General features: G+C 38.8%; 3 protein-coding genes and 1 long non-coding RNA gene across 5 annotated transcripts; 1 reads left to right on the forward strand and 3 right to left on the reverse strand.

Moving 5' to 3' along the window:
* Positions 1-4,516: 4,516 nt before the first annotated feature.
* Positions 4,517-5,855, reverse strand: LOC311077529. Its single transcript, XR_014604915.1, has 4 exons — positions 5,743-5,855; positions 5,363-5,604; positions 5,220-5,273; positions 4,517-4,602 (listed from the first exon to the last, which is right to left on the reverse strand). It is a non-coding gene; the product is annotated as an uncharacterized lncRNA (long non-coding RNA).
* A 3,455-nt stretch (positions 5,856-9,310) lies between these two features.
* LOC311077471 (uncharacterized protein) lies at positions 9,311-30,810 on the reverse strand. Its single transcript, XM_084106000.1, has 4 exons — positions 30,681-30,810; positions 27,972-28,139; positions 27,506-27,833; positions 9,311-11,679 (listed from the first exon to the last, which is right to left on the reverse strand). Exons 1-4 carry the CDS (start codon positions 30,705-30,707, stop codon positions 10,586-10,588), a joined length of 1,617 nt encoding a protein of 538 aa, XP_083962126.1. The 5' UTR covers positions 30,708-30,810; the 3' UTR covers positions 9,311-10,585.
* Positions 30,182-41,568, reverse strand: LOC311077470 (uncharacterized protein). Of its 2 annotated transcripts, none has more exons than XM_084105998.1 (4): positions 41,300-41,568; positions 39,899-40,066; positions 39,412-39,760; positions 30,182-32,249 (listed from the first exon to the last, which is right to left on the reverse strand). In XM_084105998.1, the coding sequence occupies exons 2-4, from the start codon at positions 40,064-40,066 to the stop codon at positions 31,093-31,095; spliced, it is 1,674 nt and encodes a 557-aa protein (XP_083962124.1). In that variant the 5' UTR covers positions 41,300-41,568; the 3' UTR covers positions 30,182-31,092. The 2 variants fall into 2 exon arrangements, with proteins under 2 accessions (XP_083962124.1, XP_083962125.1); XM_084105999.1 differs by having other exon boundaries at positions 30,182-32,246; positions 41,300-41,561.
* Positions 41,569-53,411: 11,843 nt separating this feature from the next.
* LOC311077455 (NLR family CARD domain-containing protein 3-like) lies at positions 53,412-63,447 on the forward strand. Its single transcript, XM_084105962.1, has 7 exons — positions 53,412-53,481; positions 53,585-53,770; positions 58,429-60,240; positions 60,415-60,588; positions 60,700-60,873; positions 61,546-61,592; positions 61,681-63,447. The coding sequence occupies exons 2-7, from the start codon at positions 53,631-53,633 to the stop codon at positions 62,205-62,207; spliced, it is 2,874 nt and encodes a 957-aa protein (XP_083962088.1). The 5' UTR covers positions 53,412-53,481; positions 53,585-53,630; the 3' UTR covers positions 62,208-63,447.
* Positions 63,448-72,089: the final 8,642 nt, after the last annotated feature.

Here is a 72,089-nt window from a genome sequence, read left to right on the forward strand (position 1 = left end):
TTTTGCTCGCAGGTTTCTCTCTAGAGCTCCCCCCACAGCTTCGGAATAGATATTTGACAACACTGTTGTAAAAACTCGTTGGCGATTCTCAGACACCAGAGGCTAGTAGATCAACGACATCAAAGCAGATGGGACATTCTTTAAAATGTCTTCTTCATTCGGGGTCGAACAGCGTGAGGGAGCGCAATAATGACAGCATTTTAGCTGATTTCTTTTGGCCGTAAAGCAATTGTTTACATCGCGAGACCTGATATCACGCGATACTTCCTGACGCGGCGGCCGGCGGCCCGCTGGCTCAAAGTTGCAAGTGCGGATTTTCCGCTCACGGGCACCAGGGGGGTGCGAAACGACCACCATTCAACCCGAAATAAGTAATATAACCATTCCAATGAATCCGGAGCTGTTCAGTTAAGGTAAAAAAGTTACTTAGTTCACCTTTAAAGGGATAGTTCACTTTAAAATGAAAATTCTGTCATCATTTACTCACCCTCAAGTTGTTTCAAACCTGTATGAATTTCTTTCTTCTGCTGAACACAAAAGAAAGATATTTTGAAGAATGTCAGTAACCAAACAGTTAACTGGAACCATTGGTAAGGGTGAGTAAAGGATGACAGAATTTCCATTTTAAAGTGAACTATCCCTTTGAGGCCAGACAATACAGGCACAAATCTGTCAATTTTGAGATTTTGGTGTTTTTTCAGACTAGTGGACAGAAAACATCCAAATACACTTTTAACTGTATCTTTTAAAGCACTTTATCTATTTGCGTCTGTAGATTTCAATTACAGTGTATATCTTTGAAGGCCGATTTCTCAAAATGAGTTTTTCCTCCTACATTGAGCCAGAAATCTTCACTTCAGTAACACTTACATACACCAAACTTTACAGTTTTATTATCTATAATCTGAATTTTTTTACAGAGGGGTTTGTTCATATATAATTTTCCTGATTTTTCCTGATACAACATTTTATTCCTAACAAAATGGCGAAAATTAATTTGGCTGTTGACAGTATCTTCTGATTTGTTGATATTTCTGATTCAATGTTTAAATGTTTGTTCTAGCAATGTATGCAAATTAGGGCATTTTTTGCAATTATTAATGTAATAAATCAACTAGTAAAGTATGGTGATATTTATTAGTTTTTTTTTTTTTTTTACCCTATTCACCTGGGGTGTCTCGCCTTAAGAAACAGAAAACATAGATACTGACATTAGTCTCTGAAGATCAGAAGGAAAGATCAGTGAATGGAAAGGAATTATTAAAGAGTGGAAACAGTGGCACCGGGAATATAAAGGTATACGAGATATTCAGAATAGACTTGGCATTGTAAGAGATAGTAAGAGAAGAAATAAGTGAAAGAGGAAACGATCATAACAAATTTAAGAATACAACATCATAAATTGAATTGAACACTTCACATTATAGGGAATCATTCCAGGAAAAACTGGCATTTGTGACCATTGTCAAATAAACAGTAAAATATGTGCATGTTATTTGCAAGAAAGAGAAAGGACATGAAAAAAAAAAAAAATGGGAATAACAAGACGTGGAGTAAAGAACACACTGAATGCAGGAGGAGTGGACAAGGCAGAAGATAACTGAACTGCTTCCTTACAAATGTAGGAAAAATGTCTATGACATGACAAGAGTCTATGACATGCTGCTATGTATAGGTCTGAGTTAAATAACTCCAGAAGATGGCAGTACATTTACATTTACATTTATTCATTTAGCTGACGCTTTTATCCAAAGCGACTTACAATTGCTATACATGTCAGAGGTCGCACGCCTCTGGAGCAACTAGGGGTTAAGTGTCTTGCTCAGGGACACATTGGTGTCTCACAGTGGATTCGAACCCGGGTCTCTCACACCAAAGGCATGTGTCTTATCCACTGCGCCATCACCACCACCTACTTGGCAGTAGTGCAACACGCAAGCTTCAATCTGTGTTAAAAACTCAAAGAATAAGAATATTCTGTTTGGTCAATCACAAAAATCAGTGTGAAGCATGAACACACTCGTGTTTGAACACATTTATTCTCCATTAGCGACACAAACAGATGTTGTTCCTTGCCAAGATACAACTTAGATTCAGTTTGTTTTTGACATCGCTGCCTTATGCCCCTGGCTTTAAACAAGTGGTTATATAACATTTACATTTTTAGTCATTTAGCAGACGCTTTTATCCAAAGCGACTTACAAATTAGGACTAGATTAAGCGAGTCATGAAGAGGCAAAAACGAAAACAACGCAAGAAGTGCTCAAGATACGAAGTTCAGGCATTGTTCAGAGTAGCATAAGCCCGATAAGTGAAGTTTTAGAGGGAAAGGGGAGGGTTTTTTTTTTATCTATGCGGTTAAGTGCTCACGGAAGAGATGGGTTTTCAGCTGTCTTTTGAATGTTGTCAGGGATTCTGCATTCCGGATGAGGGTGGGGAGAGCGTTCCACCAGCATGGAACTGTGAATGAGAATGTTCTGGAAAGTGATTTTGTGGCTCTCTGTGAAGGTACCGCGAGTCGTCACTCATTGATCGATCGTAGGCTTCTGGTAGGGATGTAGACTCATAGTAGTGAGTGAAAGTAGGAAGGAGCTGAGCCTGTGATAGATCTGTAAGCAAGCGTCAATGCCTTGAACTTGATGCGAGCAGCGAGAGGTAGCCAGTGCAGAGAGATGAACAGAGGAGTGACGTGGGCCCTCTTGGGCTCGTTGAAGACAAGACGAGCTGCGGCGTTCTGGATCATCTGTAGAGGTTTGGTTGCACATGATGGAAGTCCGGCCAGAAGAGTATTGCAGTAGTCAAGCCTAGAAATGACCAGGGCCTGGACGAGAAGTTGTGTTGCATGCTCAGTTAGGAAAGACCTGATCTTCCTGATGTTGTGCAGTGCAAACCTGCATGATCGAGCTGTCTTTGAAATGTGATCTGTGAAGGTCAGCTGGTCATCAAACGTTACTCCAAGATTTCTGACCGACCTTGATGGGGTGATTGATGATGAATCTAGCTGGATAGTGAAGTCGTGCTGTAGAGACAGATTGGCAGGGAGGACGAGAAGCTCAGTCTTTGCCAGGTTGAGCTGCAGGTGATGTTCCTTCATCCATGTCGAGATGTCCGCCAGACAGCTTGAGACCCGTGCAGCTACTGTGGGATCATCTGGTTGAATTGAGAGGAAGAGCTGTGTGTCATCCGCATAGCAGTGGTAGGAGAAGCCATGTGCCTGTATGATGTGTCCCAGTGATGTGGTGTAGATGGAGAAGAGCAAGGGTCCAAGAACTGAACCCTGGGGAACACCTGTGGTCAGTTGATGAGTTCTGGATACCTCGCCTCTCCATGCGACCCTGAAGGACCTACCTGTGAGATAGGACTCAAACCAGTGGAGTGAAGTTCCTGTGATGCCCAGTGATGAGAGGTTGGAAAGAAGGATCTGATGATTCACAGTGTCAAAGGCAGCAGACAGATCCAGGAGAATGAGGACTGAAGACAGCCTACATTTCCTTTAATAGCAAACATTAAACAAATGGTTATGCAGAGGTGCCATTAAAAAAAATACAAACTTGATCATCATGGAAAATAGTTTTTGACCATAACCAAATGATGGAGATATATACAAAATGATGATTCATTTACACTAAAAGGAACATAATATGGAATATAAACGTTTTCTGGCGTTCAGTCACTGAATATATATACATAAAAATTTCCATCACTGAGTGTTAATTGCATTAATTCCAACAGATGCCTTTTTATACAGCAGTGAGTGAGTACTTGACTCTTGTGTGCTGTTTCATACAAGCCTGTATTTCAAAGATCATGTTGTAAATCTATACAATAAGGTCTTAACATTATTTAATGCATTAGCTAACGTAAAACTAACAATGAACAATATATTACAGCATTTAATAACCTTTTTTAATGTTAGTTAATAAAAATCAATTAAATCAAATAAAAATCAAATGCAGTCAATTTCATTTAGTTCACAGTGCATTAAATGACTTCAGGAAAGATGTCAATAAAACAACAATAAATCTAATAATTGCACTTAGTGTTAGGTACGTGCCACCTAATATGGCCTAATAGTCCTAGGAAAGCAACTATCTGTCATTTTACATTGCAGTCCTTTAAATGTAAGTACAGTATTTATTATAGCTGTGTGTCATCATAATACAGTAGTGAAATATGGTAGCCTACTGTTGAGTATAGGGGAAAAGGTAGAGGAATTACTATGATCAAAATACATTTTCGACCCTTCTTTAGCAAGCTAAACATTTTATGACCGTATATTTTGTCATATATTTTACATTACATGTTATAAATGTAAATATATTTCACACTTAACATCATATATTTTTGTTATATTTCAGAATATATTTCAAAATGATAAATATAAGTGAACAACAATGCAAATATATTTCAATGTATTTGGAATATATGCCACATATATTTTTGACACTTTAAAATATATTTCAATATATTTCTTTTGTGTATGGGAACCTTCCTCATTACCTAAAGGCTGCACCTGGGCCTCCCGCAGTTGCAGCAGTCTTAGGATGGTTGTTTGTTGGTCCAGCACCATCTCTACTTTTGTCAACACCTCCTTCAACATGGCTATAATAAAGAAGTTCATGATTTTGAAAAATATATATAAAAAGTAACAAAAAAAATATACATCTGCATCCTTAGGGACAGATTTACTAAACAGGACAAATTAGTGTGAGAGCAATTCCAAAAAAGATTTTTTAGTAAATTTAGAACGTCGACATTCCAAAAATATAAACCTGTGTAAATATGACATTTTTTCTGTATGTTGCTGAAATTCAGCAGTGATCCGCCAATTCATTTCCATAATGACCAACGCAATCTACCAAGAGCAGTGCAAATTGCCAGCTGGCAGCTCTTCTCATAAATTTTGCATCTGATAGTGAAACTCCTACAAATGCATATGCAACTTCTTGCATAAGAATATTTATATACTTAATATTTAATATTAAGAATATAACAATATTGCATCAGCCGTAAAAATACCCTGTCAATGCCTTTTCAGCACTAATTTTTCATTGTCATTTAGTAAATCCTGAAAGTGTTTTTTAACCCCAAAAGAAAGTTTGCACTGGTGCAAGCTGGTAATAAATCTGGTCCTTAGTCTTATTACTTATATTTACTTATTAATATAACTTATACATATTCCAGTATGATGGCTGAGTGGAATTCACTGTTAGTCCTACCTGATTCTGATGATTGCCGGGGGGGCACTCAAAATGTCTGATAACCTGGCAGTGCTACAAAAGAAAACTTGAATTGAGGATAAAATATTCTACAAAATGAATACCTACAAAAAAAGCAAATAAGAAAGCAAAAGAAAACTCACATGGCATATTGTCCATCGGCTGCCAGTTTTGGATCATGTCAGAAAATGTGCCATGTGGTGCTGGTGATAGTGGTGGTAAAGTGGTGGTGGGATCAGAGGGGAAACTGGTGTTTGGGGTCACTGTAGGGAAGTGTATAGTGGGGGCAGATGGCACATTTTGTTTGGGTGGTGGGGCAGACTCATCCTCAGAGTCTAACAGACACTCCTCCTGACCTCTGGGTGGACCAATACGGACATTCTTGCTATTTTAATAATAAACAAAATTGATCAAAATGAAATCAACTATATTGACAAATTCTACAATGTTTCATGATAAATATTGCTTAAAATACAGCATGAAAGCATCAAGGAATAGTAATGTGCTGAAAAAATATCCATACATTTTACGCCTGGGTGGTCTTTGGCCAGACACTTCTGCCTCGGACTGGAGATCTGACCAGGTCTCTGCCTCTTTGGCCTTCCTCCTGCCCTCTTCCTAACTGTCTGTAAAAAAAAAAGTTAAATTCAAGGAGGAAAAAATTTATTACTTTGCAAGACTCAGGCTAATGATTTTACAAACAGCATACAAAACACATTGTTGAGCCTAACAACGGTCAGTTATACTGCGGGTTGGACAATATAATCTAATAATGAACCACTTGCTCGATCAAATGCTGCAATGGACCAATCAATGTCACACATTCCAGAGGGTCGTGTAATAATGTAACTTAGCCAGTGGTCATGTATACACTAAAATGGCAGAATAAGTCAAAACCAGCATGAAAATATAAAATTTACCTGTAGAAAACATTGTTCGCACCTCCCACCGGTCCCAGTCTTGGTTGGGAGCCATCATGTTTTTGATGGCCTGGTAGAGGGCCATGCCCCTTAATGATTTAGGCCAACAGCACTGGCCATTCTCGACCCAAATGCCTGGGACCAGCTCCACCTCCCTCGTTTCGGAAAACTCTACTACCTTAAACATATCTGTTAGAACAAAATCTAGTTTTGATAAGCATATACACAAATATAAACATATTTTGGCGCATATGCATGTTTCCACCCAATTTTATGCCCAAATTTTCTTTTAGGATTTATTTTTTTAAATCAAAACCAAATATTTTTGTAAATACAAGTGTGGCAAGGGCATTGTTATTTAGAAATCTCTTTAGAATAGAAATTTGGCAATATCCAGGGCCTGGAAGCCCACTGTGGAGCTGTTGGTTCGAGGCGGAGGGAGTGAGGACAACAAAGAAGCTAGAGGGAAGAAGCCCGGTGGAGCCGAAGGCGTGGAGGGTCGAGGCGCAGCTGGACCCATACACAAAAGAAATATATGTAAATATATTTTATAGTGTCAAAAATATATGTGGCATATATTCCAAATACATTGACGATGTCCACTTATATTTATCATTTTGAAATATATTCTGAAATATAACAAAAATATATGATGTTAAGTGTGAAATATATTTACATTTATAACATGTAATGTAAAATACATGACAAAATATATGGTCATAAAATATTTAGCTTGCTAAAGAAGGGTCGAAAATGTATTTTGATCATAGTAATTCCTCTACCTTTTCTCCAATACACAACAGTAGGCTACCATATTTCACTACTGTATTATGACACACAGCTATAATAAATACTGTACTTACATTTAAATGACTACAATGTAAAATGACATACATTAGCCATTAGACATGGCCATATTAGGTGGCACGTACCTAACACTAAGTGCAATTATTAGATTTATTGTTGTGTTTTATTGACATCTTTCCTGAAGTTTAAATATTTAGATATTGAATATATTAAAGATTTAAATATTGAAAATATGCACAATATTTATGATGCAAGTATAGCAGTGACACTCCAACAGTGAAGTGCACTTAAACAATAGATAGAACTCAGTGTCTAACACTGCATACACACACTAACTGTATGCAATTCTGTAAAAATAGGGGGAAAAAAACCTCTGCATTCTGTGTGTTGTTTCCTACATAAAATTGTCATTTTAGGCCAATAAAGTTAGTAAAGGGGCAGCTGTGGCCTACTGGTTAGGGCTTTGGGCTTTGGGCTTGTAACCGAAGGGTTGCCGGTTCGATCCCTGACCAGTAGGAAAAATGTGGGTGGTTGAAGTAGAGCACTGCTCTCCCACATCCACGGCTGAAGTGGTCTATCTAAAAAATAAATTGAAAATGTGTGGCTTGTTTGTGAAAATGTTGACTTTTTAAATTTCAAAATATATTTAACTAAAATATATTTATTGGGCCAATTTCAAATATTTGCATATATTCCAAAAATATATTCTGAAAATATATTTCAAATACATTTCTTTTGTGTATGGGTAGGTTGTATTTCACACACAATCTGGCAACCTGGGAAATGTCAGACTAACAGAAAAAATTAATGGATCCGTGATTTTAAAATTAAGTTTGATGGTCATGCAAATTACAAGAGTTTTTCGGGAGAAATAACAGAACGGGAGGGCGCCGGGAGATGACCTTGAAATACGGGAGAAACTTGGTAAAAACGGGAGTTTTGGCAGATATGTGGAAGACAGTATAGCCAAGTGGTGCAAGACAGTAGGAAAGTGACGCAGAAAAGCTGTCTACACCCTCACCAGTCAGCACTTACACTGCAGTACACACTACAGTGTTCAACACCTGTTATAGATGTGTAAACACATGAATAAATCATTTACAACACTTTCTGCATCCCCTAATCTAAAGTGTAAACTATTCATCACTTGTAAATGTGTTAAACATCATTCGCATATATATATATGTTACTCCAGTAAATCCAAAAGTTCACTGAACTGAGACATGTTGTGCTGAGAGAAGTGATGAACACGAGCAGTTGATACTGAGCATGCGCGCACTACCGAACGTACAGGTACAGCCATCGGTACAGCGGATCTCGGATCACCGGTACAGAACCGAGAACTGTTTATTTCGGACGTGTTCGACATACTGAGAACCGATGAGCTGAGCATGCATGCAATTTTTTAAGAGGGACGAAATGCATGTTAGGGCTTCGGGCTTGTAACCGAAGGGGTGCCGGTTCGATCCCCGACCAGTAGGAAAAATGTGGGCTTGGGAAGTGGTAGAGCACTATCCACAGCTGAAGTGGTTTATCTAAAAAATACATTGAAAATGTGTTGTTTGTTTGTGAAAATGTTAACTTTTTAAATTTCAAAATATATTTCAAATGAAACAATTTGCAAAAGTTAAAACATATATGAACATATATGTAAACATATATTTAACTAAAATATATTTATTGGGCCAATTTCAAATATTTGCATATATTCCAAAAATATATTTTGAAAATATATTTCAAATATATTTCTTTTGTGTACATACACAATTACTTACTTTCAATTTAGCCTAAAACTTTATGTCTTAAAACCTGGCAACCCACAACCCAAATAAGGAAGCGGGTGCACACTGCTCAGCCACGGAGTCTTGCAAGCAAGCGGGATAGTTGAATAGCCTACTTCACAAGAAGCTGTTGTCAAATTGTTAGGGAAAAAATTTTTGTGATTAACACATCACATAAACTGTTATTGATACACAATAGGAAACTAGTGTCCTTGGAACATCATAATCTGACAGCAGCTTCAGAGTTTTGGAGGTGGTGGATACATAACTGGCATGCGTATCTGTTTAGGTAAGTTAAAAACAACGACCGAAATGCAGTGTTGCAAAGAGTATATGAAACATGTTAAATATGGAGTACTGGAGTAAAAGCCAATAAAATGGAGATTTGACTGAAAATACATTTGAATATTCAAATAGAAAACAGTGATTTTTGAATTGGAATAATATTTCACAGTATTATTGTTTTTGGTGTTTATTACTGCACCCCCTCCAGCAGAACACAGGAAAGAAGAAATGAAGCAGGCCAGTCACAAACATACACACACTCCCTGAGACAAACAGAGAGAAACACAATAAACTTGCATTTTTAATTGCATCAAACTGCTTTATTGTAAACTGAGATATTACTCTGGTCACTTTCACTGGTAAGTACAGGCTTGACTCCCATTGCATATTAATACAGACAGTATTTAAGGCGCTACTGTAAGCTGATTTGTGAACAAGACATTTCAAGATTCACACCTGTAAGTAAATGCAATTGTCAATCCCAAAAACTGACAGTGTGACCTTATAACACGTTACAGTACCTGTAGTGTATTTCATTTCCATGTCTGGATCATTTCAGCGAGTGACTAAGACTCATTTCATGCCATCATGTTTTTCAGTATTAAATAACTGCTAAAAGAATTAGGCCTCGTCATTCTGTTTGTGTGATTTAATTCCAACATAAACACACTTTAATTCAACAGCAGACACTGATCTGCACATTACAATGAATTAAAAGTTGTCACAAAGAAACAGATTTTCATCCAGAGGATTCATTTCTACACAGTTAATAATGTTCAAGAACAGGGGCGTCCAATCCTGCTCCTGGACGGCCAACATCCCGCACAGTTTAGCTCCAACACACTTGCCTGGAAGTTTCTAGTGAGTCTGAAAACCTTTGCTGTGTTCAAAATCACCCCCTAATACCCTCATTCACTATTCCCTACATTAGCCCACTAATATAGTTCACTTGAATGAATGAATGAATGAAAACGAGTGGGTGATTTCAGACACTGAGTGCATTGGAAGGGCTGCCGCTTTTGCATAGTTTGTGCTGGTTAATAATCGTTTGAAACTGAACAAACTGGCAGCTCCAGTACTGAGATGAAAAGATTTATCTTGAACTCGGTCATGGAAATTACGTTTAAACCTTATTTATACAATTTAATAATTAATTAAAAAGTAATTTATACCTGTATGATATTCCGCTGTAGCCACATTGGACCAGCGGTTTGGAAAATTAATGGATGGATGATTGAGCTGCGGGCGCCATCTTCTGGATAGATGCAGGAATTTATTCAGTGCGACCATCACAGTGCATTATAGGTATTATATAGCCATTGATTGTACATTGGTTGTAAACCTGTTGTAGGAGACTCCACAACATTAGGAAACTTTAAAATAGCATAAAAATGCACTTTAATGCACTTTAATGCGCTGTCCAGTAAAACACCCAGATTTTTCACATATGGCCTAATATAAGGTGCTAAGACAGAGATATTTAAGTTTGGTCTCCTTTGGACCATTCTAGTTTTAGGTATTTTACAACCATAACGTCCCTGTAACACTGCAAGGTGTTTTTTTTTGACACAACCTAAAAATAATGACATGATGAAGCTATGATGACTGGAGCGGCGTGTTTCTTCTGGTGAGTCCGAAAGACCCATTTAAAAGCGAATCTCTCGCCATAGATGGAGCAGCGGTAAGGTTTCTCTCCTGTATGCCATCGCTCATGGATCTTCAGGTCACTTGATCGAGTGAAATTCTTGTCACAAAGTAAGCATTTAAAAGGTTTTTCTCCTGTATGAGTCCTCTGGTGCATTTGTAAGCCACTTGAATTAGTAAAACCCTTCCCACAATCACCACAGTGATATGGTTTCTCTCCAGTGTGAACTCTCAGATGAACTTTGAAAGAAAATGGACTAGCAAAGCTCTTCCCGCAGTAGGAGCACAGGTACGGTTTCTCTCCAGTGTGAATCCTCTCATGGGATTTCCAGTGAGTCGAATGATAGAAACGTTTCTCACAGTGTGAACACTGATATGGTCTGTTATCAGAATGTATTTTTTGGTGTAACTTCAGAGAACTTGAGTTTGTAAAGGTTTTCTCATATTCACTGCACTGATACGGCCTTTCACTGGTGTGTGTGAGTAGATGTTTCTTCAGACTGGTTCCGTGTTTGAAGCTCTCCTCACAGAGGGGACACTTGTATGGACTCTCATTGGTGTGTATGAGTAGATGTTTGTTCAGACGGGATCCCTGGTTGAAGCTCTTCTCACATTGAGTGCACTTGTACGGCTTTTCACCAGTGTGGATTCTCTTATGCATTGTAAGATGTTGTTTTGTGCAGAAATACTTGTCGTACTCGCTGCAGTGCAAAGTCTTTTCACTGTGTGCCTTTATATGAGCTCTCATATTATAAGGAGTGGTGAAAAAATCCTTCCCGCACTGTTCGCATTGAAACTCCTTCACGCTGTGCTCTTTTGAATGACGTCTCTTCTCTTCTAAGGTAGGAAAGCTGATGTCACATCTCTTACAGGTGAAGTCTTTCAGTTCTGTGTGTTTTCTCTCACTTTTTGTTAAATGACCCTGTTTTCTGAATGTTTTTCCACAGGAGAAACGCTTCACTGTCTGTCGCTCTTTGGATGTAGAGGCAGTTTCTCCATCAGAAGATGAACCAGCGAGGTCTTCTGAAAGGAGCAAAATGGGCATTAAATATAGAACTTTTATACTAAAGCTGAATGATCAGTCAAAATAAAATTGTGTTGGATCTGAGAGTAGATCGGACAGAGATGATTTGTTCAAACGGAACAATCTAGGACCATAAATGAAGTGGGTAGCATCTAAGCTAACTAACAAACTCCACCGCTGTAAACAACAAACCCTTGTAAGATTCCACTTAAAGGTGCAGTCTGTAAGAATGATAAACTAGTGGTCGAAATAGGTACTGCTTTCCAATTTTAAATATCAGAGATCGTCGTTTGTCCCGCCACCTGCTCCTCAGACTCGACGACGTTCACACGAGTTGCCAGTTTGAGCACACGCAACAGGAACGAGCGCAATGGACAATGCCTGGAAATGCACATTTCAAAGTAAAATAACTGGCTGTAGAAGTGTTTTTCAGAGAAATGAGTATGTGAACTTAGCATGTTTCCTCAATATATGCAAACATATTATGGCATTTGTATGCTTTAGTAGAGTGAAAAAGTTACATACAGCACCTTTAAGATGTCAACTTTGGGCAGTTTGTAAAAGATCGATTCCTTTGTTGTTCATATTGCTAAATATAACTTACTCATCACCACGCATTAATCTGACATCGCTACCTTCAATCTAAATCGTTATCACTAGCACAACACGCTAGTAATTTGTAGGGGTGACCCCGAATAGTCGAAGATTCGATGCTTCGATTGGAGGAGCCTGATACCGATCTCACGGTCGAATCTTCGCAGAGGTGTTATGAAATGAGGATCATGCCACTTTGGCTATATGAGGGCGCTCAATGTCTGATTTCACATAGAACTACTGGTTTTCTGTCAATACGTTAATATTCAGCCTATTTAAGTTAACGCTGTATATAAAAATGTGCAAAGAAAGAAGCTTTTAATAAATATGTTTTAACGTGCGTGAATAAATCCAAACACCCCGTGACAGATTTAAGTTTCACTTTCAATCCGTGACCGACAGAGGAGCGTCTTGGCGGCAAGGATTTAAATCTTTAACAATGTCTGGGATAAGAAAATCTAAGGATGTAGGCCTACACCATCAGAAAGGATATTCTCCGAGGCTGGATTTAGCATCAGGAAAACCATGGTCGCACTTCTGCCGGCCACCGTTAACAAGTTGGTTTGTCACAGGACATTCTAAAATGCTTAACGTGAAAAAAGCTTTTAAAACACTTAAAAGGCACTTTAACGTGGCTTAATGTACACAGTACACACTTTATTAAGAAACCATACTATGTGCAGATAAGCAGATGAACGCAATGTGTTTTCATATTTTAATTTAACTATTTTAGGAGATCAAGTCGTCAAACGTTTTTCACGTTAAGTGTTTAAGAATGTATTTTATCCGCGCGCACAATTTGAAAAGACTCCAACGGACACAGACAGAGTGAAAGATTGGATTTGTTCTCTCGATCAGGTAGGGTACAAGTGATTTAAAAACTTTTCAGATGGTTCTAATTTGATTTTTGGATGCTGTGAACATTTTTAGCTAAAAAGACTGCCACTCCAGTTTAGCATTTATTGTTGTTTCTGCAGATTAAAAAAAAAAGTTGAAAATTCTGGCTACTATCGTTATTTTAATATTTTAATATTTCTTTATTTTTATTTTATTTATTGATCTGTCAGGGTTATCTAATCTAACTATTTGTGGCTTGTGTGTTGAATATATGTTCTACTGTACTTAAGGCATTTTGCACGCATTTGCTCCTCATCTTGTGACTTGATTCTGATTTATTTCGTTTCGTATTTTTATTTATTAGAAAGGTATATTCTGTTCTAATTTAATTTAGTAAATGAATTGTTTATTTTTTCGGTGCATGATGCATCAATGTTGTGCTGTAGCCTACTTGCACAGATAATTTAGCCGATTTTATTTGATTTGCATGTGAAATGTAAATCCTGTCTGCAGTGTGGCCTTTCTGGAGTTATTTATGTTATTTCTTAGTTTTATTGATCCAAAATGTTTTTATACATTTTCTTCTATATCTTTGTGTGATTGTCTGTACATCGCAGCTTTGAAATGTTAAAGCCCCGCCCCCATACACATGATTCGACTATTAGTCGACTATAGGCAAGACTTGACGATTCTGATTCGACTATGAAAATCCATAGTCAGGGACACCCCTAGTAATTTGCTAGCCTGTTAACGTGCCATCCGTGCCTGCCGTCTTTATTTATTTATTTTTTCTCTTGCACACTCGCGCCATTCGTGCCTGCCGTCTTTATTTTTTCTCACGCCTTTTACGAGTCCATCAAACAACTGTGGTGAGTAGGATCAGTCAACAAACTCGGTGAGTCATGTCTTCTCCTCTTATTGTCACTTGCACTTCGTATCACATGTATAGTATTAGCCTTCTCTGTCAGCACAGAGGGCTTTTCATGTGATAAATGCAAGGAAGTAGTCAGGCTGACGGAGAAGATTTCATAACTAGAGACACACATCCAAACTTTAATTGAGGATAGTAAGAGTGCCAGGGCTTTAGATACTGCTTTGGATGTGACTAGCTTAGTGAACTCTGTACATTGTTCGGTTCACCCACAGTGAAACACCCACTGTGAATCCTGTTGAATGTGCCCTAGTTATTGGTGATTCTATTACACAGAATGTGAAAATAGAGACACCAGCCACCATAGTCACATGTTTGTTGGGAGCCAGAGCGCCTGACATCAAAGCAAATTTAAAAGTGCTGCCTAATGCTAATCGTAAATTCAACTTTGCCAGTCGGAGATCACTAAAATTAACGTTAAAGAGGTGTGTGAACTCGCAAGTACGATGTCAGGCACTGTAATTTGCTCTGGCCCCATTCCTGTTTGCAGGAGTGATGAGATACTTAGTAGATTGTCCTCACTCAATGGCTGACTGTCTAAGTGGTGTCCGCAGAATAATATAGAATTCACAGACAATTGGAAAAGTTTTTGGGGCAGACCTGACCTGTTGAAAAGAGATGGTATTCATCCCTCCTGGGATGGTGCTGCTCGTCTCTCTAGAAATATGGCACATAGTCTTAGAGCTCAAACATGACTTGGGGCTCAGGTCAGGAAGCAGCCAGACTGGCTAAAACGACCATCTGCTAGCGGCCTCGCGTCACCAAGGTCAGATAAATCCCATAATATAGAGACTCTTTCATCTAGCTATCATCATATAGAGACTGTGTCTGTTCCCCGATTTAGGACGTACAAAAAACTCCCAAACCCATTTAAGGGTAATAATTGAACTGATGTTCAACAAATAAAAAACAGATATAATACCATTCTACCAAATGATAAAGCTTGGGTTGCTGAATATTCGATCCCTTACTTCAAAACCACTCATTGTTAATGATATGATTATAGACTATAATCTAGATGTGCTTTGTTTGACAGAAACCTGGCTAAAACCAAACGATTACTTTAAATGAGTCCACCCCCCAATATTACTGTTATAAACATGAATCTCGTCTGAAAGGCAAAGGGGGAGGTGTTGCTGTAATTTATTACCCTGGTAATCCAAAGTACTCTGGTGTCGAGTAATGATGCTCATTAAATATGCCCCTCTATCTGAGCTGCACCAATCACATCGGGTTATCTGATATAGGCGGGTCAGAAGCGAGATGACGACAGTGCGGCGACGTCGAAGTCATTAGTAAACATTGCAAGATGGCTATGGATGAATACCAGTTATTTGAAACGGCTTTGGCCGCTAAAATGAAAGATTTAGACTTTTTCTCTAAAAGAGGAACAGAAGACTGTGCTCGAAACATTCCTTTGCAAGAAGGGCGTTTTTGCTGTTTTGCCGACCGGATACGGTAAGAGTATAATCTACCAGTTAGCTCCGCTGGTAGCTAAGCGATAACTTGTTGTGATTGGTTGTGAGTGTTATCCAATTGTGTGCAGTGAGATTTTCAAATGCATGCTTGGTGCCACCCCTCGAGCTGGCCGATTTTCATTAGTCGACGCCAGACCATTAATCTATTAGATTTAGGTCTGGATTTCCAAGCTAGTAATTTATAGTAATATCTTCAGAATTACTAAGAAGTCTAGTTTCAAATATAATTCTTTTGAAGTGTTGGTGCTTAATGTAACATGTAATGTCTAGTGTAAATGATTAACCACGTTTGAGATTTGTGCTGGCTACTGTATACAGGCCACCAGGGCACCATACAGACATCAAAGAATTTGCTGACTTTTTATCAGAGTTAGTACTGACTGCAGATAAATTCCTAATTGTTTGTGATTTTAATATACATGTAGATAACGAAAAAGATGCATTGGGATTGGCATTTAAAGACATTCTGAACTCTATTGAAGTTAGACAACACGTGTCAGGACCTACTCATTGTCGTAATCATACTCTAGATCTAATATTAATCACACGGAATCAATGTTGATGCCATTGAAATTCTGCAGCAGAGTGACGACATCTCAGATCATTACCTAGTCTCGTGTAAACTTCATTTAGCCAAGGCTGCAAAGCCGACTCTGTGTTACAAATATGTTAGACCTATCACTTCTGCCACTAAAGATTGCTTTATTAATAATCTTCCTGATCAGTTTCATCATCTCAGCATCCCAGATAGCTTAGAAGAACTCGATATTGTGACAAACTTTTAACTCTCTCTTTTCCACCACTTTAGACACAGTTGCTCCTTTGCGCTTAAAGAAGATTAAAGGAAATAGTCCAACGCCGTGGTACAACGAGCACACTCGGGCCCTTAAGAGCAGCCAGAAGCAGCCAGAAAAATGGAGCGCAACTGGAAGAAAACAAAAAAGGTATTTCGCATCTCATGCAAGAGAGCTCGATTGCTTACAGAGAGGCCTTAAATGCTGCTAGATCTGCTTATTTTTCAACCCTATTAGAAGAAAATAAACAAAACCCTAGGTATTTATTTGAAACAGTGGCTAAACTAACGAAACATAAAGCTTCAAGCCCAGACGTTTCCAAGCAGCACAGCAGTAATGACTTTATGAACTTCTTTACTAACAAGATTGATAATATAAGGGAGAAAATTATAACTATGCAACCGTCTACTACAGTATTGCATCAGACAGTGCTTGTAGTCTCCTTGAGGAAATTTTTTATTCATTCATTCATTGCTATAGGAGAGGAAGAATTTACTAAACTCGTTAAATCGACAACATGTATTTTAGACCCTATACCGACTAAGCCACTGAAAGAGATGCTTCCAGAGGTCATGTATTCTCTTCTTAATATAATTAATTCATCTTTGTCATTAGGATACGTACCAAAAACTTTTAAGCTGGCTATGATTAAACCGGTTCTTAAAAAACCACAACTTGATCCTACAGAATTAGTCGATTACAGGCTGATCTCGAATCCTACCCGTCAAAGATACTAGAAAAAGCAGTATCCTCACAACTATCTTCCTTTTTTAGCAAGAAATGATATCTGCAAGGATTTCCATCAGGATTTAGACCGTACCATTGTACTGAGACAGCTCTCATTAGAGTCACAAATGATTTGCTCTTATCATTCGATCGTGGTTGTATCTTTCTATTAGTGTTACTCGATCTTAGTGCTGCATTTGAAACTATTGACCACAACATTCTTTTAAATAGACTCGAAAATTATGTTGGCATTAGTGGAATTGCATTAACATGGTTTAAATCATACTTATCTAACCGTTATCAGTTTGTAGCAGTAAATGAAGAGATGTCTTATCGATCACAAGTTCAGTATGGCGTACCACAAGGCTCAGTACTAGGACCGTTGCTGTTCACTCTGTACATGCTACCTATCATTAGGAAGCATGGCATTAGTTTTCACTGTTATGCTGATGATACTCAGCTCTATATCTCTTCAAGCCGTGACAAAAATGACCAATTCACAAAATTAATGGAATGCATAGCTGATATAAAAAACTGGATGACTAGCAATTTCCTACTACTTAATTCTGAAAAAAAAACAATTTTCTAATTATTCTAATTATTGAACAAAAAAGTTCCTCATGTAATAACCTAGAATAACCTTGTCCTGCACGCTTAATAAATAAATTACAGCTGGTCCAAAACGCAGAAGCTAGAGTTGAGCGAGCTCTTAACGCATTATAGTCCTTCACGTCTATTGCGATCTTAAAATTCCGGCTATCAACATCAATATCAAATATCAAAACCGACTGCTGGCGGTAGATCCTTCTCCTATTTAGCACCAAAACTTTGGAACAGTCTTCCTAACATTGTCCGGGAAGCAGACACACTCTGTCAGTTCAAATCTAGACTAAATATACACATATCTTTGGCCTAGCATACACATAACACATTATACAATATAATTCAATGTTAGGCTGCATAGTTTAGGTCAGCCGGAACCGGGAACACTTCCCATAAATCCTGATGAATGTTTGCGTCTACGCAAATATTAGTCTCTCGGTTTATGCCGATGTTTACTGCAGTCCGCTGGATCCAGGCTGTATCCAGATCTGATGAAGGACCTATGCCTGGACACGACGACTGTAATGGAGACTATATTATGTTCTGGTGGAGAATGAGCAGTCACAAGACGTCCGGTCAGAGACGTATATCTCTTTAATGGTAATTTGCAGCCACATGCAAACAGTAGTGGTTTGGTATATGAACGCACTCTGTAGGATCGATCTAACAAGCAGCATAACTCCATCAAACAACTTCTGTGTATGTGCAATAGACCACGCCCCAATAGCTAGCCTGTTCCGTTAATGCAAGTCTTGTATATCTTAACCTAATGTGTATTCAGCCACAAGGGGGCATTAGTGTCTCTTCTATATAACTATAACTATAATACAATTAACTATAGTCCAGATTGGAGAGCCTTTTTAACAGCCGCCCCCACATTTTCTCTGTAAATGTGTACCCTGGAAAAGGCAATCTCAGTTTGGGCATAGTTCTAAGGAGTAATCAGTCTGGCAGATTAGGGAGGCTGATCAGACGGGAAATTGGGCGAAGGTAGGTTTTGTTCTTTACTTCAACCTCAGCCACCCTGACTCTACCATCTTCTCCAGGGAGAACTTTCGTAACTTTCCCAACTGGCCACAGAGCTCGAGGGAGCTGCTGGTCAACAATCATGACAATAGTTCCAGGTGTCAAGTTTCCTGAATCTCTTTGCCATTTTTGGCGGGACTGAAGTCCTGGCAGGTAATTGCGGATAAAATGTTTCCAGAAATGATCCGCCATAATCTGACTATGCCTCCAGCGTCTTCTACTCAGAATCTCTGATTGTGGGTACACCACTTGAGGTAGGGATGAGTCCAGCCGCCCCATAAGCAGCATATTAGGAGTTATTGGGTCTAAGTCCGCTACATCAGACGAAGTATAACCGAGGGGTTTAGAGTTGAGAATGCCCTCAATCTCAAAAAGTACAGTTCGTAGAACTTCCTCGGTTACAATCTGATCCCCTATAGTAGCACAAAGGGCAGTTTTAAGGGATCGGATTTCCCTTTCCCAACAGCCTCCAAAGTGTGGAGCACCAGGGGGATTAAACTGGAATCGAATCTGTTGGCTGACTAGCTGCTCTTTTAATGTTGGGTGAAGTGATGCAAAGGCTTCTTGTAACTCTCGATCACCTCCCCGAAAATTCGTCCCCTGATCTGAGATGATTTCGAATGGCTTCCCTCTACAGGAGATAAATCGTCTCAAGGCCATTAAGAATGAGTCAGTGTCGATGTTGCTGAGGATGTCTAAATACACTGCTCGGGTTGTCAGACACTTAAATATGAGCCCCCATCGTTTCTCATTTCTGCGTCCAATTTTAACAAAGGTAGGGTCCAAAACAATCTACCCCTGTTGAGTAGTAGGCTGGTTGCAATAAGCGCAGTCTTGATGGGGGGAGATCAGCCATCTTCTGCGTGCTTGGCTTACCTCTCCATGTTTTACAGCCTAAACAAGCTCTTTGATGTTGACGAATAACTTCCCTGCCCTTCAAGATCCAGTATTTGCGTCGCACTTCTGCAAATACACGTTCTGCTCCTGGATGGTGCAGTTTTGCATCAAAATCTTGAATGATCAACCTGCTCAGTGGATGTCTAGAGTCAAGAACTATGGGGTGAATTGCAAATTCATCTAGTTGTTCTGTCCTTCTGAGGCGCCCACCAACCCTAAGGAGCTGCATACTACTATCATATTCCGGAGTGAGGCACAGGAGACGGCTACTCGTGGGTAAAGGTTTACCTGACTTAAGATGGCTAACTTCCACAGGGAAACTTTGGCTCTGTGCCAGGCGGAGGAGAGCTAGTTCAGCTTCTTGATATTCATCTGCCGTCAGAACATCTTTATCCGAGGCCGCCCCATGCAATACCTGGGCAGTAGCTTTGAGCAATTCGTCATAGGACTGGAATTGACCACTATCAGGCAACGCTGGATGTTTGTCTGGAACAGTGAACCCACAAAAAGTAGCTTGTTTCACCTCCTCATCCTCACTCTGTAGGTGGAGAAGTGGACTCTTAGGCCACTGATCTGTGTGCAGAACGAGAAATGGTGGACCCTGGTTCCACCGGCTTGGATTGGACAACTCAGCCAGAGTTTTGCCACGTGTGATGTCGTCGGCTGGATTCGTTTTGGTATCTACATAATGCCAAGCCCCTGGGTCGGTCAATTCCTGTATCTCTGCTACTCTTGTTCCAACAAAAACCTTAAATCTACATGAGTCAGCTTGGATCCAGGTTAGCACAGTAGTTGAATCAGACCAGAGCGTGACATTCTGGATTGGAATGCTAAGCTCTGATATCAGAAGCTTAGCCAGCTGAGCTCCAGTTAAGGCAGCACACAGCTCCAAACAAGGGATTGACTGAAGCTTTTTGGGGGAAACTCTTGAACGGGCAGTCAGGAAAGCTACTTCTATGTCTCCTTGGGGACTCTGTGTCCGTAGATAGGCTACAGAGCCATAGGCTTGCTCCGAGGCATCGCAAAAGATATGGATCTCTCTCAGACATTGGGTCTTGTCTAACTCTGTAGTGACGTAACACCTGGGGAGTGAGATGAGTTGGAGGTCTGGCAACTCCAATTCCCATGCCTGCCAGGCATGGAGTAACTCACTTGGTAGTTGGGGATCATCCCATTCCCTCTTCTTGTCCCACAGGCGCTGAACTAATATTTTAGCTCGTGTAGTGTAAGGGACAATGTAACCCAACGGGTCATATTGGCTGGCCAAGACCTTGTAAATGTTGCGCATTGTGGGTACTGAGTAGTCAATGGGACGGTACTTGTATGACAGTGTGTCCGACATACATTGCCAGTGTAGACCAAGCGTGGATTCTTGAGCATCTGGTTGACCTTGTGTCAGCCACAATTCAATGCTGGTGGATCTAGCATGAGATGGGACATGGCTCAGGACATTAGGGAAGTTACTAGCCCACTGTCTTAAATCAAACCCACCTGTTGCCAAGAGGTTTCGCAACTTTGTCACCATTGACTCTGCTTCTTCCTTGGAACTGAAACTTTGGAGGAAGTTGTCCACATAGAAGGATTTCTCAATGCTTTCACGGACATCTTCTCCTGGTTGACTATGATCCATGATGTGTTTCTGTAATGCAAATGTTGCACAACATGGACTGCATGTCGTCCCAAAGGGAAGGACTTGCCACTCATAGACTTGGGGAAGCTCTTCTCTCTTGAGATCTCTCCACAGGAAGCGTACCAGAGGGCGATCCTCTGGCAACAGACGCACCTGATGAAACATTCCCCTGATGTCACTACTTAAAGCCACGGTGTGCTCACGGAACCTTAGCAGAACGGACATCAGGGTAGGGCCTAATGTAGGACCTGGAAGTAGCAGTTGGTTCAGGTTCTTCCCTCTGTGCTGAAAGGAACAGTTGAAAACGACTCTGTTCTTTCCATTGTGCTGAGTCATATGGTGGGGGATATACCATGATTCAGTTGTCTGCTCCACCTGTTCTGGAGATATCACTGAAGTATATCCTTCCTCCTCCAACCTTTTCATCTCGGCCCTGTAAGATGCTGCTTGAGTTGGATCTTTGGCTAACCTTCTTTCTATTCCTCTGAGACAAGGCAGGGTACTCTCCTTTGGGGCTTGAAGTATGGGCATGTTCTTCACTCGAAGCAATGGAGTGGCGTATCGAGCAACTCCATCAATCATAACTCTAGTCGTCTTTGACTCGAGTAAAGCAATGGCCTCTTGATCTTGCTTGGATCGAGTAATGAGTTTTTCGCTGCGATACGGGAGCACATCTAATTGCCATAATCTCTCTACTTGATTATACAGGTCGGTAGGGGAAAAGGAAGTAAAAGTGAAGAGACACTGTTGTTCTGAGAGGCAATGCTTAATTTCTTGAGTGGGACCCTGCAGTGTCCAACCCAGACGGGTCCTGATAGCAGCAGGTCCATTTGGAGGGCCTAGACGAACTGGTTCAACTGGTGTAATGAGGTGTGGATAGTCAGAACCTATGAGGAGGAGTGGCTGTACGGAATCAATCTGTTGCAGCGGTAATCCCTGTAGATGCCGATACTTGCTCTGTAACTCACTGACTGGATGTGTATGTTCAGCCAGTCCGAGTGGTTCAGCGGTAAACGCCTTGTGTATCTTGAAGGAAATCTCAGGTTGGAAGGCAGGTGATACTGTAAAAGCCACAGCAGCCCCTTGTAGATTGTGGCAGTCTTGACGTACTGTACGTAACACCAATTCTTCAGGCTGACCTGTCAACTTAAGCTGTTGAACTGCAGAGTGAAGGAGTATTGTACGTTCGGACCCATCATCTAGTATGGCGTAAGTTTCCAAGCAATGATTGCCATTCCTTAAGAGCACCTTACAAAGCTTTAACAAAACTTGACGACTGCCAGCGGGTCGATCTAAGTACAAGGTCTCTGTGGTGGTGTTCACTAGGCAGCTCTCAGAGGATCCAGGATCAGGAGAGTCATTGGTCTTTGTGGTGGGCCGATTATTAACCTCATGGAGGACAAACAGGTGTCTGCCATTACAGATCTTGCAAAGAGTTCTGAGATTACATTTTGCCGCTTGGTGCCCTCTCCCACAACGCCAACATCGATTGTTTGTTTGAATCCATTTTACTTTCTTATCTCTGCTCAACTGACTGAAACTAGAGCAGCCATTCAAGTAGTGATCATGCCCATCACAATATGGACAGAAGATGTTTCTCTCCCTGGACTTCGACTCAGTATCCTTTACTGGCATGGCTCTTGAGACAGTGCATTTCTCTGTACCAAGGAATATACTTCTTGGGTTTGTTTGACGTTTCAAATCTCTACTTTGTCCCTTTCTGCTCATGGCTACTGGCTTATTCGTGGAAAGAGAGAACCTGGAATTATCTTCTTGAACCTGCAGCTCGAACTCTAGCCAGGCTGAGAAATCCAGTAATGTGGGGATAGATACTCTGTGGGGATAGATAAACCTTCTGAAGCTTGTCTGCAGATCATGTGGAAGTTTACACAATAACCTTGTTACGTGGGATCCACACTCCAATTCAACATAAGCCTTCTTGCCCAGCTGTTGAAGCATACTGACTAATGAGCGAACTCTTAATGCAAACATCCTGAAAGCTTTCACATCTCCACTGATGATGTTCGGGGCATCCATAAGTTCTGCTATCCTCTGAAGGGCCAGCTGGTGGGGTTGTCCATACTGCTGATTGAGTGCTTCCATAGTATCTGAGAAGGGATACAATGAGTTGCTGTAGGAATCTGCTATAAGCAGAGCTTCTTCCAATTTTAAGTGGTCGACAAGTATCTGAAACTTGAATCTCTCAGTGGCATCAGCTGGTAGAATATTCTCCAACGCGATTCGTAACCGAGAAAACTCTCTTGGGTCTGGCTTTACAAAGTTTGGGATGGTGGGAGCTGGTCCACGGTAAGTGCTCTCTTGGCTGGGAGGGATACGTTGCTCTGTGTGACGATTGACACCTGTGATGTCATCTGTTCTGCTGTAGTGTGAGGGTCTCTGGGGGGAAGACTGTCGAGGTGAGATAGGACTGGAATAGGTCTGCTGTGAAGTCATCTCAAGCCTTTTAAGCCTCTGATCTAAGTTGGAAAGGAAGTCATGTCTGACCTGATCATCTGCACCATCACTCACTTTGTTAGACAGCTTTGATCGAGGTAAGGGTACAGGCCTAGCTTCTTTGGCTCTTTGTGGGGGATGAAGACGAGGCTGTGGTATTGGTGAGGACATACCTGTTAAATGATGACTGGGCTGGTTACTTGCTACTAGCTGTTTCATCTGTGCTTCAAGGGCCTCATTCCTTTTTTCCAACAGTCTCATCTGTTCATTTGCAAAATGCCGCAGTTCATCATTCTCTCTTTTAAGCTGCTGAAACTCTGCTAAGACCACCGATGACTCAGAATGTGGAGAGGAGATTTTATGCTGCTGTTCATCTTCCCTGATAGAGCTCCATTCTATTAGCTGCCCATGCTGAGGACTTGGTCTGTGTTCATGGTAGCTAGCAGCTATGTTGAGTGAAGCTGCTCCTGGTGGATCAGAATCTTCACTTAGTTCAGGAGAAGAGGTGTCTGCTCTGTCCCGTGACTGTAGCCTTGGGTGGTATCTGGTGACCTCATAGTCAGATAGATAACTAGGTAGACGCACTGATCGCCTGGGTCTGACAATGGGCTCAGGAGATTCAGGTCTGGTGTCAGGATCATGCTGATACATCTTACTTGTGACAGCTCCTCAATCCGGCTCAAAGGACCACTTGTAATGGAGACTATATTATGTTCTGGTGGAGAATGAGCAGTCACAAGACGTCCGGTCAGAGACGTATATCTCTTTAATGGTAATTTGCAGCCACATGCAAACAGTAGTGGTTTGGTATATGAACGCACTCTGTAGGATCGATCTAACAAGCAGCATAACTCCATCAAACTTCTTCTGTGTATGTGCAATAGACCACGCCCCAATAGCTAGCCTGTTCCGTTAATGCAAGTCTTGTATATCTTAACCCTCTGCGACCAAGCTGTTTTTGGGGTCCTTGAGATGTTCTGACATGCCTTGACATTTGTGCTTTTTTCAGTTATTTATAAACATGTTAATGGCAAAGGTGTAAATTCACTCTATATAGCACAAACAGGGCTACCATAATATGCGAGCAACGTGTATGTAGATGTTTGTATTTTTAAGAGAATAATGTTTATGCGTGGTTATTGGAAAAAATTAAAATGAAAGTTGCTGAATTAAGATTAATATTAAATATGTGTCCACAAGACTTTTGACTAATGGATGTTGTCCCTTTGAGTTCTAGCTTCAAAATGATGTAAAAATAGTCTTGCTTTATCGTTCACAAAAAAAAATACATTGATTTAAATGGTGTAAAACAGGTTTTGCTTGGAAAGCCAATATGCGAGGGGGAGGAGTAGTTTACACCTTAGATTATGAATGTCCCACCCACTCTGCATAATGAGCCATTCACTCAGGTGTGAAACTGACTGAGCCACAATGCAAGGACAAAAGATGTATTTAGAAGAAGACTTATATTGACCATTTAAGATTTCGCTTACATCTCTCTTGTAAATATGTTTTGCTATTTTATTAAAAATGTTACAATTTCAACAATATTTCAAGTGTACTCTTTCTTTGTAAAAAAAAAAAAAAAAAAGATTATAGGCCTACATTTTATCATATGTATTCATTAGTTTGAATATAGCCAACATTGGAACATCTAACATCTTAGTCTATGAATTTATTTTTGACAAAAATAGTATTTTTTTTGCAGTTTAATACGTTGCTTATACAAATACATTTTATTTCAACATATTCCAGTCGATTTTTACTCATCTCAGTAGGCTATAGCAAAGCAGTTTATTCTTTCACACACAGACGCACGATTCATATTTAGGCTAAACAGTCTTTACAAATATGTCCCCTTCATTCATCTCACAGAAAGGCGAGTCATATTATAGAAATGCGATTCATCTTTTTGCGGTTTACATAGGCCTACACTAACGTTATTCCATAACGTTATTCCACACGTGAGAAAAGAAAACAGCCTACCTCACTCCTCAGCGGAATCTGCTCCTCATTTCAGGAGATATTGCTCCTCATCAGCACTGTTCTGAGGAATCTTTTCTCCATAAGGTAGGCTATAATGTCTCACTCGCGAGGAGTCGCGACGCGCTTTGTTTACAGCTGATGTGGGCGTTTCACAGCTCTGAAATAGTTCTCAGAATTTGCGTTTGAATAGCACGCGCTCTCCGGGGAGTGGTCACATTACTGTGAATTAGCTCCTAATGAGCTCGACAGGAGTCGCTCTCTTTTTATACAGATTACAGAAGCTGAGAATATTTGTTTTTTATATAAATTACTTCATTTAAAAGATGCGATCTCAAGCTTTATGCCCGTGGGTCTGTTTGCCTGTTTGACTGAATTTTCGCGGAGTTATAGATCATTTTCGAACGCGTTTCAAATGGGAGTTTACTGACAGAGAGAAGGCAGAAATCGCATCATGTTAATTTTTCTTTATTTGTCAAAAAGCAAAACACTTTATTTTTATTGTGAGTATACAGAAAAAAAAATAGAAACTGAACAGGATCGATTGATGTATTACACGAAAATGAAAGATCAAAATTAACAGAGCATTTAGTGTTTATTTTCATTGCTAAAAAAAAAAAACGAGCAAAACGCGCGGGCGCGTTTGTGGTCCCCAGAGGGTTAACCTAATGTGTATTCAGCCACAAGGGGGCATTAGTGTCTCTTCTATATAACTATAACTATAATACAATTAACTATAGTCCAGATTGGAGAGCCTTTTTAACAACGACAGTGCAGTCCTGAAGTATCAACGCTGTAAAAAAGTGTAAAACGCTGTCGTTTATCTGTACAGAGTCCCCACGTAGCTACGCGGACGCGATAACTAACGTCGGTGTTTGTGCAGAGGTTTGCGCAGAGATAACTGATAATCTTTTGCACCTTGGAACCTATTTCCGGGAGTGCATTCTCGAGCCACCAGGCACTGTTTTGTGTGAATGGGCGGCCGGAGCGCATTGAGGGTTTTCTGTTAGAACGGTGTCGTGTTAGCGGCCCCGACGTTAATAACTAATGATCTTCGCAACGGAAGTGAATCAATCAATCAAAACTAACTTTAGCTGGACAATAACTTTATCCTAGGGCTGCTGTAAAGCCAAAACAATCTCTGTTATTGTAATTTCCTACTATCACTGTAAAGCTGCTTTGAAAAAATCATATTGTTAAAAGCGCTATATAAATGAAGGTGACTTGACTTGAGGCCACAGTGACACCTTGTGGTGGACCAAACGATACGTACAGGGAAAAAATTACTTAAGAGATGGGCAATATGGCCAAAATCTTATATCATGGTTTAAGTTATTTAATATTACCCTAACTATATGTATTTTTGTTGACCCTACATAGTCCGTAAAACATTGTCCGATCAGGATTTCTAAAATGTCTTGACACACATGAACAGAAGCTGCATGTCCAACAGATCTGATAACAGATACTTTGACATGGAAGCATGTGAAATTATCCCCTATGAGTAGCGTAACTTTGTTTTAAAAAGTGATTGGGACATGTGTGTGTGTGGTGGTGGTGGTGGTGGTGGGGGGGAGGGGTGTTAATACAATGCTATATCAGATGTACAATATACTGTATGTGTACAATATAATTGCAGAAAAAAATAACAATGCCCAGAGATAAGTTGATCCAAATTGTGTTGTCAAACTTTTAACTTAAGGCTGTCATTTAAATAAATACAATGTCTGATTTGATATTTTATCACTGGGATATTTTACACAGTCTTAATGAATTGGCAGAGTTCGCTACAAATGCTGCTCCACATGAATTTCTACAATTTAATACTAATTCTGTTACTTCAGCATATCTGGTCAAAAGAAAGAAACATACCTGCAGGAACAAAGTCATCATCATCATCAACATCATCATTCTGATCTTCATCCTCCTCCTCATGGCTCTGTTGTTGTTCCTCTGCTGTGGTTTCTTCTCCTCGTCTCTCTATCAGGTTCCTGCAGTCCTCCAGTCTGACGGAGCACATCTTCATCTGCTGTTCTCCAGCGTTACAGTCAGAGGTTTGATCAGCGGATCCATGATCCTGAGCGTCAGTATAAGAGAGGAAACTGCGTTTTAGCTCTGAGTCCTGTGTGTCTCTGGATCTCCAGACTGAATCCTGAGCTTCTGTCCCATCAGTCACACACACTGAAACCTTCTCCAGATCCTGACAAACACATCATAGATCAACACAAATAAACAACAACCTGCTGATATTAGCCTCATTACTGAGGCATAAGAAGTGAGAAGCTAACAAAACTTTGGTTTGATTGAGCTGAAGGATGAAATGATGAGCTGCTCAAACCTCTCTGTTGGGTTTGTCTCCTCTTTCTCTCAGCTTTGCCTCCAGTGACGCCACCTCTTTCTTCAGCTGACAGATTTCAGTGATGAAATCCTCAATATCCAGCATGGACAGATCCGTTCCTACTGATTTACAGCAGATCACATCCATCTGCGCTCTCATGGTCAACATCTGAAGACAAACTTCATCATTATTTCATGAGCAATTTGTAATGAACAGACACGGATTTAAACTCAAAATAGCCTATTTCAGAGAATATTAATTTCAGATATAAGCGTTTAGGAGCATTTATGTTTAGTTTCAGTATTGAGCCAGCACTGTGCAGGGATATTATCAAATATTATATGACACTATTACATGTATTACTCATTTAGTAATATAATAAACATGATATTGTAAGATTTCTACTCATTTCACCCAATGAATCTAGCATTGAAAATTACCCACTGTGTTGGTATTGTAACGGTTTACTACAAATATCATGGTTAAAACATGGTTACTTAGAAAAAACATGACGTCATTTGTTATGGTTACTGTAGCAAAACCATAGCTATTTTTCATAAGCTAAGTAGGCGTGGAAAAGCTAAATTTAAGTTAATTAAAAACTAGATAGGCTACATAAAAATAACAATCCAACAGCTAAAACGCATATAGAACAGATTAAAAACTCACCGTCTGAGAGCTCCAGTTGTCGGGTTTTCTTCAGTGGTTTTACCGGTAGACTAAGGGCCTGTCCCAATACCTCCCCTTACCCTAGATTTCTGCCCTAACCCTTGTTTTTGCGCGTTCTCGTGTAGGGGTAGGGTACCAATCTTAGGGCACATCTTAAATACTGGGTATGTTCTTGCAGTAATTCCATGGAAATAAACAAGGCTTCATTTTACAGTACAGTTGCACTTTACTTACTGAGTAAATTGTAAAAACATCTGCAAGAACATACCCAGTATTTAAGATGTGCCATGACATTAGGGAAAACTGTTCCTGCGTGGTAGTTACCAGGTAAGTGTAAGGTAAATTATTTGATAAACCCTCTATAAATGGGTGTAGCAATGAACAACAACTATGTAAGACAAGGTAATTTATTGGAAACTACCGTCTTAATTTCAAGATAGTAATAAATAAACAGACTGTTACCAACATAACCCTAGGATAACTACACACCTAACTTGAATTGATGGGTAATACTGGAGGTGTTTCTAAAAATTGGCTGCCTACATTCTGAGGAAGTACACAATTAAATCTGAGTTATTACCAACCTAAACAGGTAACAAGTACACAGTACTTTGTTGAGTTGATATTTAACAGTGGTGTTTTTTTCCCTGGTAGTTTCTCTGTAATTGCATACTAATCACCTTAAGTAATTACACACTAAAATACTATAATTTACCATATGCTTACCAGGTAAATACTTAGTAATTAGTTTGTAGTTTCTCTGCATTTACATACTTGTTACCTGTGTATATTATTCTCCCAACTATTTCCATAACTACGTACATTTAAGACAAACTGTTTTTAGTGAATCTCCAAGCCGGTAATTTTGACACACTTTTGTGTACAATTGATCGTTTAGACGTGCACATGAAACCGAGAGTATAATTTGCTTGTCTCGGTCTGTTTCGGAGCGCGCGCCGTCTTGCGAACAGCATCTCTTGCGCAGATTTTAGTGTTTTTAATAGCTCTTTTAATTATTAAGCGCATCCCCCAATTTAGCTACAGTAGTTAGACTGCATTTTACAACATTCACCGATCGTGCTGATTCTGTCGTTAAGTTTGTGTTTTAGGGAGAAATGACAGCGTAATGCTGCGAGAAGAAGTTGCGCTTAGTTAGATAGTTTTAACTCAATATATTATTTTTTAATAATCTTTGGAAGCCGAAATTTAAAATAAAATCAGACTAATATAACAGACCTTAAGTGTAACCAGGCTACGTTTGAATGTTTAATTCTGTCCTCAGTCGTCACTCATTAAGCAGGGCTGCCGTGTTGTGCGAGCTGTGACACCGCGTGAGAGAAGAGTGTGAGTTTCGTCAAAGGAGAACAAACGCTTAGTTCGTGGAGAGGCAGCGGAGCGGATGCGAGGACGTTAGGTGCACCGGTGCGACCTAGGAAAAATTTAAGTCGCACCCTTACAAAATTGGTCGCACTCAAGAGCCCTGCTGTACCTGTAGTGTATTATTTCATTTCCATGTCTGGATCATTTCAGCAAGTGACTAAGACCATAAACACACTTTAATTCAACAGCAGACACTGATCTGCACATTACAATGAATTAAAAGTTGTCAAAAAGAAACAGATTTTCATCCAGAGGATTCATTTCTACACAGTTAATAATGTTCAAGAACGGGGGCGTCCAATCCTGCTCCTGGAGGGCCAACGTCCCGCACAGTTTAGCTCCAACACACTTGCCTGGAAGTTTCTAGTGAGTCTGAAAACCTCTGCTGTTCAAAATCACCCCCTATACCCTCATTCACTTTTCCCTACATTAGCCCACTAATATAGGAGTGAATGAAAACGAGTGGGTGATTTCAGACACTGAGTGCACTGGAAGGGCTGCCGCTTTTGCATAGTTTGTGCTGGTTAATAATCGTTTAAAAACTGAACAAACTGGCAGCTCCAGCACTGAGATGAAAAGATTTATCTTGAACTCTGTCATGGAAACTATGTATAAACCTTATTTATACAATTTAATAATTAATTAAAAAGCAATTTATACCTGTATGATATTCTGCTGTAGCCACATTGGACCAGCAGTTTGGAAAATTAATGGATGGATGATTGAGCTGTGGGCGCCATCTTCTGGATAGATGCAGGAATTTATTCAGTGCGACCATCACAGTGCATTATGGATATTCTCAAGCCATTGATTGTACATTGGTTGTAAACCTGTTGTAGGAGACTCCACAACATTAGGAAACTTTAAAATAGCATAATAATGCATTTTAATGCGCTGTCCAGTAAAACACCCAGATTTTTCACATATGGCCTAATATAAGGTGCTAAGACAGAGATATTTAAGTTTGGTCTCCTTTGGACATTCTAGTTTTAGGTATTTTACAACCATAACGTCCCTGTAACACTGCAAGGTGTTTTTTTTGACACAACCTAAAAATAATGACATGATGAAGCTATGATGACTCTGGAGCGGCGTGTTTCTTCTGGTGAGTCTGAAAGCCCCATTTAAAAGTGAATCTCTCGCCACAGATGGAGCAGCGGTAAGGTTTCTCTCCTGTATGCATTCGCTCATGGATCTTCATGGCACTTGATTGAGCAAAATTCTTGTCACAAAGTGAGCATTTAAAAGGTTTTTCTCCTGTATGAGTCCTCTGGTGTATTTGTAAGCTACTTGAATTAGTAAAACCCTTCCCACAATCACCACAGTGATATGGTTTCTCTCCCGTGTGAACTCTCAGATGAACTTTGAAAGAAAATGGACTAGCAAAGCTCTTCCCGCAGTAGGAGCACAGGTACGGTTTCTCTCCGGTGTGAGTCCTCTCATGGGATTTCCGGTGAGTTGAATGATAGAAACGTTTCTCACAGTGTGAACACTGATACGGTTTGAAGTCAGAGTGTATTTTTTTGTGTACCTTTAGAGCAGTGGAGTTTTTAAAGTTTTTCTCACATTCACTGCACTGAAACGGCCTTTCACTGGTGTGTGTGAATAGATGTTTCTTCAGACTGGTTCCGCATTTGAAGCTCTTCTCACGGAGGGGACACTTGTATGGACTCTCATTGGTGTGTATGAGTAGATGGTTGTTCAGATGGGATCCCTGGTTAAAGCTCTTCTCACAGAGGGGACACTTGTATGGCCTCTCATTGCTATGTGTGAGTTGATGGCTCTTCAAATTGGATCTCTGGTTAAAGCTCTTCTCGCAGTGAGGACACTTGTACGGCTTTTCACCAGTGTGGATTCTCTTATGCATTGTAAGATGTTGTTTGGTGCGGAAATACTTGTCACACTCACTGCAGTGCAAAGTCTTTTCGCTGTGTGTCTTTATATGAGCTCTCATATTATCAGGAGTGGTGAAAAAATCCTTCCCGCACTGTTCGCAGCGAAACTCCTTCACGCTGTGCTTTTTTGAATGACGTCTCTTCTCTTCTAAGGTAGGAAAGCTGATGTCACATCTCTTACAGGTGAAGTCTTTCAGTTCTGTGCGTTTTCTCTCACTTTTTGCTAAATGACCCTGTTTGCTGAATGTTTTTCCACAGGAGAAACTCTTCACTGTCTGTCGCTGTTTGGATGTAGAGGCAGTTTCTCCATCAGAAGATGAACCAGCGATGTCTTCTGAAAGGAGCAAAATGGGCATTAAATATAGAACTTTTATACTAAAGCTGAATGATCAGTCAAAATAAAATTGTGTTGGATCTGAGAGTAGATCGGACAGAGATGATTTGTTCAAACGGAACAATCTAGGACCATAAATGAAGTGGGCAGCATCTAAGCTAACTAACCAACTCCACCACTGTAAACAACGAACCCTTGTAAGATTCCACTTAAAGGTGAAGTCTGTAAGAATGACAACTAGTGGTCGAAATAGGTACTGCTTTCCTATTTTAAATATCAGAGTTCGTCGTTTGTCCCGCCACCTGCTCCACAGACTCGACGGCCTTCACACAAGTTGCCAGTTTGAGCACACGCAACAGGAAAGAGCGCAATGGACAATGCCTGGAAACGCACATTTCAAAGTAAAAAAACTGGCTGTAGAAGTGTTTTTCAGAGAAATGATTATGTAAACTTAGCATGTTTCCTCAATATATGCAAACATATTATGGCATTAGTATGCTTTATTAGAGTGAAAAAGTTACATACAGCACCTTTAAGATGTCAACTTTGGGCAGTTTGTAAAAGATAGATTGGTTTGGAGAGGGCACAGCTTGAGCCCCACGAGGAAAATACCAAGGGTTGTTTGACCACCCAAGACACCTTTGGGCCTTATCATACCCTTAATACCCTTATATACCCTTAATAACCCTTATCATGGATTGCTCCTGTCTGTCTGTCTGTCTGCCTTGCTGCTGAGTGCTTTGCGTCTGTATGCTCCGTATAGCTTTCTGTTTTGAATCTTTATTTATATATCATTCCATTGTTGTTTATATTGCTAAATATAACTTACTCATCACCACGCATTAATCTGACATCGCTACTTTCAATCTAAATCGTTATCGTTAGCACAACACGCTAGTAATTCGCTAGCCTGTTAACGTGCCATCCGTGCCTGCCGTCTTTATTTTTTCTCGTGCACGCTCGCGCCATTCGTGCCTGCCGTCTTTATTTTTTCTCGCGCGCCTTTTACGAGTCCATCAAACAACTGTGGTGAGTAGGATCAGTCAACAAACACGGTGAGTCATGTCTTCTCCTCTTATTGTCACTTGCACTTCGTATCACATGTATAGTATTAGCCTTCTCTGTCAGCACAGAGGGCTTTTCATGTGATAAATGCAGGGAAGTAGTCAGGCTGATGGAGAAGATTTCAGAACTAGAGACATGCATCCAAACTTTAATTGAGGATAATAAGAGTGCAAGGGCTTTAGATACTGCTTTGGATGTGACTAGCTTAGTGAACTCTGTACATTGTTCGGTTCCAGCTGTAGAGCCCGTGCAGCAGGGCAACTGGCTGACCGTGAGACACTGTAGTCACGGGACAAAACACTGTTCTTCCGGTCCGACTACCATAACAAATAGTCTCTCCCCACTCAGTGAAACACCCACTGTGAATCCTGTTGAATGTGCCCTAGTTATTGGTGATTCTATTACACAGAATGTGAAAATAGAGACACCAGCCACCATAGTCACATGTTTGTTGGGAGCCAGAGCACCTGACATCAAAGCAAATTTAAAAGTGCTGGCTAATGCTAATCGTAAATTCAACTTTGCCAGTCGGAGATCACTAAAATTAACGTTAAAGAGGTGTGTGAACTCGCAAGTACGATGTCAGGCACTGTAATTTGCTCTGGCCGCATTGCTGTTCGCAGGAGTGATGAGATACTTAGTAGATTGTCCTCACTCAATGGCTGACTGTCTAAGTGGTGTCCGCAGAATAATATAGAATTCATAGATAGGGCTGGGACGGTATGGATTTTTTCTTACCGCGGTTGAAAAGCAAGAAATTCCCGCGGTATAGCGGTAAACCACTTTAAACCTCAACCCCCCTCCCCACCCTCCCCCAGTTTTTTTTTTTTTCTGCGACGTTGCGGCTGGAACAACAAACAAAGTGTGGCGATGATAATCTAATGTTAAAAGCATGCAATGTGACTTTGAATATCATTTAGTGCTCCAGCTTTGTAGCTGTAAAAGCAACAATGGATAATTCACCTCAGATATTGAAATGAAACAAATGGAAACAAGAACGTTCAAACTGTGAACATACAAGTGTATTCTTTGACAAAGATTGTTAGTAACTCAGTAGCCTATGTTTTTTTTTAATAATGTTTAAATGGTGTAATATTTGTGAATTTTATTATGTAGCCTACTTATCCATTTTCTTGCAAGTGCCGTCAAGATTACTCTCTGGTGCACTTGCCGCGACTCCGCGAGGGTTGACAAACGCGGTCTTCACGTGAGAGAAATAAAGCTAGCGCAAGTTCTGCCAGGGAGACTCAATCATTTACGTCACTAATTGCCTCTTCAACTACCCATTCATTTTCTTGCTGTAGCATAAAAGGGCAGCACTTACTCATATCTGAGTCCGCAGATGCTGTTGCTCCAGCCACCACCTTCCTCCCCACCACCACTAAGACGGATCTTCTCCTCCATCCCCCCCCCATCACGACCACCCAGGTGTCCACCATCACCATCCCCAACATCACTAAATGGGCTCTCCTCTCCAACCTGAAGTCTTCAAGACGCCCTCCCTTCCATCCACCCCACCACCACCAGATGGCCCCCTTCATCGCCTCGGGGGGTGAGCGGCGCCCCTGCCTTCATCTTCAGTCAGCAGTCGCTGATTCAATACCCCTGGAATTCGAGTCATGAACGGGGCCTCCGCCAAAGAATTTGATTGCTTGCTGAGCTCATTAATAAATGTCTATGCTACAGCATTAATTCTCCCGAGTCTTTCTGGCAGAATTGTGTTAAATAAGCACGTGCAATTAAAAGCTGAGGTCCTGCTTTTGGGGCTTCAAATTATAGGCTATAAGACATTTGCAATATAATTGGGAGTCTGCACAGGGTGTCAGATTTGCTCCATCTTTTGAAGATAAGTTTTGTTTAGAAAACCTTGAATCCATGTAAGACACAATGTTATGTATGACATAATGTAGACACAATCCATGTCATTAGACACAACGTGAACACATGTGAAGGCCAGTGTTTATTTTTTTTTGCGGTGATGACGGTGACGAGCTCAGACCCGCGGTAGGCGTCACGTGACCGCGGTATTGCGGTAATGCGGTAACTGTCCCAGCCCTATTCATAGACAATTGGAAAAGTTTTTGGGGCAGACCTGACCTGTTGAAAAGAGATGGTATTCATCCCTCCTGGGATGGTGCTGCTCTTCTCTCTAGTAATATAGCATATAGTCTTAGAGCTCAAACATGAATTGAGGCCCAGGTCAGGAAGCAGACAGACTGGCTAAACCAACCGTCTGCTAGCTGTCTCACGTCACCAAGGTCAGATAAATCCCATCATATAGAGACTCTTTCACCTAGATACCATCTTATGAGACTCAGAGACTGTGTGTCTGTTCCCCGAATTAGGAAATACAAAAAACTCCCAAACCCATTTAAGGGCAATAATTTAATTTATGTTCAACAAATAAAAAACAGATATAATACAGATAAACAAATGATAAAGCTCGGGTTGCTGAATATTGATGAAATGATTACAGATTATAACCTAGATGTGCTGTGTTTGACAGAAACCTGGCTAAAACCAAACAATTATATTACTTTAAATGAGTCCACCACCCAATATTACTGTTATAAACATGAACCTCGTCTGAAAGGCAAAGGGGGAGGTGTTGCTGTAATTTATTACCCTGGTAATCCAGAGTTCTCGCGAGAGCACAAGTTGAATTTGCTCAGCGAGTTACTCTGGTGTCGAGGAATGATGCTCATTAAATATGCCCCTCTATCTGAGCTGCACCAATCACATCGGGTTATCTGATATAGGCGGGTCAGAGGCGAGATGACGACAGTGCTGCGACGTCGAAGTCATTAGTAAGCATTGCAAGATGGCTATGGATGAACACCAGTTGTTTGAAACGGCTTTGGCCGCTACAATGAAAGATTTAGACTTTTTTTTCTCTATAAGAGGAACAGAAGACTGTGCTCGAATCCTTCCTTTGCAAGAAGGGCGTTTTTGCTGTTTTGCCGACCTGATACAGTAAGAGTATAATCTACCAGTTAGCTCCGCTGGTAGCTAAGCGATAACCTGTTGTGATTGGTCATAGTGTTATCCATCTGCATGCAGTGAGATTTTCAAAAGGAGCGCAACTGGAAGAAAACAAAACTAGAGGTATTTCGCATTTAGTGGAAAGAGAGCTCGATTTCATGCAGAGAGGCTTTAAAAGCTGCTAGATCTGCTTATTTTTCAACTCTATTAGAAGAAAATAAACAAAACCCTAGGTATTAATTTGAAACAGTGGCTAAACTAACGAAAAATAAAGCTTCAAGCCCAGACGTTTCCAAGCAGCACAGCAGTAATGACTTTATGAACTTCTTTACTAACAAGATTGATAATATCAGTGAGAAAATTATAACTATGCAACCGTCTACTACAGTATCGCATCAGACAGTGCATGTAGTCTCCTTAAGGTTTGATTGAAAGGTTTGGAAGGATGAAAATTTGATTCATTCATTGCTATAGGAGAGGAAGAATTTACTAAACTCGTTAAATGTCTCATCGATCACAAGTTCAGTATGGCGTACCACAAGGCTCAGTACTAGGACCGTTGCTGTTCACTCTGTACATGCTACCTAGACATGTGCCGGTATTCGGTAATGCGATAAATCGCGGTAATGAATATGCACGATATTGTTATCGCGGGCACTTCAAAATACCGTGAAAAACAATAGATCCAAATTTAGATTTTTAGAACGCGCATTATAGCTTATTTTCCATCAGCCGCTTAAACAAACACTGCGTATATGCTGCGCGAAACACGTGCGCACTCTGATGTAAACAATCGCCATGTGTATAAGCATGCGGCCGGTGCGCACTTCTAGTCTAATGTAAACAGTCCTCACATAGAGAAGCAGCATGGTGGAAGGAGGAACGCCGCCGCCGATCTATCCGGATCCATCCCGCTTCTAAAAGCAGAGCTGCCAACTTGACGCGTTCAGCGCGAGACTCTTCACACGCTCACGCCACACATCCGTTTTCTCACGCAGAGAAACATCGCGGAGCAAAGAGGACACGAAGACCGTCAAACAAGACAGAGCAGGTTACTTTTGATATGAAACAGGAGAACAATTGTGTCACAGAACGTTACATTTAAACCATTTAATGACCAGCAGCATATGATGACTAAAACAAATAGATAAAGAGGAGTATTTTGCTGAATATGTACACTGCAATTTTTTTTACATATTTATTATATTTGTACTTGTGTCATTACATAATTGTTATTATAATGAAAACCACATTATATTTGATTTAATTAGTTATTTGTAACCTTTAATAATACCAGCTGATAGGGCTCTATATGGTTACATAGCATTATGTGAGATATTTTTTTTTTTCATGAGAAAAAAATAACATGTGGGCTATCTACTGTAGCCTTCCTAATATTTATCCAAAATTAGTCAATATTGAATCAAGATTTAAATCAAATCCCAAGTATTGAATTGAAATCGTTAAATTTGTGTTAAGCAATACAAACAGTAGCCTACCAGTCATTGTAAAATGTAATCATTGTAACATGTTTTTACTAAACTTAATAAAATTCAGTTTAGTTACCAAATGTTTTGACAATCACAATTACACCTTGTGATGCAAGTTTTATTTTATTTTTTACATCCCCCCCCCCCCCAATCCATCTGTTTCTCATGTGCAATTAAAATATCGTGATAATACCGTATACCGTGATAGAAGATCACTCAATTAATCGCAGCATGGAAATGTGATACCGGCACATGCCTAATGCTACCATTAGGAGATATCATTAGGAAGCATAGAATTAGTTTTCAATGTTATGCTGATGATACTCAGCTCTATATTTCTTCAAGCCGCGACAAAAATGACCAATTCACAAAATTAATGGAATGCATAGCTGATGACTGGATGACTAGTAATTTCCTACTACTTAACTCTGAAAAAACAGAGATTTTAATTATTGGACAAAAAAGTTCCTCATGTAATAACCTAGAATAACCTTGTCCTGCACACTTAATAAATAAATTACAGCTGGTCCAAAACGCAGAAGCTAGAGTTGAGCGAGCTCTTAACGCATTATAGTCCTTCACGTCTATTGCGATCTTAAAATTCCGGCTATCAATATCAATAATCAATATCTGGCGGTAGATCCTTCTCCTATTTAGCACCACAACTCTGGAACAGTCTTCCTAATATTGCCCGGGAAGCAGACACACTCTGTCAGTTCAAATCTAGACTAAAAACACATATCTTTGGCCTAGCATACACATAACACATTATACACTTCTATACTTCAATGTTAGGCTGCATAGATCAGGTCAGCCGGAACCGGGAACACTTCCCATAAATCCTGATGAACATCTAAGGATGGCGTCTACGCAGATATTAGTCTCTCGGTTTATCCCGAAGTTTACTGCAGTCCGCTGGATCCAGGCTGTATCCAGATCTGATGAAGGACCTATGCCTGGACACGACGACAACGCAGTCCTGAAGTGTCAACGCTGTAAAAAAGTGTAAATCGCTGTCGTTTTATCTGTACAGAGTCCCCACGTAGCTACGCGGACGCGCTAACTAACGTCGGTGTTTGTGCAGAGGTTTGCGCAGAGATAACTGATAATCTTTTGCACCTTGGAACCTATTTCCGGGAGTGCATTCTCGAGCCACCAGGCACTGTTTTGTGCGAATGGGTGGCCGCAGCGCATTGAGGGTTTTCTGTTAGAACGGTGTCGTGTTAGCGGCCCCGACGTTAATAACTAATGACCTTCGCAACGGAAGTGAATCAATCAATCAAAACTAACTTTAGCTGGACAATAACTTTATCCTAGAGCTGCTAATACAATGCTATATCAGATATATGTACAATATACTGTATGTGTACAATATAATTGCAGAAAAAAATAACAATGCCCAGAGATAAGTTGATCCAAATTGTGATGTGTGTTATCAAACTTTTAACTTAAGGCTGTCATTTAAATAAATACAATGTCTGATTTGATATTTTATCACTGGGATATTTTACACAGTCTTAATGAATTGGCAGAGTTCGCTACAAATGCTGCTCCACATGAATTTCTACAATTTAACACTAATTCTGTTACTTCAGCATATCTGGTCATAAAAGAAAGAAACATACCTGCAGGAACAAAGTCATCATCATCATCATCAACATCTTCATTCTGATCTTCCTCCTCCTCCTCCTCCTCCTCCTCCTCCTCCTGGCTCTGTTGTTGTTCCTCTGCTGTGGTTTCTTCTCCTCGTCTCTCTATCAGGTTCCTGCAGTCCTCCAGTTTGACGGAGCACATCTTCATCTGCTGTTCTCCAGCGTTACAGTCAGAGGTTTGATCAGCGGATCCATGATCCTGAGCGTCAGTATAACACAGTAAAGTGCGGCTGAGCTCTGAGTCCTGTGTGTCTCTGGATCTCCAGACTGAATCCTGAGCTTCTCTCCCATCACTCACACACACTGAAACCTTCTCCAGATCCTGACAAACACATCATAGATCAACACAAATAAACAACAACCCGTTGATATTAGCCTCATTACTGAGGCATAAGAAGTGAGAAGCTAACAAAGCTTTGGTTTGATTGAGCTGAAGGATGAAATGATGAGCTGCTCAAACCTCTCTGTTGGGGTTGTCTCCTCTTTCTCTCAGCTTTGCCTCCAGTGACGCCACCTCTTTCTTCAGCTGACAGATTTCAGTGATGAAATCCTCAATATCCAGCATGGACAGATCAGTTCCTACTGATTTACAGCAGATCACATTCATCTGCGCTCTCATGGTCAACATCTGAAGACAAACATCATCATTAGTTCATGAGGAATTTGCAATGAACTGACACTGATTTAAACTCAAAATAGCCCATTTCAGAGAATATTAATTTCAGATATAAGTGTTTAGGAGCATTTATGTTTAGTTTCAGTATTGAGCCAACATTGTGCAGGGATATTATCAAATAGTAGCCTATATGACACTATTACATGTATTACTCATTTAGTAATATAATAAACATGATATTGTAAGATTTCTACTCATTTCACCCAAAATCGTGAATCTAGCATTGAAAATTACCCACTGTGTTGGTATTATTAGTAACTGTTTACTACAAATATCATGGTTAAAACATGGTTACTGTAGAAAAAACATGACGTCAATTGTTATACTGTAGCAAAACCATAGCTATTTTTCATAAGCCAAGTAGGCGTGGAAAAGCTAAATTTTAAAGTTAATTAAAAACTAGATATATAAAAATAACAAGCCAACAGCTAAAATGCTTATAGAACAGATTAAACTCAACGTCTGAGAGTTCCAGTTGTCTTTCTTCAGTGGTTTTACCGGCAGACTAAATAACGTCACAGTGCCTCCTACAGTACGAGCGATGGAGTAAAAGAGGCTTCACCAAACCTAATTTCTCTGATTAAAAATACAGTTGTATTTCAGTGGCGTTACTAATAGACGAATATACTAACATATGTTTTATTGTTAGTCTTATATGTTTATATGTTTTATTTATATGTTAGTCAGTCAGCCTTTCTGTGGAAAACAAGCACATGCAGTAAAGGAAGGTTTATGTAAAAACATTATATAAAAAAAATATTTTTGAAGACTGGGGTAACGGCCAATCAAAAGCTGCTTTGACTCACTGAAATTTTTTTTTAATTTAGATTTAATAGAAAACAGTAATTTCAAATGATAATATTTCACAATATTACTGTTTTTGCTGTTTATTACTATACCCCCTCCAGCAGAACACAGACAAGAAGAAATGAAGGCCAGTCACAAATACACTAACGATACAAGGCGCTGGGTGAAATGGGTGAAGTGTCCCTTTAATACAAATATGTTTAAAACATAGTAAAACATGAGGACATGTGTTATGGTTACTGTAGCAAAACCATGGTTATTTTTCATAAGCTAAGTGGGGAAGAATAGGCTAAGCTTAATTTAAGTTCATTAAAAAGACAGACAAATAACAAGCAAACCGCTAAAACGCATAAATAATGTAAAACAGATTAAACTCACCGTCTGAATGCTCCAGTCTTTCTTTCTTCTGTGGTTTTACGGACGAGGGTGATGGAGTTGGAAGATAAGGAGGAGATCCGACTGGATAGAAGATACGAATACTATCATATTTTTACCTGATAATTAGATCAGATAAACAAATGTTATTCAGTCAGCGGTAAATCAAAATGACGTTAATATTTGAATTACGCGAGTTCGCGTAAGAGAAAGGAGAAAGCGCGCGAAGATCAGAGGCACGCTGTAAATAGGCAGTATGCACCGTAGATATCATATATAAACGCTAGATGTCTTATGGCGCAGTCACTTCCGGCATCACCGTTCGGCCATCTTATGTCAGTGCTCTGTGCATTAAGGTGAGTGATCAGCATGCGCACAAATCCTCTTATCTCGCTGAAATATTGACGGATTTACAAACGGTTTGGTTTCTTACAAACGTTATTAACGTGGCTATAATTCCGAATGCTTGAACATGTATGTTATAATTTTTCATATGTATGCAGTGTATGTATGTAGTGTCATAACTACATCTCTGACGTTTATAACAAACCAAACCGTTTGAAAATCGGTAGAAAATTGGGCAAGTTATGGTTATTTAAAAGTATTTGCACCATTAAACGAGTGAGCGAGCGCACTGCCGCAAGATGGCCGCCACGTGCGGACGTCGACCTCCATTGGCCAGCAGCGCGCACGAGACATCTAGCCTTTATATATGATATCTATGGTATGCACCATATGCACTGGCGAGCATGACGTATTTCCGGTAGTGATGGGAAGTCCGGTTCTTTTCCGCGAACCGGTTCTTTCGGACAGTTCGTTTCAATGAACCGGTTCTTTTTTCTTTTTTTCTTTTTTTTTAGAACATATAAATAACATTACAGAAAAATTTGCCATTCAGGATGATAACATTTACAAAATTGAGAATATTTTTATCATCATTCTCAAAGTAGCAAATAATTTCTTTCACATTCAGTGTTATCGTTAGATTAATTTTAACTGAAAAAGTAAAAAAACAATCTTTCCAAAATGACTTTACACTCTGGCAATCAACAAACAGATGATTTAAAGACTCCTCACAGTTGTTACAAAAGGAACATTCTTTCCCAATATCCATAAAATTAGAAAGCCACATATTAGTTGGATATATTGTGTGTAAGATCTTCAGGTGAATTTCTCTTACTTTGTTAGAAATACAAAATTTGTAAGGGAGCAGCCATGCTTTTCTCCCATTAACATCTCTTAAAATGGAATTCCAGTAAAATTTCCCTCTTGGAGTCAATGAGCCGGTTCAAAAAAGCGGTTCACCAGTTCTTTTACGTCATCACGTATAATGACGTCAATTCTATCATCCCGGCGGATAAATATACATTCAAATAAAGGCATGTGTAATCATAACTTCAGTTAAATAATAGTAGCCTACTCATCGTCATAATCATCTTGGATAAGTTTCTTACATTTACGTTTTGAAAATGAACCCTGTAGTAGCCTAGGCCTAAGGCGATACGCAAACGCGGATGTTTTACATGTCTTAAAGATCTAAATCTAATAAACTAGTCTTCATCATTTTTATATTATTTGTAATTAAATAAACTTACATTTCGCCGAGTTCGGCCCCTCATTCAAGTCCTTGGTTCACCCGTGCTCGACCCAGATATAGCAAAATTTGTCTGGTCCACCTCTGGGCCTCATCCTTGCTTCAATTCTGGCCTAGTTCTGGCTGGGTCCCCGGCCCAAAACTGGCCCAACACACTGAAAACGGACTCAAACTACTTCCTCTGGCCCAGATGTGGCCCACACCCTGTAAAGTGACTCTTATTTACTGATATGGCCCAGACACTGTAAGCCAGATGTGGCCCAGAAACTGCTAAATGTAATAAATTTTATCAAGGAAACACAAAATCAATAATTGAAAAAGATTGGGCTTTTATTCAAAATTAACAAATAACATGAACATTTTGTTAACAACATGGTAATATAAACATTTAATATAAAACAAAATTTATAACAATTAACAAGTGCACTTAAATATGCAAGTTAACATTGTTTTTTGTAAAAACAAATTAAAACAATTTACAAGAATACACACACTCACTCACGCACGCACTTACACACACATACGCACTGCACTCTCTCACTCACACACACTCACACATACTGCACTCTCTCACTCACACAAGCACGCACTCACGCATGCACACGCACTCACTCACACTCTCACGCACTCACATGCACACACACACACACACTGTAAACGCACTCTCTCACTCACTCACACACTCACTCACGCACACATGCACTCACTTACGCACACACACACGCACTGCACTCTCTCACTCACACAAGCACGCACTCACGCATGCACACGCACTCACTCACACACATACACTCAAGCACTCACATGCACACACACATACTGTAAACACACTCTCTCACTCACACAAGCACGCACTCACGCATGCACACGCACTCACTCACACACACACACACACACACTCAAGCACTCACATGCACACACACACACACACATACTGTAATCGCACTCTCACACACGCACTCACACACACACACACACACGCACTGCACTCTCTCACTCACACAAGCACGCACTCACACATGCACACGCACTCCCTCACACACTCACGCACTCACATGCACACACACATACTGTAAACGCACTCTCTCACTCACACAAGCACTCACTCACTCACTCACGCACACACACATGCACTCACTTACGCACACACACACACATACGCACTGCACTCTCTCACTCACACAAGCACGCACTCACGCATGCACACGCACTCACTCACACGCACACACACACACACACACATACTGTAAACGCACTCTCACACTCACACAAGCACTCACTCACGCACACATGCACTCACTTACGCACACACACACGCACTCTCTCACTCACACAAGCACTCACTCACGCACACATGCACTCACTTATGCACACACTCACGCACACACACACACACACATACTGTACACACACTCCCCTCCAATTCATGTTCTTCGCCAGGGAGTTGGCAATCACCCTCTTCATTATGCGCCAGGTGCAGTCACGTGTATCCGCCCCACCAATAAGCCCCAACTAGTTTACCTGAAACCAATTTTTTTTTTTAACAATATAAAAATTATTAATAAATATGTATTGCTTCGTCACCTGTGTCAGCGCTCCTGTCTACGGTCTGTTTATCACCTCTACCAAAATTAGGTTGTTTCCTCGTGTTCATGTTGTTTCAAAAGTGGTGTTGCAAGTAAAAAAAAACAACAACAAAAAAACACTTAGTATCTATGTAATTATTTACAGTTGTTTTTTTTTTTTTTTTTTTTTTACAGCCACTAGGACCATTTATTCAATACTAATATCAGTTTTTCAAACCTCTTCACACAGTGAGCACAAAAAACAGTTTATGTGGGCTAAACTGTGGATCATTTATCATTGCTTTGGCACAGTTTCAATGACTAGCCTACATCTTTAAAATTATATGAATTAGTTTCTCATGACATGACCAAAACTTTAACTACAGGGCCATTTGCACAGGTGTGCATACTCTTTTCAAAACTATTAAGTTTTATTTAGTAAAGAAATTTTATACAACAAGTCACTGTGTAACGCTACCTGTTTTTTTTAGGTTGTTGTTGAGTGACAACCTTTGCTATTGTTATGGAAGAATGAGTTGATTTGGCAGGGTATCTGCAGAGTTTTTAAAATGTAAGACTTTTAAATACCTCTTTTAAATAAAATGACCTGCACAAATAAAATGGAAACCGTATTCCGTTACAGAACAAACCCATACAATATAAAAATAAATAAGGTATGTCCAATTCTTCTACTTTATTAAGACTTTGGTTGTACCATTTAAGACTTTTTATGGCCTTAAACATACAGTATGGATTTTTTTCTCCACTAGGGGTCGCTAACCTATTTACAATAACAAAGGCGTAGTTTGATGACACAACATTTGCTAAGAACTATGGATCTTGTCGTCAACGTCAAGCCGACCGATCTAATAATGTTTATGGATGACTGAATACATTGATGCTTTTATCATGACTGTGATATGAAGCAGTTCGGGATTGCTAAGAGACAGCTATCAGCTCCACACGCGACGCGAGTCCCGCGGATATAAAAGGAATATGGACATTTCATTCTACCGAACTACACGCAGAATTACTACTCACAGGTCAGTTTATTAGACAAATTAAACTTGTGAGGTAACGCAGCGCTGTTTCACTTGGTCTAACATTACACTATCACTCTAAACTGCATTTGAATGTGTTTAATAAAGTACATGTAGGAGCGGTCGAAGTCTCGGACGTGGAGCTCTCGTTTATATACTGTCTATGGGAGCTCTAGGCATCTCGAAAACACCGCGCTGATATTGATTCTCGTTTTAGTTCTCCTTTTTTATCCAAAGTCTGCTTGCCATGGTCCATAATGTTTGAACGAAACAACAACAGCGTGCAGATAGACATTGCGAACTACACAGTAGTCCACGTCTGTCGTCTTGGTTACTATCAGAGGGCTCTGGTATAGCTCTGGTTACCATGGCAGCACGAGCGGAAACCAGGGACAACGCAGATATGACGCCATTGACTGCGACAAAACGGAAATAAAGAAACGGAATTAAATTACAAATTTATCCTGAGGGTTGTTCCATAAAAGACGCTTAGAAAAGCGGGGATTAAACTCCAAAACCGGACTTGAATGAGCCTAACAAATAAGTTGGGGCTAAAGTGGTTCCATAAAAGGTAACGTTAATTGAAGTTCACGCAATCTCACTAATTTGATCCAGGTTTATCTACTCTAGATAATTGCGTGTGCACGCGTTTCTGAAGCAGCCCTAGAGGTCGATCGTGGATCAAATCGATCCACCATCAAACATCGTATATTTTGTGCTGTTTTATGCGTTTGTGACATGTTTTTTTTCCCCCTCAGTGCAAAACTTACATTTTACAGTTATATTCTCCATCTGTAAATGTTAGAAAGTCATGCAAATGTATCCATTTTGCTGCTAATCTTCATATTGAACGAGCGCTGCTGCGCGCCAAATAGGAGCGCAATAATTCTGACTAAAATATACATTTTGCTTGGAAAATTAATATGCGATATTTTATAACACTAGAAATATCTTCTAATTATAATAATTTATCTTTAGGATGTTGGATAAGTTGCAGTGAACTTCTAGCGAACAGAAGTAGCCTAATTAGGGAAGATTTTTTTTAAGAAACTAAATATATAAAGTATACAAAATATAGTTTTGGGTATAGGACCTATGCTACTTAATAAAGATGATGTATACTTATTTAGAATGCTGAGAATTACAGCTTTTAATGCAATAATTTTTTTGGAGAAAGCAAGAATCCCCAGTTTTAAATGAGTAGATTTAGTTTCTAAAGTACATTATGGAGAGGATAACATGAAATTAAGAGCAAATGTATACATTTTGAAAAGATATGTGCAACTCTAAAATCAAAGAATATTCCATAAAATAAAGGAATATATATTAGCCTACATTAACTACATTTTTATATAACCCTCCCTTTTATTTCTAGTTATTTGTTATTTTATTTATTTACTTATTTAATATTGAATATTTGATATTCAAATAATATTACTTGAATAACTATTAGGAATTATGTGTCATTATAAGAGTTTGATATAAATGTGTGAATGTTAAATTTTTCTTAATATTTATTTATTGTTTTTTGTCTTTTCCCATATGTAAATATGTCTAACTATGTACTTTTTGGTTATTGTTCTAATCATGTGTTTTTTAGGCTATGTGTTGGTGGGTATTATCACAAAAGAAAAAAAGTAGAAGGAAAAATAAGGAATATTTATTGGGGGAAAATATTATGTCTTTAAAGGAACTGTCCATTTGTATAATTGTGTTAAATGTGTTTGAATTGAAAGACATAATAAAGTACATAATAAATAAATAACTAAATATATATATATATATATATATATATATATATATATATATATATATATATATATATATATATATGCTAAAATATTTGTTATTTGGACATTAGACGTGCCTTATTTAGAATTTTAAACCTACAAGTGTATTTTTATGATAGCAATAACTGTAAAGGGACTATTGTAATGGGGTAAATCAAATGTAGGCTAATATACTGTTACTAAGCTCAGATTCATCTTACCAGTTAAAATTTATACTGTGCTTTTGTAATTATTTATTTTTAATTGTGTGATTTTAACTTCTGCTTTACAATGCTTTTTTTTAGATTGTGTTCTAATGTTCTTCTAATCATAAACATGTACTACAGCTGCCAAACAAAACCAGAGAGAAATGTATTCATAAATCAAAATCTAATTAAATCTTGGGCACAAAACATTCAGCCAGGAAAAAAAGAAAACCTGTAGTATATATATTGTATTTAGGCCTATCTATCTATATATCTATATCTATATCTATATATATATATATATATATACAGTATATATATATATATATATATATATATATATATATATATATGTCTATATTGTCTAATTTATCATTGTAGCCTTATTTAAGTTGATTTGTATACTGTGTATTTATTTTTGGACTAATAATGGTTAATAAAGTCCAATAATGGCATGAGAGAGTGTCAGTGGTAATATCATTGTGTTCCTATTGGTCAGTGTTAGAGGATCCGTGTAACAACTTTTATATAGGAAATAACACACACAGAATGCAAGGTTTTTTCCCCTATTTTTACAGAATTGTTGGGGCAGCCAGTCTTGTGTTCCAGACGCGGTAGGAGACCGGAAGCCGGGCAAAGGGCGAGTCTAACGGGCTGAGGCATAACTGAAGGGTTGGAGAGGAGAATCGACACCGATGAGAGATAAGTGATGTCTTTGACTGGATTGTGACATAACTGATGTCTCTTGGAACTGGATGGAACTTTATGTTATTTGAAATTGTCTTTTGGGAGGAGTTTATAGTTTATTGGATACCCCATGCTTCACTGCTGTTACCAATGAGACTCCATCGGCGAGTGGTGGACGGGACCCCATGCCAAAGCCCTATTCTGTGAGTGGAGAGACTTTGCAGTGCTGTACATTGATATATTCACGTGTGATTATTTGTGTGGGTTGCAGTGAAACACAAGTGTGGGAGAGCATCGCTAGGCCTGTCACGATAACAAATTTTGCTGGACGATAAATTGTCCAAGAAATTATTGCGATAAATGATAATATTGTTGTTCTGAGACCATTTTCATCTAATATAATGATAATGGCATAATAATGCTGGTACACCTTTTCAAAGATCTATAAACTTTTATTTCTAAAGAATATTAAACATTGAAAACGGAAAACATTTTAAATATTCACAAAAAATGAACAAAACAACCAAAAACAATAAAACCAATGGACTCTCAGTGTCTGTTAACAAAAAATTCACTTGAATAAATACCAAAAACAATAAATGGATGTAAACAAAATTGCACTTCAAAAAATATTAAACATTAGGCTCAGACATAAATAGTGACACATTCCATAACAGGCAAAACTGCTGGTTAGGACCTTTGTAAACAAATAAAAAAAGCCTCAACAGGCCATATCACACCATTTTGCACTGTCCTGTTACTTTGTCGACTAAATGCCCGAGTGATTGTGTACTGTCGGGAAGACGGAGACGCGCTTTATTGCGTGTATGCTACGCACTGAAAATACTTGGTTAGGATTAGGGGTGAGGAGTGCGTGCGTATTACATGCCATAAAGTGCGTATCATATGCACGCAAAAACTATTTTTGCCGTATAAATGGCACGAGAAATAACATTCGTAGTATAGATACGCATTTTCATGAGATCGAGCTCGCTGTCGCGTTTGGCTTTGAAACTAATTCCATCTTTTCTTTTTTTTTCCCTCCAACTCACAACTAGCGTCTTCTCTCTCTCCCGGGAGTCCCGCCGGCGCTTTCCCACACAAAGACCATGTGACTGACAAGCGCGGCGCGCCCCCTCCCCACACAAAGACCATGCAACTGACAAGAGAGTTCACTCCTCCTATACGCTAAGGAACCGAGAGTGGTCATCCAGTCTCTTTGGTAGAGAGAGAGAGAGAGAGACGAGGAAAACAAACAAGCATGCAAATGGAATTATCGCGGCCGGAAAAATTATCGAGCTCATTTTTTTTTATCGTGCGATTAATTGATTTATTGACTATCGCGACAGGCCTAAGCATCGCTAAAGCATTGGTAGTTACAGTTAGCCGACGTGCCATTCTCTCTGTTGTAATCAGAACTAGTTAAGCTGTGGAATACCTACCTGCTCTCTCTCCGTCTGAGCCCTGTGGAGAATCAGTTAAGCTGTGGAACACTAATCTTCTCTCTCGCTGTCTGAGTCTAGTGAAGAACACGCTAAAGCTGCGAAGTATACATACCCTTCTCGCTGTCTGAGTCTAGTGAAGAACACGCTAAAGCTGCAAAGCATATCCGCCTCTTCCTCCATTCGAATCCTGTTGAGGCGAACGTCAAAGCTACTACAGTAATTGTTTTAAAGAGATGTTTTAATTAAATAAAGAGACTTTTGTACTTACCTTTGGTTGTCCTGTCTGCTGTGTCCTGCGGTGTAGCTCCTCACGGTGGTGTGTAAGTCAGGGGTGACGGCCGGTCATTAAGAGCCCACCCCAACCTGTGACAGTTTCTTCTGTGTAGATATAAATTCACCTACGCTTTGCATCGAATGGGTATGCAGGGTAAATGACGGCTGTTAGCCTACCATGGTCGCCCTCAATCGCCCAGTAGCCTTGTGGCGGGGGAGGCGTGGTTCAGCGAGGTCTGCGACGAGAGAGAGAGTGGAGAGACGAGCGGCGGTAAGTGGGTCAAGTGCAAAATGACTTACACCTGTGTCTCGTTGCAGTAATTGGCGTGGGGAGACCGTATAAAAGACACACTGGAACCAGCGATCGGAGAGAGAGGGCTGAGGACTCGTGGGAGCGTGGAAAGAGGACTCTAAATGAGGAAGCCAAATGCTGTCACGGACTTTGAACTGTGGAATGAGATTTAAGTTTGACGCGCGTGTGGCGCGATTGTAATCTGAGTTTATTTAATAAATTACCCACGAGCCTCAGCCAGCCGACCCCAGTCTCCTTCCTTCTCACACACACAGAAATAAGGGAAAATACTACACTGGTGCCGAAACCCGGGAAGAAGGAGGAACGCGCTGTCAAAGAGCCCTCGCCGCTGTTGGGAATCCGCGGTGCCATCGAGCATGGTGGGCAGTTTCCGTCGCCATGGACGCTCGAGGCGGTGCGCTGGAGTGAGTTGCCGGGGGGGGGGCGGTCGAGCTCGCTGCTGGCCGCCTGGGTGCTGGAGGGGCGGCTGCCGTCCGTTAGGGAGCGGAGGAGTCGCCGCCGTTCGCCGTGGGCCAGAGCCTGCTGCCATCCGCCATGACGGGGAGGAGCAGGGAACGGGGGACTTCTGCCGAGGTCGAGGGCCGTGGGAGGACGGCGCGAGGCCGGTGGCATGATTGATAATGAGCGACACGTGCGACGCACCGGTCTCGCATCTCTCATGGAGGAGCGGAAGCATAAAGGAGGAGCGACGACAGAGAGGTGCGAGAGAGGAACAGGCCTGTGTTTTATTTGATGTTTTGTGTTGCCAGCAGTCGTCCGTGAGGGGCTGCTGGCTTTTACTTTCGTTTTGTATTTGTTTTATTTTTGTCATTAAAAAGTCTTTAAATGTTCGCCGGTTCCCGCCTCCTTCTTCCAGTAACATCAGAACCCTGTTACAAGCCTAATTTGTTTTTAAATAATAAATGAAGATATAAATCAATATAATTATGCGTATTTTACTTCCTCTTACCTTTACTTCCCCTTTGACATTTGCCTATGTCAAATCTTTAAATGAATGGTATTCAGAAAACAACAAGAATGAAAAATAAGTAGCCAAGTATAATAAAAATATAACCTAATAGCTTATAATAATAGCCTATTGTGTCCTTTATTATAAACAACATTTAGCCTATAGCTAAATCAGCATCTTCACAGCAAGGGAAATGAGTTTGGAATAACAGCAAGTAGGACTCTGCGGCACAGCCTTTATATTGTACAACAGACCAATTAAATTAAGCAGAATAACTTTTTATATATTTGGTTGACTGTGTTTTATTTTAATAATGAACAGGCTGTGATGTCAAGTTAGCAATGCCAGAAGTGAACTGATAATAGCCTAGATGTTGTGTGAGCGAGCGATGCGCCGGCGCCATCACTTGGGTTTGTTGCTCAGCAGGGGAAATAACTTAATATTCTGTCGTTTAATAATCTGTCATTCCAAACAGTAAAATGTATATTTTTTATTTGTGTACATTCAAAATGACTACAAAATGTCATGCCTTTGAAAAATAAAGAAAACAACATGATGCGCTGCTTTAGCGCGTCTTAGTCTCCTTGAACATCTTTCTGGCGCACACCAAAAATGAACCAAAATAGAGTGAATAGCCTTCTGACGCGCCTACTTTTCAGAGTCAACATTTAGATTATTTGAAGTAAAATGCATTATTAGGTCACTTAGGAATAAAACACAGCGTAGTTCATGATAAAAAAATAAAAATGTGACTTTACAGTTCGGAAAATAGGAAAATAGCAAACCCCTGACACTTGAGAACTGCTGGTCTACACAGAAGAAATCCCTGTCTAGTCTATTCCCCAGTACGGGTTGTGTCGAGCCATTCGTTAGTCTGGTTGATGGAAAACATATGAAAAAGTTGCAATAAACGCGTTAAGAATCCACACTACAGAGGACTCTTATTCTGCAGGAAGAACTGATGACGGGACAGTTTGATCTTCGGCTGACAAATCAGAGGAAAGGGGCGTTTCATTCCCCATGTAGAAATCGAATGTTCAAGCTGTTTATTAATTTTAATACCTCAAAACAAAAAACGAAAAATCAAGCTGAATTCTTGTTTTTCGTTTTTTTTTATTATTTTTTTAATGAAAAAACGAAATAGGAACCGTTTTCTCATTTTTCTACTTTCAATATTAAATCAAAAAACGACTGAACGAATGATACACGGATTGTAGTCAAATCAATTTTGCTGAAAGATCTGATACCTCAAAGTGTAACAGCAAAATCGGTCACCTTTGCAGGACAAAATATGTTGAACATGAGTTATTAATTCTGCTAAAGGTCATACAGTCTATTTCAGATTCAAGTTGCTGCATCAGACACATCAGCTTTCTTTGTTTGACACAATAATGAACTCAGCAACAAATCATAAGGGCATATACTGAGTCAGACACTGTAGTTGGACCACAGGCCAACAAAAACTGATGTTCAGCACATGTTGACAGTTGGTGCCACAATTTGTTGCATGTATTTGAGGTATATATTGGCTATATACAGTATTATATTATGCTATATTAAAACATACCATTCTAATGAGTTCTAGAAGTTTTAAAATCCTTTAGTGTGAGAGTGAGATCAAATCAACATTGTGTCCTGCTATCTGCTTTAATTAAGATTTAATTTTGTGCTTCAATTTTTTTACAATTCCCATAGCCTACACTTCACACTGGAAGTTGAGGTTTTCACTGAGGCTAAATGCAGAAGTGAGCATGTACAGAATTCATTGCATTTAATCAGATAAAAGTTGGTTTAACAGAATATAAAATGATTGTCTTTAGGAGATCATGGAAGTCACTTTTATCAGGGATGCATTTTGATTTATTGGCTAGCTTGCTGTTTATTTCCATTAGTGCACATGTGCTGCACTGTTTGTGAATTGGGGTTTTATGCAGTTTATACAGGTGTTCAGAGCTACATTATCCTTTTTATTTTTGAATATTTAATTTAAATGGTGTTTGCAGTAACACATTAAATAAGTGCAATTTGTATGTCTTTTATCAAACTTATTCTGAATAGCTTGTGTTTTGCTTTGAACTACATTGCTTATGGTGTGAGAGGGTTAAAACAACACACAAGGTAAATGTGAAGGTTACCAGCATCTTTCCTTTTTCAAAACATGTTTATATTGGACACTGTTCTGCTTTTGCACTGTTCTGGAACTACATGAAACTCCTCCTTGACCTCTGAGTAAAGCAGGTGTAACAAGTAGAACAGCTAAAACTGAAAGCAGAAACATACAAGAGCTTCACATTGGAAAGGAAAGAGGCTGAAAAAGCAGCATAAACCAGCAGGATATTTTATGGTAAGTAGAGGTTTAAAGCAAATGGCTTTTCTGTTGTGTCTTGTGTCTTTCAATGGATAAATTATGTGAATTTTCCTAATTTATAAACTATATGTATTGGCAGGACTAATATCTTTCTGGATAGAAAGAAGAGTGACGCTGCTTCTAAAATGAGTCTCAGTGAGAAAACAGAGGAGGGATGTTCTCAGTCCCGGAGATCTCCCGAACCCAGCCGTGTGTCTATGAAGAGTGACAGCTCCATGGAGTATCCTCTTAACCTCAGTGATAAACCAGTGACCTCTGATCCTATGTGAGTATAAACACGTTAGATAAAGTGAATTACTGCTAATATATTAGTTCATGTGTATCAATCATTACAAAATATACAGAGGGATTACATTTTCTAACTTAAATTCTCATTCTGTATAAATATCAAATCTATGGAAGAGCCTCAATTATATCTAGTGAAACGAATATATGCCATTATGCATTGTGAGAATTACCAACAAATATTTGAGTCATTACCAGAGATGGAGACTTCTGAACAAATACTCAACAATCAATGTCATGTAATTCTTTAAATGTGCAGGTTATCATATGTCTACAGTACATCATTAATCTACAGTAGGCCTATGTAGGCAGAGGTGGAAAGTATAACTATTCGTTGCTGACGAGTTCATATTTCAGTGTAATGGTACTATTATTGGTATAAATACTATAAATCATAGTGCTATTAGGCTATGAAAACAAATAGAGGGAATGCATCTGTATACAGTAGGCTATGCTCTACATTATGTGCAAAAATTATTATAAAATATAAACAGTACATTCTAAAACAAAAACTGATTGCTTACTATTTTAAAGCAGAAGTTTTCTACTTTTAAATTTCTAAATTAAAAATGTAATTTATCTGAACATACTCCAATTACAATCGTCAATTTACAGTTACTGTTCTCATAAAAATACAATTTATTACTGTACATTAAGAATTTTAAATCTATATTTAATGTCCAACAATTGCTTCATCCAAATGCATAAGTCATAATTATTGCACTTTCTATCTGTTGCGCTCTGATGCGCCTGTATCTGTGAAGTACACAATCATTTCTATTTTGCATAAAAACTTGCCCTGACAGCGAGTGAATCTCTGTTAATGCTTGTGATTCACTTGCTGTCAGGGAAAATGTTTATGCAAAATAGAAATGCTTTTGAAAATTTCAATAATTTACAGATAAAGATACCTGTAAACTGCTAAAATATATATTTTTTTACAGTGAAGGTGTTGATCTTAATAATTCAGGAATTACCTCCCAGCCAGCAGAGCCATGTGGGGCCCAAATGGGTTTGACCTGGGCTATCTAACTGGGACCCAGCCAGTTTTGCACCCAGTTTCCATGTAGGCCCCACATGGGTTTGCCCAGATGAAATGAACACTGCTTAGTGTGCACACTACAGGCTGTTTAATGTAACACTTAATCAGTGTTGGAGGTAATGAGATAATTAAGTGATTGAAAAATGATTTTGTATTAGTGAAGAACACCTGCTGTTAACAAGCATAATCACTGAAGGAAAGAGAAACACAAGAACTACTTCCAGCCACAGCCTTGGATGAAATCAACTGAAGATAAAATACATTACATCTCTCAAGATCTCATTAAACAACTCCACAAACAGCATTACCAGCTTCACTTATTACTAACCAGACTGACTTTATTTATGTCAGACATCTACAGAAAAGAATTAAGAAGAGGTTTAGATGTTGATTACTTATTTGAAAGTAATAGTTTGATTTGATGTTACCATTGTGGCGATCAGTGTGTGCTTTAGTCAGGCTCTTGACTTTTCAACATTTGTTTTTCTCTAACAGCTGTGTCTGTTTGTTATGATGAGAACAGCAAGAGAAAATATAATCAGATGCTGTAAGCTGATTGATGATAAGAATATAATCATCATATTGGCTTAACTCATTGATATTATGTGGGAGGTTTATAGAGTAGTATGTTATTAATTCTGTTTTATTGTTGTGATTCTACAGCAAGGAAATAATATAATTTAATCAGAACATCAAACGATTTTTAACACACCATTTACATATTATGGGCTCCTGTGAGTTTTACTCGCACACAGGCATCAAGAATCAGCATATGAATCTCAACAATGGTGACATGCTTCAATGGTGCAATGCATTCTGGGAGCCATGGATAAGTTTCGTATGATGCACTCAGAATGCATTGCACTATGAAGCATGTCACCATTGTTGAGATTCATATGCTGATTCTTGATGTCTGTGTGTGAGTAAAACTAACAGGAGCCCAAAATATGTAAATGGTGTGTTAAAAATCGTTTGATGTTCTGATTAAATTCTATTATTTTCTTGCTGTAGAATCACAACAATAAAACAGAATTAATAACATACTACCCATATAAACCTCCCACATAATATCAATGAGTTAAGCCAATATATGATGATTATATTCTTATCATCAATCAGCTTACAGCATCTGATTATACTTTCTCTTGCTGTTCTCATCATAACAAACAGACACAGCTGCCAGAGAAAAACAAATGTTGAAAAGTCAAGAGCCCGACTAAAGCACACACTGATCGCCACAATGGTAACATCAAATCAAACTATTACTTTCAAATAAGTAATCAACATCTAAACCTCTTCTTAATTATTTTCTGTAGATGTCTGACATAAATAAAGTCAGTCTGGTTTGTAATAAGTGAAGCTGGTAATGCTGTTTGTGGAGTTGTTTAATGAGATCTTGAGAGATTTAATGTATTTTATCTTCATTTGATTTCATCCAAGGCTGGAAGTAGTTCTTGTGTTTCTCTTTCCTTCAGTGATTATGCTTGTTAACAGCAGGTGTTCTTCACTAATACAAAATCATTATTCAATCACTTAATCACTTATCTCATTACCTCCAACACTGATTAAGTGTTACATTAAACAGCCTGTAGTGTGCACACTAAGCAGTGTTCATTTCATCTGGGCAAATCCATGTGGGGCCTACATGGAAACTGGGTGCAAAACTGGCTGGGTCCCAGTTAGATAGCCCAGGTCAAACCCATTTGGGCCCCACATGGCTCTGCTGGCTGGGCTGTAATATATATGTTACCGGCAAAGTGTGTAATCCGTAATGTATTTTTTGCAAAAAACATCAGGAATTCTATACATTGCCTAGGCATTCTATACAATACCGGAATTTCACACTTAATTTTTTGGTTTATTTCAGATTATTTTTGTAATTTTATACATTGTTATGTTATTTAAGCAAACAGAAAAAAATACTGTATAAAAAATAAAGTAAATTGTCTGTATAAAAAAGTGAATTGCTGTAATTTGTCATTTATCCTCTGGGGTCTGAGGTGTTTTCTGGGCCCTGGAGGTGTTCTGACATGCCCTGAGGTTTGTGCTTATTTCTGTTAATTATAACATTTTCATGGCTAAAGTGTGATTACAATGTATTCAGCACAAACTCTGCTACAATAATATGTGAGCAGCATGTATGTACAATTTTGTAGTTATGAGAAAATTATGTTTTTGTGTAGTTTTTTAAATATTTGTCAATCGGTCCATAAAACCCATACTGAATATTTGTATATTTGTATATATTTGTATCTTGTAGCCTACACTGTAAAACATTGCTGTAAAAAAACAGCTAAATTCTGATAGTAACATACAATTTTCCATTAAAACAGTAATATACCATAGAAAACAATGCATTCTGGATAATATTTATCAGTTTCAAGAAAATAGCCTACAGAAATATACCGTGAATTTACAGCGCTCAAAGTCGACACTCAGAGGCTGTGTTTCAAATCACTCCCTATACCCTCATTCACTATTCCCTACATTAGATCACTAATATAGTCCACTTGACAGAGTGAATGAAAAGAAGTGAGTGTATTCAGACACTTATGAACACCTGATAAGCAGAATCACTGAAGTAAAGTGAAACAAGACCAGAAAAAAGATAAACAAAAGTCCTCAATCAGATGAGATACTCTCACTCGCGGTGGCATGCAATGGTACTGGACATCCTTTGGAGGATGGCTTGATCCTCCGGTTGAGGGAAGTCGGCAGCTCCTCCCCCATCATGGCGTACGGCAGCAGGCTCCGGCCCATGGCGAACAGGAGCGACTCCTCCTCAATCCAGGTAGCAAGTTCTCCGTCCAACCTGCTGTTCAATCGCTCCAGCACCACCACCTCGAGTAGCCATCGGCGGTCTCCTCTCCTTTGCTGTTCAATCTCCTCAGCACCGCGATCCCCATCAGCAGCGAGAGCTCTCTGACAGCGTGTCCCTCCTTCCTCCAGGGCTTCGGCACCAATGTAGCATTGACAAACTTTAATATATAAATAAACAAACACAAAACGAAAGTAAAGGAGGCAGCTGTTCACGGATGCTGCACACACATAAACAAAACATAACATAAAAGTCCAGACCTGGTCCTCTCTCGTCCTTCTCTGTCATCACTACTCTTTTAATGCTTAAGAAGCTCCTCTGTGAGAGATAAGAGACCGGTGGTATTCACCAGTAATCACGCCACCGTCCTTGTGCCATTCTCTGACGGCCCTCTGCCTTGTTCTATGTAGTAGTTCTATGTCTGTTTAGTTTTATTTGTATTTTGGTTCTGTTTTTGCTGTTCCTGTTTTGGCTGTGTTCCTGATAATTTTTAGTCTCCCTGGTAGTTAATTAGTTCCTGCACCTGTTCTGTTTTACCCTGATACCTCCCCTGTGAATTTAGCCCTCGGTTTCCTTTGTTTCATTGTCCGGTATCGTTCCTGGTTATTTATTAGTTTGCTCCTGTGATATATTGTATGTTACTTTGCAGATTAATAAAGTGTTTGTTTGGATTCTCCGGCCTCCTGCGATTACTACAGCCACTACTCATGATAGGTGCTTTCCAGTTATTCAATATAACTAGTACTGTAATGCCCTTTTGTTTGTTTGTTTTTGTCAGTATCAGCAGGTGGAAGAGACAGAGATCGGAGTCTGTAAGGAGTAACAACTCTATGGAAGAACACATTAGATTCAGAACCAACATGAAGGACAAGTATGAGAGATTATTTGAGGGAACCAAACTCCAAGAGAATGAAACCCTCCTCAACAGGATCTACACACAGCTTTACATCATAGAGGGAGAGAGTGAAGGAGTGAATGAAGAACATGAGGTTTTACAGATGGAGAAAACAGCCAGAGCACAAACCTCACAAGACACTCCAATCTACTGCAATGACATCTTTAAAGCCTCACCTGAACCAGGATGTGAGGAGAAAGAGCAAATCAAGACTGTTCTTACTAAAGGCATCGCTGGAATCGGAAAAAGCGTTTCTGTGCAGAAGTTCATTCTGGACTGGGCCGAGGGAAAAGCCAATCAGGATGTAGATTTCATGTTTGTGCTTCCATTTCGAGAGCTGAACTTAATCCAAGGTCAACAGTACAGTCTTCACAGACTTCTGCTGGACTTTCATCCTGAACTTCAAGATCTGGACCCAAAGATTTTTGAGGAGTGTAAAGTTGTGTTGATCTTTGATGGTCTGGATGAAAGCAGAATGACAATGATGTTTTCAGATGATCAGAAAGTTTCTGATGTGACTGAGACATCATCAGTGGGTGTGTTGATGTCTAACCTCATGAAAGGAGATCTGCTTCCCTCTGCTCTCATCTGGATCACCTCCAGACCAGCAGCAGCCAATCAGATCCCCTCCGAATACATCCACCGTCTGACAGAGATTCAGGGATTCAATGAGTCTCAGAAGGAGGAATATTTCAGGAAGAGAATCCATGATGATCGTCAAGCCAGCAGAATCATCGCACACATCAGAAGAGCAAGAAGCCTCCACATCATGTGCCACATACCCGTCTTCTGCTGGATCTCCTCCACTGTGCTTCAGAAGCTCCTGGAAGAAGATATGAGTGCAGAAATCCCTCAAACTCTGACTGAAATGTACATCCACTTCCTGCTGATTCAGATCAACAAGAGGAATCAGAAGTATGAAGAGAGAGATCCAGAGAAACCCCTGCAGTCCAACAGAGAAGTTATTGTGAAACTTGCTGAAGTGGCTTTCAAGCAGCTGATGAAGGGCAATGTGATGTTCTATGAGGAGGACCTGTTTGAGAGCGGCATAGACGTCAATGACGCCTCAGTGCTTTCTGGGATTTGCATCTTTAAGGAGGAATCAGTGATTCATCAGAGGAACGTCTACAGCTTCATTCATCTGAGCGTTCAGGAGTTTCTCGCTGCCTTCTATGTGTTTTACTTTCATGTAAGTACAACTATGGAAGGACTGATATATTTTGCTTCAGTACAAAGTTTGCTTAAAGGTGCAGTAGATAAAGCCATTGAGAGTGAGAATGGACAGCTGGATCTGTTCCTGCGGTTCCTGCTGGGTGTCTCACTGGAGTCCAATCAGAGACTCTTACAGGATCTTCTGACACACACAGAGAAAAGCTCAGAGAGCATCAGGAGAACCACACAGTACATTAAAGAGAAGATCAAAGATGGGCATGGACTCTCCACTGAAAGATCCATCAATCTGTTCCTCTGTCTGCTGGAAGTGAAAGATCAGACTCTGTCCAGAGAGATTCAGGAGTTTGTGAAATCAGACAAACTCTCAGAGGAGAAACTCTCTCCTGCTCACTGCTCAACAATCTCCTACATGCTTCAGATGTCAGAGGAGGCGCTGGATGAGCTGAACCCCATGAAATACAACACATCAGATGAGGGTAGAAGACGACTGATACCAGCTGTGATCAACTGCAGGAAAGCCCTGTGAGTGTTTAATAATATATTACATTGAAAAGTTTCAGAATATAAACACAATTGTTGTGATAACATATACATCTTAAGTATATTTTGATTATTTAAAAAAAAAAATGATGCTGATATTATTGAACTCCTAATTGTAGAATGCAGTTAAAAATATATAAATCTCATATCTTTCAGTCTTGCTGGCTGTAATCTCACTGTTCAGTGTTGTGAGAGTTTGTCATCAACTCTTCAATCCTCATACTGTGTCCTGAGAGAGCTGGATCTGAGTAACAATGACCTGCAGGATTCAGGAGTGAAACTACTCTCTGATGGACTGAAGAGTCCAAGCTGTCAACTGAAGATACTTAGGTTTTACTTTTACATTGAGCCAGGTGGTTGGAAGGTGGTTCCATACTGGCTTTAAAACAACCCATTTACTGTTGATGTGTGTCTGTAGATGATCTGACTGTGTGTCTGTAGGTTGTCAGGCTGTATGGTGACAGAGGAAGGCTGTGGTTATGTGTCTTCAGCTCTGAGTTCAAACCCCTCACACCTGAGAGAGCTGGATCTGAGCTACAATCACCCAGGACAATCAGGAGTCAAGCTACTCTCTGGGAAACTGAATGATCCAAACTGCTCACTGCAGATACTCAAGTATGTGGGGTACAAGATAAGAAGTGAAATAATTGAATTCAGAGCTTTTAATCAAACTTTGCTTTGAAAGTAAAATCCTTAATTCTTCTGGTTCTTCCGATCTCTGCATTGTAGCAATTAAATCCATATTTTAACTCGCATAATGTATTTGCACCATTTTCTTTATTGCAGTTTTTACATATTTATAGTAAAAGGTCAATATCTGCAAAAAGTGCTTGCTGAAAATACAACTAAAACATTGAGTATGTTAATTAGAATATATGGATTGGGTTATTAAGAATTTGAAGATGGTAGTGATACTCATGTACTGTTATTTATTGGTTACAGAGTTACTAAATGCAAACAATTTACAACTAAATATTATATTATTTGTTTTACAGTTATATGCATATATCAAATCCATTTTAGCTCCTTCGGCTGTTCACTAGGAGCTCAAAAAGACTGCAGAATATTTCCTGTAAAGCTGTGTACAGGGGTCTGAAGACATCAATATATAAAAAATCTCAAGACATTGAGACATACGGCTCTGTGAAGCTGCTTTGGAACAATATGTATTGAGAGATGTGCTATACAAATAAATATGACTTGGCTTTATATTAATAGTCTGTATGTGAATATCTATTCAAACTACTCACAATTGGTTTTGTCTGTATGTTTGTGTGTCTTTTTTAGTTTGGATCATGGAGGATCCTTCAGGATAAAATCAGGACTACAAAAATGTAGGTTATTTTTCTAACACACTCTTGCACATTTAAAAAACAAAACAAATGAGATTAATAAACTTTTTATCTCTCTTCTTGTGTTCAGATGCCTGTGATCTTACAATGGATCCAAACACAGCAAACACTCAACTCATCCTGTCTGAAAAGAACAAAAAGATAGAATATGTGAAAGATCATCAGCCGTATCCTGATCATCCAGAAAGATTTGCTGATATTCCTCAGGTTCTGTGTCGAGAGAGTCTGACTGGACGCTGTTACTGGGAGGTAGAATTGACTGGCTGGGCTCGTGTAGCAGTGGCTTATAAAGGTATCAGCAGGAAAGAAGGAACTGTCTGTAAGTTTGGATACAATGACAAATCATGGTGTCTTTTTTGCACTTGTGATGGATTCGCTGTCTGGCACAATAATGTGTGCAGTACCATACCAACCCCTATACCCCAATCTAAGAGAGTAGGAGTGTATCTGGACGTGTCGGCCGGCACTCTGTCCTTCTACAGCATTTCTGACACACACATACTTACACACATATACACATACAACACCACTTTCACTGAACCCCTCTGTGCTGGATTTAAAGTTTTTGAGTCCGAACTGTCTCTGTGTCAGATTTAACGAACAAACACTTAAATTCCAAAGTAGACTGCCCATACACAAAAGAAATAGATTTGAAATAGATTTTCAGGATATATTGGAATATATGCAAATATTTGAAATTGGCCCAATAAATATATTTCATACTTATATTTCATATATTTTTGTTATATTTCAGAATATATTTCAATGTATTTGGAATATATGCCACATATATTTTTGACACTTTTGGGGACCCATACAGAAAATAATACATTGAAATATATTCTGAAATATAACAAAAATATATGAAATATAAGTATGAAATATATTTATTGGCCAATTTCAAATTTTTGCATATATTCCAAAATATATCCTGAAAATATATTTCAAATATATTTCTTTTGTGTATGGGTGAGTACAGATTTAATGGAGTACAGTTGTAACACTGAATGTTTCCTTTCTCATGCAAGTAGCACACGGATGATTATTGCATTTGCATGTTCACATTGGCATGGGGACAGTTCTCAGAAAGTAATTTTGTTATGATAAAAGCATCTAATTAAAAAAATATACACAACTATACTCATTCTACTCTACTTAATTCTCTGTCAGTTCATTAGGTGCTGACATGTCATTGTATTTATTTATAACTTTTGATTGTAAAATGGCCTGGGAGGATGTTGTGAAAAACCAAGAATATACTATTATAAATGGCAAGTTTTAATATATGGTAGGAAGTCACTAAACATTTCCACTTCCTCCACCCTGAATTCAATTTATTAATTGTCTGCAAGAATCATGCCACCACCTTGTAAAAAACTATGTACAAATCATTGTGGATGTCTTATTTATTTACATTAATGTTAATTCACTTTAATCTATTTTATACATTTATTAAATATTACTTTTAATTGTTAATTAAATTAAAATAGAATAGAATCAGCAATTAAAAGTAATTACTCTTATTCTCTCTAATTTCGCCTGATTCGGGGGGCAGATCACTGGATCACAGTGTCTCTCTCACTTCTTCTCTTATAGGACAGATGGAAGGGAGCTGAGAGGATTTTAAAAGTTAGAAATACACACAAAATGAACAGTGGTATTACTTTGCCTAATGCAAATTAAGGTTACAGCGATAGGTTGTTAGTGCTTTAAAAATTTGTCAATGAAATAATGTAACCACATAATTAGTAAATGAAAAATGTAGTACATGTCAAATTTAAAAATGTTATAAAACATGAATGGTTAAACACTATATTAAATAATAAAAGAACAAATATGAATTAAAGATCATACATGTCTTTATTGGGTCAGCACTGTCATGTCATTTTAATTTACAATACAATTTTAGACATGCAGTTTGTTTCCTTATATAATTTCCACATTAATAAATGTAGCACATTATATACTGTTGGCCTGTTGTCAGCATAAAAAGCAATACAAATAAATGTTCTTTTAAATGAACTCAATGCATGTTGTCGGTTTACAGTGAAACTGTTCTGCTAGAAATGTTTAAAGAGTGAGGGCATCGTTTCAGGGTTACAAACACACTGACTCTGACCGGCACTGTGTGTATGACAGTCTTTACTCTTCTAGAGATACTCTGATATGTGAAGAAACTCCAGCAGCTTTAATCTCTTGACTGTAGAGAGGAGACAAACTATTTCATATTACACAAAAATACAGCACAGGACATACAGAAGATGTCTGGCAATCAGAGAGATATTCAGCAGCTCTTCATGCTTCACATGTCAGAGAGTGTATAAGTGTCACAGGAGGCCGGTGAAACCATAAGTAATAAGAGCTGTGGTTTGAGCAATGCTTGAGCAAGTCACTGAAAGTCACTGAGATCCTCCTGTTTTCTCAGGATTGTGTGTGAGACAAAAGCACATTAACCGGTTCCTCTAAATGTACCGTTACTGCAATGTTTTTATTGCAAATATGCAGTGTTTTGTGTCCTGTATCCATCACACAGTTCAGTCTGACAAAACCCAGATCAACATATGTACTTTCAGTTTGCTCATTAATTAATGAACTGTAAGAGGCATTCAATTAATTTGATCACTTTTGTTCCCATGCAACTTTACAGTGAATATGACTTTATGCGTACACAATTTTATGTGAATAAAGAAAGGAAGATGATATGAATGTTAACATTAGACATAGAGATAACAACAGTGTTTTTGTTTGAACTCTATCAGATTGGACTGGATTGTGATTAGAATATCTTCGACCTCTGATGATCATGTCGACTTAATATGTTGTTTCAAAATCTACATGTTGAAGAATCAGACGTTTGCTCTACAACTGTTTGACCAGCAGATGACCATTAGATGCTTCCGTAATGAACTGACCCCACTCAGCTATAGAGTACTGGACTCTTGTATTGTCAATATAAGATCTCAAACAAAAACTGATGGACATCTAGATGGAAATAACATCACAACATTTATTTCCATCAAGAGGTGCATCAGTTTTGGTCAGGATCTTGTGTGGACAATGCAAGAGTCCAGCACTCTGTAAAGTCTCCTCCAGCACATCCCATAGACTTTCAATGAATTTAAGGTCTGGACTCAGAGCTTTCACAATTTGAGCCTGATGAATCTTGACATTGTCATCCTGGAATATGGCCATGATTTGTCTTCCTACTGTACAAGGTTGTTTAAGAAATGAAAAGCTACACACTCCATCAATTAGGGTTAGAAGAACTGTTGCCAAACATATAATTAAAACATATAATAATCACTGCAATAATGATACAATTATAGACTCTTAAGGATTTGACTATTTAAATCCAAACAGCGATTATATTTTTTGGCCGGGCAGTGTGTGTATAAAACAAAGATCTAATCTGTGGCGACTCAGTCTGTCTTGTGCAGCCTCAAAACAGGTAGAATCAGAAATCATCAGGGGTTATTTTATGGAGAAGTGACAATACGCTCAAAAATAAAGAAACTGAGATGTATTTATTTGGGTTCCCAATCATATATGATCAATGAAAGAGCAGATAAACAAGCCTTAAAGGGATAGTTCATTTTAAAATGGAAATTCTGTCATCATTTACTCACCCTCAAGTTGTTTCAAACCTGTATGAATTTATTTCTTCTGCTGAACAGAAAGGAAGATATTTTGAAGAATGTCAGTAACCAAACAGTTAACTGGAACCAGTGACTTCCATAGTATTTTTTTTTCTTACTATGGAAGTCAATGGTTCCAGTTAACTGTTTGGTTACTGACATTCTTCAAAATATCTTCATTTGTGTTCAGCAGAAGAAAGAAATTCATACAGGTTTGAAACAACTTGAGGGTGAGTAAAGGATGACAGAATTTCCATTTTAAAGTGAACTATCCCTTTAAGGCCAGACAATACAGGCACAAATCTGTCAATTTTGAGATTTTGGGCTTTTTGGCTTTTCATAAAGTGTTTTTTTCAGACTAGTGGACAGAAAACATCCAAATACACTTTTAACTGTATCTTTTAAAGCACTTTATCTATTTGTGTCTGTAGATTTCAAATACAGTGTAGACCTTTGAAGGCTGATTTCTCAAAATGAGTTTTTCCTCCTACATTGAGCCAGAAATCTTCACTTCAGTAAAACCTACATACACCAAACTTTACAGTTTTATTCTTATCTATAATCTGAAGGTTTTTACAGAGGGGTTTGTTCATATATCATTTTCCTGATTTTATACAACATTTTATTCCTAACAAAATGGCGAAAATTAATTTGACTGTTGACAGTATCCTCTGATTTGTTGATATTTCTGATTCAATGTTTAAATGTTTGTTCTAGCAATGTATGCAAATTAGGGCATTTTTTGCCATTATTAATGTAATAAATCAACTGGTAAAGTATGGTGATATTTATTAGTTGTTGTTTTTTTTGTTTTGTTTTTTTACCATATTCACCTGGGTTGTCTCGCCTTAAGAAAGAGAAAACATAGATACTGACATTAGTCTCTGAAGATCAGAAGTAAAGATCAGTGAATGGAAAGGAATTATTAAAGAGTGGCAACAGTGGCACCGGGAATATAAAGGTATACAAGATATTCAGAGTAGACTTGGCATTGTAAGAGATAGTAAGAGAAGAAATAAATGAAAGAGGAAACGATCTTAACAAAGTTAAGAATACAACATCATAAATTGAATTGAACACTTCACATTATAGGGAATCATTCCAGGAAAAACTGGCATTTGTGACCATTGTCAAATAAACAGTAAAATATGTGCATGTTATTTGCAAGAAAGAGAAAGGACATGAAAAAAAATGGGAATAACAGTATGTGGAGTAAAGAACACACTGAATGCAGGAGGAGTGGACAAGGCAGAAGATAACTGAACTGCTTCCTCACAAATATGGTAAAAATGGAGAGTCGCTATGACATGCTGCTTTGTATAAGTCAGAGTTAAATAACTCCAGAATATGGCAGTAGTGCAACACACAAAGAAGAAGAAGAATATTCTGTTTGGTCAATCACAAAAATCAGCGCAAAAGCATGAACACACTAGTGTTTGTACACATTTATCCTCCATTAGCGATACAAACAGATGTTGTTCCTTGCCAAGATACAACTTAGATTCGTACTTTGTTTTTGACATCGCTGCCTTATGCCCCTTGACACTAAACAAGTGGTTATATAAGACAGCCTACATTTCCTTTAAAGGGACAATAAGTAGGAATTACTCCCATCTAGTGGTGAATTTTTATTTTGCATTCAAACTAATTTTGCTCTCCAGCGCCTCGCTTTTTCAAATGCACGTTGCATCTACGGTAGGCGATATGTACCAAAAAGCTTTGACAGGATGTCTTCTAATAGCACTTCGTCGAGTTTTCCTTCAGGTGAACAGGTGTGTTATTTCAAACAAACTGCAACATGACAACAAACAAAAGAATGTTACAGTATGAATTACTGACTGTGAAAAACATGAAATAATTAGTAGTTTCTAGATGCCTTCTTTATTCGTTATATTTTCTGAATTATGTGCATTGTTAGATATCATCATCAGATGATTCAACAATAGGGAGAGGAAGAGGAAGAGGTAGAGGTAGAGGGAGAGGACAGAGAGGCAGTGGATCAGTGGGATCTAGGCGAGGAGGTGGACGACGAGGAAGAGGAGGAGAGCGAGAGTCAATACCACAACGACAAAGATGCCCGGCAGCTACGAGAGACGATCTTGATAGAATTGAAAGTTTACAAAGGCAGAGAAGAGAAGCGACCGAGGTTTGGACAATTTATGTCTAGCAATAGCAATGAATTTTCAAAAATCATATGCTCTATTTAAATATTTCTATAGAATTTCTAGGTTACAAAAAGTAAAACTTACAAACCTTGTTTTTAGCACCTTCGCTACTTTACTCAATAGCTGCTATTCATCAAATAGCCTGTTTAACTTTTAACTATAAATGTTCGTCTATCTATATAATAACAACCAAGCAAAGAAAAAAGATTGTAATTAAGATTGTAACACTGACTTACCTGTCGAGAAGAAAACAGGCCACTTCAGCGTCTCTTTTGAAATCTTTCTCCAGCATTAGCTCTTTCCACCTCCTGGAAAAAGCTACCCCAACATTAACTCTTTTTTTCTGTAATCTACGGTCACGTTTCCTTTTACGTTCTATTTTTGACTTTTTTGGCGACGATGTTTTCTTCTCCTGTGGCGCGGCATATGTATGGTCCATAATAACAATGCAATCCAGACTTTTAAACTTGCCGGTGCAGTTTCAAGCGCCTCTCACTGCTCTGCACCTGCGTTTCTGCTGGTTTCAGTCACGTCATGTGACTGGCTGGCTCTGAACGAAAACGCGTTGTGGAAACGCGTTGGCTTAGTACTTTTTGTCCCTCTCTGCTATTATAGTTTTGCAAGATGGCGGAACTACATGGAAGCCTCCGTGGACCTACCCGTCCCATGTATATAAAGATAATAAATTCTTCATTTATAAGGATAAGTCAGATAATTGGCCGAGGTATTTGTACACCATTGAGGGCATATTTATGAATAAAAATATTGATTTTAGATAATAAAATATCTAAAAAGATACATATTGTCCCTTTAATAACAAACATTAAAAAAATGGTTATGCAGAGGTGCCATTAAAAAATACAAACTTGATCGTCATGTTAAATAGTTTATGACCATAACCAAATGATGGAGATATATACAAAATGATGATTCATTTACACTAAAAGGAACTGTGGAATATAAGCGTTTTCTGGCGTTCAGTCACTGAATATATATATATATATATATATATATATATATATATATTAAAAAAATTCCATCACTGAGTGTTAATTGCATTAATTCCAACAGATGCCTTTTTATACAGCAGTGGGTGAGTACTTGACTCTTGTGTGCTGTTTCATACAAGCCTGTATTTCAAAGATCATGTGGTAAATCTATACAATAAGGTCTTAACATTAGTTAATGCATTAGCTAACGCAAACTAACAATGAACAATATATTATTACAGCATTTAATAACCTTTGTTAATGTTAGTTAATAAAAATGTTCAATTTCATTTAGTTCACAGTGCATTAAATGACTTCAGGAAAGATGTCAATAAAACAACAATAAATCTAATAATTGCACTTAGTGTAAGGTACGTGCCACCTAATATGGCCTAATAGTCCTAGGAAAGCAACTATCTGTCATTTTACATTGCAGTCATTTAAATGTAAGTACAGTATTTATTATAGCTGTGTGTCATAATACAGTAGTGAAATATGGTAGCCTACTGTCAAGTTCTGATCTATTTTTTGTGCAATTCCCCACTTGAAAAGGACAGTCCCTCCACATGAAGATCTTAACTGGATTTCACTCAATAAACAGCCATGGAATCAGTTGTTTGTCTTTTATTTACCATTCTTTAGTTGGCAGTAAACAGGTGAAAAACCTCAAAAGAGAGATGACAAATACAAGATTATTATTTGAGTTGACAGCCAAATTAAATAAACAAAATTATTCACATTCACCTCAGATAAACACATTACTGCTATTACAAGGTTTCCATTTTTATTCTAATCAGTAGTTTTAAGCAGTATTTTCATAATAAAGAATTATTCTAAGGTATCATTGTAGCCACACAACTAGATATGCTTTACCAAAACAAATCAGTTGGAATTTTAATTTTCAAAATGTATATTTTCTTATCTTTTAACCAAGTATCTTTAGCCAAATAACTTTTTTACCCTCAATTGGTTTAATATTTAGGTTAATTAATAGATCTCATTATATTTTTAGCCAAACTGTTTCCACCCTTTCTAGCCAAGTTACTAGATCTTACATTTTTTAACCAAAGATTTTTAGAGTATACATTTTTAACTAAATTAAGAACTTGGTTTATTAAGATTTCTACAAAGTTTAAATTACTTTTAACCACTCCAAACACATTCTTTGTCAAACAATGAATTTGGCTTTTCTTATTTTTCCTTTATACCCCACTTGTTTGATAAAACCAAACAACATTTGAAGTTACAAATATCACTGTAAAAGTCCTATCAAAGTCAACAAGAGTTAAGAGTCTGTGTTTTCCAGAGTATCATTTGCACTGCAACTTAAGTCAGTCTAGCCAAACATGGCCAATATGGCGCTTCACTTCACTGTTTTGTGGAGGGCTTGGTTTTGCACAGTCACCTTGATGACAAAGATGAAGTTTCCTTGGTCTAGTGGTGCTATAAATGCTCCTTTCACTGTGGTCTAAAGACAACAACAGAGCCAGGTACTGGCACGCTCAGATTGCCTCAGATTTGTTCCACCTGGTTCTCCACTGATTGAAGGAGGAGGAGTTTCACCACTGAGGAGCTCCCAGGCAGTTTGTCAGCACACCTACTGTTGTGTATAGGGGAAAAGGTAGAGGAATTGCTATGATCAAAATACATTTTCGACCCTTCTTTAGCAAGCTAAATATTTTATGACCATATATTTTGTCATATATTTTACATTACATGTTATAAATGTAAATATATTTCACACTTAGCATCATATATTTTTGTTATATTTCAGAATATATTTCAAAATGATAAATATAAGTGAACAACAATGCAAATATATTTCAATGTATTTGGAATATATGCCACATATATTTTTGACACTTTAAAATATATTTCAATATATTTCTTTTGTGTATGGGAACCTTCCTCATTACCTAAAGGCTGCACCTGGGCCTCCCGCAGTTGCAGCAGTCTTAGGATGGTTGTTTGTTGGTCCAGCACCATCTCTACTTTTGTCAACACCTCCTTCAACATGGCTATAATAAAGAAGTTCATGATTTTGAAAAATATATATAAAAAGTAACAAAAAATATATACATCTGCATCCTTAGGGACAGATTTACTAAATAGGACAAATTAGTGTGAGAGCAATTCCAAAAAAGATTTTTTTGTAAATTTAGAACGTCGACATTCAAAAAATATAAACCTGTGTAAATATGACATTTTTTCTGTATGTTGCTGAAATTCAGCAGTGATCCGCCAATTCATTTCCATAATGACCAACGCAATCTACCAAGAGCAGCGCAAATTGGCAGCTGGTTTAACATGCTTTTTTTGGCCACTAAAGAACAATGGCGTAAATACCAGTAAACTGACGAGCACAAGTCTTAGTAAATCACGTTGTGATTCATTTAAAAACCCTCCTCTAATAAATTTTGCATCTGATAGTAAAACTCCTACAAATGCATATGCAACTTCTTGCATAAGAATATAACAATATTGCATCAGCCGTAAAAATACCCTGTCCATGCCTTTTCAGCACAAATTTTTCATTGTCATTTAGTAAATCCTGAAAGTGTTTTTTAACCCCAAAAGAAAGTTTGCACTGGTGCAAGCTGGTAATAAATCTGGTCCTTAGTCTTATTACTTATATTTAATTAATAATTAATATAACTTATACATATTCCAGTATGATGGCTGAGTGGAATTCACTGTTAGTCCTACCTGATTCTGATGATTGCCGGGGGGGCACTCGAAATGTCTGATAACCTGGCAGTGCTACAAAAGAAAACTTGAATTGAGAATAAAATATTCTACAAAATGAATACCTACAAAAAAAGCAAATAAGAAAGCAAAAGAAAACTCACATGGCATATTGTCCATCGGCTGCCAGTTTTGGATCATGTCAGAAAATGTGCCATGTGGTGCTGGTGATAGTGGTGGTAAAGTGGTGGTGGGATCAGAGGGGAAACTGGTGTTTGGGGTCACTGTAGGGAAGTGTATAGTGGGGGCAGATGGCACATTTTGTTTGGGTGGTGGGGCAGACTCATCCTCAGAGTCTAACAGACACTCCTCCTGACCTCCGGGTGGACCAATACGGATATTCTTGCTATTTTAATAATAAACAAAATTGATCAAAATGAAATCAACTATATTGACAAATTCTACAATGTTTCATGATAAATATTGCTTAAAAATACAGCATGAAAGCATCAAGGAATAGTAATGTGCTGAAAAAATATCCATACATTTTATGCCTGGGTGGTCTTTGGCCAGACACTTCTGCCTCAGACTGGAGATCTGACCAGGTCTCTGCCTCTTTGGCCTTCCTCCTGCCCTCTTCATAACTGTCTGTAAAAAAAAAGTTAAATTCAAGGAGGAAAAAATGTATTACTTTGCAAGACTCAGGCTAATAATTTTACAAACAGCATACAAAACACATTGTTGAGCCTAACAACGGTCAGTTATACTGCGGGTTGGACAATATAATCTAATAATGAACCACTTGCTCGATCAAATGCTGCAATGGTCCAATCAATGTCACACATTCCAGAGGGTCGTGTAATAATGTAACTTAGCCAGTGGTCATGTATACACTAAAATGGCAGAATAAGTCAAAACCAGCATGAAAATATAAAATTTACCTGTAGAAAACATTGTTCGCACCTCCCACCGGTCCCAGTCTTGGTTGGGAGCCATCATGTTTTT

This window comes from Abramis brama, assembly GCF_963993115.1.
Source record: "Abramis brama genome assembly, chromosome: 2".
Lineage (NCBI taxonomy): Eukaryota > Metazoa > Chordata > Actinopteri > Cypriniformes > Leuciscidae > Abramis > Abramis brama.

What these genes read in the sequence shown, in the direction of transcription:
- LOC311077455 (XM_084105962.1), top strand. Translation starts at nt 53,631, where the DNA reads ATGAGTCTCAGTGAGAAAACAGAGGAGGGATGTTCTCAGTCCCGGAGA. An exon ending in CCAGTGACCTCTGATCCTAT is followed by an intron (nt 53,771 to 58,428) that starts GTGAGTATAAAC and finishes TGTTTTTGTCAG; the next exon opens with TATCAGCAGGTGGAAGAGAC. An exon ending in TGTCAACTGAAGATACTTAG is followed by an intron (nt 60,589 to 60,699) that starts GTTTTACTTTTA and finishes GTGTGTCTGTAG; the next exon opens with GTTGTCAGGCTGTATGGTGA.
- LOC311077470 (XM_084105998.1), bottom strand. Translation starts at nt 40,066, where the DNA reads ATGTTGACCATGAGAGCGCAGATGAATGTGATCTGCTGTAAATCAGTA. An exon ending in GAGACAACCCCAACAGAGAG is followed by an intron (nt 39,761 to 39,898) that starts GTTTGAGCAGCT and finishes TGTGTTTGTCAG; the next exon opens with GATCTGGAGAAGGTTTCAGT. An exon ending in TGATGACTTTGTTCCTGCAG is followed by an intron (nt 32,250 to 39,411) that starts GTATGTTTCTTT and finishes TGCTCCTTTCAG; the next exon opens with AAGACATCGCTGGTTCATCT.
- LOC311077471 (XM_084106000.1), bottom strand. Translation starts at nt 30,707, where the DNA reads ATGTGGCTACAGCAGAATATCATACAG. An exon ending in TACAGCAGAATATCATACAG is followed by an intron (nt 28,140 to 30,680) that starts GTATAAATTGCT and finishes GTTTGTCTTCAG; the next exon opens with ATGTTGACCATGAGAGCGCA. An exon ending in TGATGACTTTGTTCCTGCAG is followed by an intron (nt 11,680 to 27,505) that starts GTATGTTTCTTT and finishes TGCTCCTTTCAG; the next exon opens with AAGACCTCGCTGGTTCATCT.